Source organism: Oncorhynchus mykiss, chromosome 23, assembly GCF_057628025.1.
Source record: "Oncorhynchus mykiss isolate SJ-2025 chromosome 23, ASM5762802v1, whole genome shotgun sequence".
NCBI classification, from domain to species: Eukaryota; Metazoa; Chordata; class Actinopteri; order Salmoniformes; family Salmonidae; genus Oncorhynchus; species Oncorhynchus mykiss.
The window spans coordinates 11,315,548-11,366,350 of NC_143044.1; the positions used below are offsets into that span (position 1 = coordinate 11,315,548).

The 50,803-nt window shown below is 43.4% G+C and overlaps 5 protein-coding genes across 10 annotated transcripts; 2 read left to right on the forward strand and 3 right to left on the reverse strand.

Moving 5' to 3' along the window:
* Nucleotides 1-795: 795 nt before the first annotated feature.
* LOC110502435 (F-box only protein 28) lies at nt 796-14,964 on the reverse strand. 3 transcript variants are annotated; one of them, XM_036959797.2, is made up of 6 exons: nt 14,598-14,810; nt 13,692-13,738; nt 10,652-10,761; nt 3,995-4,133; nt 3,411-3,606; nt 796-3,242 (listed from the first exon to the last, which is right to left on the reverse strand). In XM_036959797.2, the coding sequence occupies exons 3-6, from the start codon at nt 10,747-10,749 to the stop codon at nt 2,764-2,766; spliced, it is 912 nt and encodes a 303-aa protein (XP_036815692.2). In that variant the 5' UTR covers nt 10,750-10,761; nt 13,692-13,738; nt 14,598-14,810; the 3' UTR covers nt 796-2,763. The 3 variants fall into 3 exon arrangements, with proteins under 3 accessions (XP_036815692.2, XP_090072993.1, XP_021436132.3); XM_090216867.1 differs by having other exon boundaries at nt 13,473-13,738; nt 14,598-14,794; XM_021580457.3 differs by lacking the exon at nt 13,692-13,738 and having other exon boundaries at nt 14,598-14,964.
* Nucleotides 14,965-15,374: 410 nt separating this feature from the next.
* On the reverse strand, nt 15,375-20,763 carry polr1c (RNA polymerase I and III subunit C). The gene is made up of 9 exons (XM_021580460.3): nt 20,416-20,763; nt 20,062-20,133; nt 19,839-19,946; nt 19,600-19,732; nt 19,356-19,475; nt 18,761-18,913; nt 18,277-18,426; nt 18,049-18,165; nt 15,375-15,985 (listed from the first exon to the last, which is right to left on the reverse strand). Exons 1-9 carry the CDS (start codon nt 20,485-20,487, stop codon nt 15,867-15,869), a joined length of 1,044 nt encoding a protein of 347 aa, XP_021436135.1. The 5' UTR covers nt 20,488-20,763; the 3' UTR covers nt 15,375-15,866.
* A 65-nt stretch (nt 20,764-20,828) lies between these two features.
* Nucleotides 20,829-22,384, forward strand: LOC110502437 (dual specificity protein phosphatase 13A). Of its 2 annotated transcripts, XM_090216868.1 has the most exons (4): nt 20,833-21,219; nt 21,431-21,498; nt 21,618-21,645; nt 21,750-22,384. In XM_090216868.1, the coding sequence occupies exons 1-4, from the start codon at nt 20,996-20,998 to the stop codon at nt 21,910-21,912; spliced, it is 483 nt and encodes a 160-aa protein (XP_090072994.1). In that variant the 5' UTR covers nt 20,833-20,995; the 3' UTR covers nt 21,913-22,384. The 2 variants fall into 2 exon arrangements, with proteins under 2 accessions (XP_021436136.3, XP_090072994.1); XM_021580461.3 differs by having other exon boundaries at nt 20,829-21,219; nt 21,431-21,645.
* A 1,217-nt stretch (nt 22,385-23,601) lies between these two features.
* Nucleotides 23,602-26,334, forward strand: LOC149972506 (uncharacterized). Of its 3 annotated transcripts, XR_016490958.1 has the most exons (5): nt 23,602-24,398; nt 24,486-24,662; nt 24,753-24,814; nt 24,897-25,469; nt 25,568-26,334. XR_016490958.1 is itself a non-coding variant. In XM_090216869.1 (4 exons), exons 1-4 carry the CDS (start codon nt 24,335-24,337, stop codon nt 24,993-24,995), a joined length of 402 nt encoding a protein of 133 aa, XP_090072995.1. In that variant the 5' UTR covers nt 23,602-24,334; the 3' UTR covers nt 24,996-26,334. The 3 variants fall into 3 exon arrangements, 1 of the variants encoding a protein (XP_090072995.1); XM_090216869.1 differs by having other exon boundaries at nt 24,897-26,334; XR_016490959.1 differs by lacking the exons at nt 23,602-24,398; nt 24,486-24,662; nt 24,753-24,814 and having other exon boundaries at nt 25,071-25,354; nt 25,434-25,469; nt 25,568-26,124.
* Nucleotides 26,335-33,664: 7,330 nt separating this feature from the next.
* si:dkey-191g9.7 (uncharacterized) lies at nt 33,665-50,540 on the reverse strand. The gene is made up of 3 exons (XM_021580462.3): nt 50,288-50,540; nt 38,488-39,079; nt 33,665-36,575 (listed from the first exon to the last, which is right to left on the reverse strand). The coding sequence occupies exon 3, from the start codon at nt 36,564-36,566 to the stop codon at nt 34,992-34,994; it is 1,575 nt and encodes a 524-aa protein (XP_021436137.3). The 5' UTR covers nt 36,567-36,575; nt 38,488-39,079; nt 50,288-50,540; the 3' UTR covers nt 33,665-34,991.
* Nucleotides 50,541-50,803: the final 263 nt, after the last annotated feature.

Sequence of the window (50,803 nt, forward strand, 5' to 3'; positions counted from 1 at the left end):
ACCAAATATAATTAAGATACCGGTAAGCAAATACCTACAGGGTTGCTAAACCAACACACAGCACCGTTTCTTATCGCAATGTAAATTCCTTCGAATTCTGTAACAGGAACTTGCTCTGGCATGTAAATTAATCTATGTCGCTGTTACACCAGGCTCTATAGTAGTTGCACAGCAGAGTTTAAAATAGCAAAGTGCAGAAGACCATGTCCTCTTGAAACAATCCACTGATCAGCTACAGTAAAAAGTATAAACATTGGCATTCTAATACAAAGTATGTATTATGAAAGCTATTCTGTTAAACAATAAATACATAATCAGCCAAGGCCTTTCAAGTTTTGTGAAATTGTTCCTCAATCATACCCACAGCAGGACAGACATCTCCTTTCATGCAGTCTTTTCTATTGATGAAACTGTTCTGAAGTTCGGATGAGTCACTGTTGGGAAGGAGGGTACAGTAATGACTTGAGTTGCACGTGTTGCAGCGTGCTTGTGTGTGGGGTTCTAACTCATTTACAGAGCATATATGATGCAGGACTACCCAGGTAAGAGTTTAGTACCTGTAGATAATATCTGATCAGATGTGGAATGGAAACAAGCCAGACCAATACATCAAGTAAAAGGCCTGATACTAGATCTCATACTACAGCTACCTTTTATAAAAAGGTTTTGGATAGGAGGAACCATACTGGAGGAATAGGTCACACATGTTCCTCATATGGATCAGGCTTTGTCACGTATCGGCACATTTTACAGTAAAAATAAAAATGTTATGCAAAACTACTCAAACACACACACCAATATGTTATCTTTTAATGCGTCATTTGTACTTGTAACGGTAAAGTGTGCAACCCATACAGTTTGGCCAATTTACACTCTTATACATACATTATAATCCACAATCTACACTTTTAAGTACATGAAGTTTATATTACACTCATTTCTAAACTGAGACGCTGTCTCAAATTAAGCCAATAGATAATTATTTCCTGCCCAGTCCGTTTAGAATACACGCTTGAGTCCACTGTTGTGAACTGCGTTTCCCAGTATGCTACACAGAGATTTCATGCCACAAGTAGTTGAGGTCATTCTTACGTTTCCAGCCGCATTTTGGGCTCAAGCTGAAAAGAGAACTGTGTGCTGAGATCTTGAAATGGGAAAGGTGCTATTGTGCAAGAGTTTATAGCAATCAGGGAGAATCCTAAGACTTAAAAACCTTGTCACTTTTAGTAGAACTCCTTCCACAATGCATCTTCAGTAGGTCTTACATTGGTAGACAGACTACTGTAGTTGTACAACAGTCATTTGGCAAATCTGAATATTTCTTGAACAGATGAACTTCGTGTTACATGGGAACTTTGTGTACAAAGACACCGTAACAATAAGATCAGTAGGTCTAGATGACAACTGACTAAATACACTGGAGTGGAGACATTTTCTAAGTGGCAAATTTACCTTCGACCTCAGAATCACCAGTCTGGTCAATCAATACAGAGGGTCTTTTCTACCTCTTTGATAAAGCTTTGATTAATTTCCCCCAAAGACAGCAGATACTTGACTGCATATAAATCCCATTTTACAGACTAGTATTTGATCAATGACAGGCATTCGCAAAAATTACAGATAACGGGGGAGCAGAAATACTCTAGCCCTGAAGGAAGATTTCATGGTGTCCGAGAACTATTTTCAGAAATGATTGATCTCTGAAAACTATACGTCTAGTGGGATCCTATAGTTGTCCGATGTCAAGACTCCCTTAATTTCCCAGGCACCATGGCTTTAGATGTGCCCTCGGCTACATGATAAATAGCCACACTAGCCTGCCTGTCTTCAACGCAACATGGAGTGCCAGACTGCATCTTCATGTGGAACACAGAAATGCATTTAAAATCAAGTGTGTCATTTCACTAATGCTAGCTGAACAGTGTTCATTACAACAGGAACCCTCAAACTGTCCTTTTCATGAAGATGTGTGATCTCCCAGGACCTGGCTAAAATATGCAAATTTCCATTTTCTTTCAAAATAGAGACTAACTTCCTTTAATTTTACTGCGCCACATTTGGGATATAACCCTCTCGATGCAGGAATCAAATACTTTAAATTTAGCCCGTCTCAGAAAATGAAGAATATTGCTCAAGGATATTTTTCAAGCAATCCCACCTGGCCAACAGAGAACAATACAATAAGAAATGACATTTGCATCAATAAGAACAAAATTGTCTGAGAGGCAGAATTTAAACATCCTTTATCCTGAATGGTCTCGTCTAGCCAATATTTCAAATGCATTTCTAACCAACCAAAGTCAACCTTTTCAGTAGTTAAGCGATACATATTAGAAAGCTCTCATTACTTCTTGCCTCACTGCAAAGACTCTCTCCCAACTAGGAGCCAACAACCTAATGTGGATTGACTTTTGTTGATGGACAAGAAAGAGTGAACACCAAAATTGGTGTTTGACTTTTCAAACTAACCTTAACCTTGTCAACTAGTGTGCAAATTCTTAGTGGCTTTAAGAGTCAGTGGTTAAACTGTGGAGACTACTGGCACTCTTGCCCAAATCAGCATAAACATGTCCATGGTGTAGTTTCTGCAGGAATTTGAAAAGGATATGACAAAGGGATTCAACGCAAGGGAAACAGAGCAACTCCGGTCTCCTTTACCATGACCCCCCCTCTCCTAAAGACATTCCAAACAATGATAATTAAAAGAAATGTCACAGGACATGGTGGGATGTGCAATCAGGCAAAAACAAAAAACATTGTGTCCTATTTCTTGCTGCGCAGGCGTTTGGACTGGCGCGGGAGGTCTGAGCTCTTCCTGGTGCGTTTCAAGGGCGGGCTACCCACCGCACTGGTTGCCGTGGCGACATCAGCAGAAGACGTCGCGGCGACAGCAGAAGAGCCTGTCGTGGAAGAAGCTGCTGTGGTGGTGGTGGCTACGGCCGGCCTGGCACCTCCCCCCACCGCACTGTCCATCAGTTCCCTGAGCTTGTGCTCCAGCTCAGCCAGCCGGGCGTTCTGCTCCCCGATAACCTGAGTCTGCTCCAGCAACTTCTGCTCCTGGTCCTGCAGCTGCTTTTGCTGCTCCAGCTGCTTGACGCGCACCTCCTGATTCTCCCGCCGCAGCACCGTCATGGACGCCCCGTTCACCTTTACCTGCTGCTGCACCTTGGTCATCTCAGAGCGTGACGGCGTGTTCTTGGCCAGCAGGGACATGGTGGTCAGGGAGGTGGAGGGGCCGGCCACTGGGGTAGGCAGAGAGAAAGGGAGGGTGATGATCTTAGGTACACTCTTAAATGGGTAGCGAAGTCGAACAATAAATATCGTCATGTTAAATTGTATTCATATTAAATAACATGGGTGTTTGTTGAATCTTTATTGGCCATAGAAAGGTCAGTGTAGTTGTTCATTACCTGGGGCAGATCCGATGAGGCGCCCTGACAGGTCAGCCCCGGGAAGCCTTTTTTTCAGGATGGGGACGATCTTCTCATCAAAGTACTCCATGGCCATGGAAGAGATGTCCCGTAGCTCTTGCAGCACCTCATGAGCCCGCTGGGGCGCACGTGTAGAGTTCACATAGCGCAGCACACGGTAGATCTCATCAATCACCTCAGGGAAAGACACAGTCACATGCCGGGAACCTTAAGCTTAGAATAAATTGTACGCTTAGGCTTAGAATGTTAAGAATGTGATCCTGGTGTGTGTGTGTGTAATGTTGAGGCCAAGACTATCCAAGTTAATGGAAGTAGCTAGCATGTTTATTCTGGGATGGAACTAGTCTTCCACTTTAAAAAAAAATTATGCTTTGATAATTTAATCAAATAATTTTCCTAAACTATAGTCAATCTAAGAACAGGAGTGCCATCATGTGGCCAAACGGGAGAAGCTCTAAAGTTAGTCGATGTAAAAGAAAACCATAAAACAGAAATTAGCATCTAATGTACAGATGCGACAGGTCGTTAGTGGGTGGTAGGTTAAAGAGGATGAATCTAGGCACCTTGCCAGGGATGAAGCAGCAAAGACTGGAGTCCACATATTTCATGAAGGTCATGTTGAGTAGCGAGAGACGCGTTTCTACAGCAGCCAGGATGTCAGCGTGACGGGCCAGTGAGTGGTTCCTCCGCTCCGACTCCCGCCTGCCACAAGACAAAGTACAAAATATTTTATCCCCAATTTCGTGGTTTCCAATTGGTAGTTAGTCTTGTCTCATCGCTGCAACTCCAGTATGGACTCAGGAAAGGCGAAGGTCGAGAGCCGTGCGTCCTCTGAAACAAACCAATCAAGCAAGGCTGCTTCTGGACACAATGCCCTCTTAACCCGGAAGCCAGCCGCATCAATGAGGAAACACCATACACCTGGCGACCGGGCCAGCGTGCACTGCGACGGCCCAGAGCCTGGATTCGAACCCAGAAGCTCTAGTGGCACGTTAAACCACTGCGCCACTTGGGAGGCCTAAGCGCACCAAATATACACATTGGACAAGATGACAGAACTTTATGATTACAAGTAACATTATCACGATTGAATGCAAACTTGAGGGATCATCAAAAAGTGAAGTTGCTGAATGGTTTGGAATAAAAGTATAGCCATACAAAAAAATAGCCTCGAGGCATGAGGTAATCACTTTTGTAATGCACTGGTGGTGCTGCTGACACTGGGGTGAGTAGGCTATAATTTTAGGCTAATCATTCACAAGTTTATGGTCAAATGATTAATTTTATTTAATGATCCACAATGCATCTTTCTTATTGTAAAAAGGAAAACATGGATCTTCTTTCATGAACGATTCGATCTAGAATAGCAACGCTCCGATACGTTTTAGTTTAAAGTGATTCATTTTGAGTAGGGGAAAGAATTGATATTTTTTTTAAAGTGTCAATAAAGATGACATTTTCCATTTTAAAATTAATATCTGCTGCTGAGGGGGATCTCAGAAGCTGGGCCTTGAGCTGGATCGGTCTGAGGGGACCTTATGCCGATTAGACCTCTGCTAGTGTGCGCCTGTCAATGTTGTGTGTGTGTGTGTGGGCACCTGAGCCATTGGGCAGACTGAGCTCCACCTGACTATCAGATTACGGGTGTGTGAAATTTGATTTGTCACAACTTTCATACTTAAAAAAAAAAAAAAAAAAGTCAGAATCACTCCCATCCATTGATTAACTTAATTTGTTGAGCTAGTACCATGTCAATATTTTTATATTTTGAAAGCATGGCATTTAGCCCATTAGGCAGGATTAGGAGTCCACCTACGGCGGCAGATTAACGAGGGCGACATTGTCAAAGCTTAACTGACCAAGACACACCAACATCAAAACCTCACATAATTATGCAGAAAAACACAAACAAGCTCTTGGCTTGCATTAGCAAATGGCTTGGAGATAATAAGCGATCTCTGCACTTAGGGAAAACTGAAGCAATTATTTTTGGATCCAGACCTAAATTGTGTAGGTCGTCAGAAATCAGAGTGGAGTTAGGGGGTGAGGTGCTGACTACTAAAACCTCTGTTAGCTACTTGGGATGTATCCTAGATGGAAGCTTGGGAGGTGTGAGCATGGCCAATAAGGTGCTAGGGAAGGTTAATGCCAGGACTAAGTTTTTGCCTAAATAGTCCAAGCTGCTTGTTAAGGACTCCATGAAAGTGCTAGCTACTGCCCTCATTTCAATGCCATTTTGACTATGCTAGTACTTCCTGGTTTGGGGGCTTATCTAAACTTATGAAGGGGAAGCTCCAGATAGCCCAGAATAAGCTGATCAGAGTAGTATTGAAGGTGAGTCCACATACTCACATAGGCAGGAGCTGCTTTCAGGAACTAAACTGGCTGCCTGTTGAGGCTAAGGTGTCCCAGATTTGACTAGGTTTGGTTTACAGGAAGATATCTGGGCGCAGGACCATAAATACAAGTGATTACTTTCCTCGTGTTAGGGATGCACATAATCACAGCACCAGATCAGGTGTTGCTGATGTGTGCTTATACAGGTTGAGGAGTAATGCTGGGAAAGGAACTTTCTTGTGTACTGGAGCCTCAGAATGGAATGAGTGGCCTCTGCCCATAAAAACAACGTCCTCTCTGGGCAGCTTAAAAAAATAAGGTAAAAAATATATTCGATGTCTTCTGTGCATATATGAATAACCCCTATGATGTAACTGGAATGATGAGATAGATGTTCTTCTCTGTTTTTGTTTTATTATTTCACTGCCATACTGTGTTCGATCTTGTCTAGCAATTTTGTCTCAAGAGGACCACAATGGAAATAAGTCTTTATTGTGTGTTATCCTCAATGATTTTATTAAATGTGCATGTATGGCCTTTTCAAGGTGTGCGCTTTAAAAAATAAAATAAAAATTGGTCAAATTAATAAAACTAAACCTTAACCAGTGGAATATGGTATTTTAAGGCGAACACTGATGCCGAACCTGTGATAAGCATTTCCCCGCTGTGTAAACACATTGCAAATAGTCTCAGGATAACTCCTGATAAAGTTAAGTAGCTGATATTCAGAGCTTAAATAGGCTAATTGATTAGTCACAGGAATCAGGACTAGTCAAGCCAATGGAAGTGCCTGTTTTACAAACAGTAGGGCTGCCACATGGATGGGCATTTATAAAATTACATTGCAGCAGACACTGTAGGCCACACCCCAGTAAGCATGGACCGATGCCAACATTTTTTGGACGCATTGTTTTTGGTCCTATTGTCTTTTTGTGCAGTTGGGACCAGCGTTAAACCAAATCATAGACATCTGTTTGGTCCAGTCCAGCCTTGATTTGGCCCAAACTTTGATGTCCATGTTAAATGCAGATTTGGTGCGGTCTGATCAGCTTTGAATTGTAGGCACCTTTTTTTTTAAAAATGTTATGTAGTTTTTCTCCATAATATTCCAAACCAGTCACTTTCGAGACTGGGGTAAAATCCAAAGCTGCATTATAGGAAATTGGCCATCCTGACACCCTAGGCAAGGTAAATAAATTGATGCCCTCATATAACACACAAATCTAGAGTAGACCCAGTAATCCAACATTTTGAAAAGTTGTCTAAAATCCCTATTTCACAGATATTGAAGTTATTTTCAACTTTCACTCAGAACCTAAGTCTCTTATAGACGTCTATTTTTGGACCAAATCAAGGCCGGTCCAGTCAAAATCATGGACGTCTGATTGGTTCAGATTTATTCCAGACCAAAAATCTAGACATTGAAATGTGTTATTTTATTAGGATCCCATTAGATGTTGCAAAAGCAGCAGCAGAAGAGTACTTCCTGGTGTCCACAAAACATGACAAAATACAGAGCATTAACAGCTCAGAAGACAGAACATCAAAGTTGGGGACAAATCAAGGCTGGTCCAGAACGGTCCAAAAAGACGTCTGACTGGTTCAAGGACGATCCGGACCAGCCTCTCGAAAGCAAATGGCTTAGACCGTTTGGAATTTTACAGAGATCGAGCTTCTCTCGTGCCGACCAATGAATGTGAAACATTGGCTGTTACCCCAAAAATCTCTGCCTTTATTGCTCCTGTATGAGCAAAAAAAAACACTAAACGCGCACACTACATTCCTTTTCTGCGATTTATTTGATTAATTCTTCTTTGAATCGATCTATTCAGCTCTCCAGATATCAACCAAGTGCTATTCACCATTTCATTTTTAAACCTGCATTCTAGCATATTTCCATCTACATGCTTTTATTTAGGTTTCTATGCAAACTACAATCCCAGTCAAAAGTTGACACCTACTTATTCAAGGGTTTTTCTTTATTTGTACTATTTTCTACATTGTTGAATAGTGAAGACATCAAAACTATGAAATAACATATGGAATCATGTAGTAAACAAGTGTTAAAATATATTTTAGATTCTTCAAAGTAGCCACCCTTTGCACACTCTTGGCATTCTCTCAACCAGCTTCACCTGGGATACTTTTCCAACAGTCTTGAAGGAGTTCCCACATTTGCTGAGCACTTGTTGGCTGCTTTTCCTTTACTCTGCAGTCCAACTCATATCAAACCATCTCAATTGCGTTGAGGTCAGGTGATTGTGGTGGACAGGTCATCTGATGCAGTACTCCATTACTCTCCTTCTTGGTCAAATATCCCTTACAATGACCCAACACACCTCCAGGCTGTGTCATTGTATGTTGAAAAACAAATGATAGTTCCACTAAGAGCAAACATGCGGAAATCATCTGTTCACCAACTGTCTCAAAGACACGGCGGTTGGAACCAAAAATCTCAAATTTGGACCAAATGGACAGATTTCCACTGGCCTAATGTCCATTTCTCGTGTTTCTTGGCCCTTAATGGTGTCCTTTAGTAGGAGTTTTTTGCAGCAATTCGACCATGAAGGTCTGATTCATGCAGTCTCCTTTGAACAGTTGATGTTGAGATGTGTCTTACGTGAACTCTGTGAAGCATTTATTTGTGCTGCAATTTCGGAGGCAGTAAAGCCAAATTAACTTACCCTCTGCAGCAGAAGTAACTCTGGGTCTTCCTTTCCTGTGGCAGTCTTCACGAGCCAGTTTGATCATAGAGCTTGATGGTTTTAGCAACTGCACTTGAAGTAACTTTCAAAGTTCTTGAAATGTTCCGGATTGACTGACCTTCTTGTGTCTTGTTCATGTCTTAAAGTAATGATGGTCTGTCATTTCTCTTCGCTTACTTGAGCTGTTCTTGCCATAATATGGACTTGACATTTTACCAAATAAGGCTATTTTCTGTATACCACCCCTACCTTGTCACAACACAACTGATTGGCTCAAACGCATTGAGGAAAGAAATTCCACAAATTAACTTTTAACAAGGCACACCTGTTAATTGAAATGCATTCCAGGTGACTTCCTCATGAAGCTGGTTGTGAGAATGCCAAGAGTGTGCAAAGCTGTGATCAGGGCAAAAGGTGTCTACTTTGAAAAAACAAATGTAAATATATTTTTATTTGTTTAACACATGATTCCAAGTGTCATTTCATAGTTATTATTATTCTAAAAATGTAGAAAACAGTCAAATTAATGAAAAACCCTCGAATGAGTAGGTGTCCAAACTTCACTGTCACTGTATATGAGTTAATGTTTTTAAGCCTGCAGCTAGTTACTTGAAAATGAGACAAACATGAATTGAATTCACGAAGAGAAAACACAAATGGACATTTAAAATCGCTGGCTCCCGAGTCCGTACGGGAGTTGCAGCGATGAGACAAGACTGTAACTACTACCAATTGGATACCACGAAATTGGGGAGAAAAAGGGTAAAACTTATATATTTATTATTTATTTTTAAACAACTGGCTAGTCTAATATCGGCTAGCTTTTTTTTAAGTAGAAAAATAAGTAACCTCATCAAGACAACTCATATTGCATAGTTCACTCACAGATATCTTATTTCAGTCTGGGGGAGCCAGCTAGCTACATCTGTTCCTCTTCATCAGACAGCAGCTTGCGGTTTCACAAGAGGTTGTGTTTAAATCATAGATAGAAGCAGGCCATTGGCTGCCTTCATTACAACAAGTATGTATGAGAGTTCTGATTGGTTCCAAATTTAGTAGTTTGAGAAAATGTGCAAGAATTGAAGGAGCCAACACATGGTTTTCCCGTCAAATCAAAATCCACTCCTCCCTTGATGGGGATCAAGCAACTTCACGTTTTAAGGCTTCGGTTCACCTTCAGCACATTTGGTCGGGAACAAGTTTTGCTTCTGGTTAGGCTATACTGATGGCTCCCTCTTTAGTAATTTGTGCATTTTTTATTTTAATCTTAAGGATTAACCCCTCCCAATTTTCACCTAAAATGACATACACAAATCTAATTGCCTGTAGCTCAGGCACTGAAGCAAGGATATGTATATTCTTGGTACCATTTGAAAGGAAACAATGAAGTTCATGGAAATGTGGAATGTAGGATAACATAACAATAGATCAGGTAGAAAAATAACACAAAGGGAAAAAAAACATTTTGTATTTTTTTTTTACCATCTTTGAAATACAAGAGATAGGCCATAATGTATTATTATTCCAGCCAAGGTGCAATTTAGATTTTGGCGACTAAATGGCATCAGTGTATGTGCAAAGTTTTAAACTGATCCAATGAACCATTGTATTTCTGTTCAAAATGTATCAAGACTGCCCAAATGTGCCTAATTTGTTTAACAACTTTTCATGTTCAAAATTGTTCACTCAAACAATAGCATGGTATTATTTCATTGTAATAGCTACTGTAAATTGGACAGTGCAGTTAGATTAACAAGAACTTAAGCTTTCTGCCAATATCAGATATGTCTATGCCCTGGGAGATTTCCTTGTTACCTTTAACCTCATGCTAATTACATTAGCCTACGTTAACTCAACCGTCCCGTGGAATAAACACCGATCTCGAAGAAATGTTAAATCATTAGACAAGCTCAGCAACCTACTTAGATGATTTATAAAATATGGTGTTTATATGGAAAAATACACATCTTAAAATGTACACCAATCGATTGGTCGAAAGAACAAGACTGCCCTAGTTCCTACAGAGCTCAAGCACTTCTGACTTAATTTCCTGAATTGCAATAGACCAACTTTTACTCATTGATTTGCTACAGGACATAGGCCAAGCAAAAACATGTATATTCAAATAGCATACACATCAAATACTATAGAACTCCCTCCAGTGGTGTTGAGACTGACCTTGGAAGCTGGGCTTTGACCTGCCTCTGGCACAGGCTGTGGTAACGCTCCACCTTGAGGAAGCCTTGGTTCAACATGCGCTGATTGATCATGTCCATGCGCTTGCATACCTGGGAAAAGAACAGAGTCGGGAAGGTATGGTTGAGTAGCATGTCTTTTACCCTTCCTCCAACCTCCCCATGACCTTGCATGACACATACAGCCTGTGATCCTCAAACTAAAGTGACAGTTTGCACTGCAGGGTGCACCTGTGGGGTGATGGTACGGCCACAGAGTTTCTAAACCCAGAAACAATGTCGCAAGACTTCTGAGAATGCTTGCGAAACAGACCCAGGTGTGAGAAATCTGTCCCTGTTCGAGAGCATCAAAACCGTGATGAATCATGAGTAAATAGTGACTGACTTACAAATGACGAGTCGTTATTTATGATGCAAGGTGACTTGTAGATCAGTCAGCAGTCACCTGCACTGTCAGGTGCAATGTTGAACAAGCCCAATGAGAAGTGAAATTCTTCCCGAGTAGTTCATTCTAAATCTAAAACGTTAACCTAGATTCCAGCCAACGTTATTACTCTAACCTGGTGAAAGTGACATACTGACACGTTAAAAACTGTCGAAAGAGTGCACTGCCTGCACAGGTGCAGTTCGGCGCAAGACGACCGTTAGAAACATGTCATCAGGTCTACACATGAGCCAAACTAGCCAATGTCGCCATGACATCGACTACAATTGTGATCGGGGATTTCTATTTGAGAAGCAGTTTCTTCCCATCATACTGTACTGTCTTCAGTGTACTCATACTAAGAATTAATTCCCCTTGACCACGCCCACAAATTGGGGAAACAAAAAGAGCTAACTTCGTTATGGATTTTTTGTTATACAGAAATAACAAAACATGCCGAAAAGCTGCTGTGTTGTTCAATGTACATGTAACCAGGTCAAAAATGCTGCAATACACCCATGTAGGGAAATCGAGCATGTGAGAAGAGCCATATGGCTTCAGGCTATTCAGCATGGGAGAGTGGGAAATGTGCGGACCCGGTGTCTAAGTAGGCGTAGCCATGCGTGTGGAAATAAATACAAACATCACAGGTAAGACATTTAACTTGTTTAGTATAGTCTGTTTGTAACTCCATGTGTAGCTGAAAAGTCAATTTATTTGTGTTGTTGGTCTTTGCTAGCCCACCTGGTCTCAGACCACACGTAACATAGTAAATTTAAATCCGGGACACTCAAATTAGTTTGTTACATTTGATATGGTTGGAAATATATTAATATACACACACACATCAAATGTAACATTAAACACACACACACACACGACAGGTTACTTAAGGCAAAAAAACAAAAACAAAAAGTAAGGCAGATGGGTGAGCATATAACAAACATCTAGCAACCAAAAGGTTCCATGTTTGAATCTCACCACAGACAACTTTAGCATGTTAACTAAGCCTGTCCCTAACCCAACTAGCGTTAGCCACCACAAATCCCAATTTAACACTGTACGAAATGGATGACTGACATGCATAAATTAATACATAGCATACACTAATTGGAGTGTCCCGTATTTACATTTACTATGTTACGTCTACCCGAGTCCAGTTGGGCTAGCTTAATGTTGAGTAGCTAGCACTCACATGGCTGCTCGCAGTCATGAAAAGGGGCATGAGGGAAGCACTGCAATATGTTTTTTTAAGTAGTGAGAACACATGCAATGTTTTAAAGTACTCTTAAGACATGTACTTTTCTTTAATGTAGTTTTGTAATGACTGAACCAAGCAGACAAGAAAAATTGCATATGAACCTAGGTAACCACAGGTTGTGTTCCCACAGATGTGCGGGGCAGCGACATACCTAAAGGCTAGGAAAACAAGTGTGCTTGCATACTCAAGGAATCAGACATTAACTTTGCCGGTTTTGCCAAGGAGATGTTAGTCGCGCAATTTTACATCTAACAATGATAAAATGTGCATGAAAATTGTGTCATCTTTCATTAAATGAAAGACCATTGAAGAATCCCTACAGTAGACTGAACTTTGGCCTGAAAGTGGAACTGGCAGCTTTTTTAACTTTGCAGATATGAAAGCGATATAAAATTCCCAGTTTATGCTACAAAACCACATTTATAAAACAGGTTCTATTTGACTCAACATTCCAAGACATTCACTAAGGCATTTTTGGTAGAATAATGGGATGCAGTTCAATGCATGATAAATATAATTCCCCCAATTCATTTCTTGGTAGTCCCACAAATATTGCTATTAGGTTGTAAATCACAGCTGGCCTGGTACATTGTTTGCTGCATCCATTCAGGATACACTGTTTCAGTTTCAATGACTCAATATCTCAGACAAAAACAGACAAATGAAACTAAGACTGGGAATGTCACTACAATCAACCTAGCAAGGGCAATGATCACAAGTCAGTCATAACGTGGCTAATAGGCTAGCTACCCATTTATGTAGCAAGCTTAAAACACAGAGGCTAACGTTAGCTAGCTGCTAGGAGGATGTCATTGAGTGACCCCCCCCCCTCCCCTCCCCTCCCCCTCCAAATCTAATTTTCGTTGGCTATACACAGCTAAAGACGCAGGGGTTATTTGGTTTGCAAGCAAGAACTTGAACGACTTATCCAGTTTGCTCTAAAATTGGCAGACAGCCAGAGTGAATTTGCCAACACTAGATGCTTTCATCTGTGTGCCGGAGTGCAGAATAACTGATGAATTTACACAACACCTGCTGAATATGACCGGAGTCAGTAAGCTTCTTGCTCTGGCTAGCATTAGTTGTTGATCTTGTGCATAATTGAGGGAGAATGCATACCTTTTCATGGTTTGAGCAATAGGACTGCAAAGTTACCAAATGTAAGAGAACTCCCATGGTATTGACATCTGCAGAAATCCATTCAGGTGTATTTGTGGCTTTTGGTGAATGCGTTCTATTGACCTAAAGTCGTGCAGTTACAACTGCCTGTAAACACAGTCCAGTTCAAAGTTAATGATAGCAGGCCTGTGGCAATTTCTTGTTTACATAAAGACCTACTGTAGCTCTGATTGGCTATGGTGCACCGGTCTGCGTAGACTCCGGTCCTGGAGGAGACAGATGTTTTTATTTACTGCAGTGTCTATTAAATTTTCCAAACACATGGCCGCTTTCACACGATTACTATAACATTTTCACAAATGCCTTAGTAGACAATTCCCAAACATTCTACAAATTACCATATCTAAGTGAACACCTGTCAGGCAAGTGTCATTACTGGGGGTGTATATGAACAGATTTGAATAAGATTTAATGTTGCTATAATGCTGTCAGTTCCATTTTAACGCCGACTGGCACTCTACAATGGCCAGATCGAAAAGGGCTGCGGTAGAGCTGAAATAGCCTACTACTCCTCCCCAACACACACATCTAGATGTCAATTGGCCTATTGCACCACTGTAAATTAAAGGGAAGTCTTACTGTACTTGGTGGAAAGCAGAAATAAAACCAAACTTCAAATGTTTAGCCAGCCAGTTTAGTGTGGACATTCAGAATTACACTGATGTTTTGCTAAATCTTGACAAACATACTAAGTAACTAGATGACGCATTTACTTAGCTAGAAAAGTAGAGATTTAAACAAACAATATAGCCATTTGTTTGTTTGAAATGGACATGTTTGTCATGAGTTCCAGCCAGGAGAGGGCCCTAGCTGGCTAAAGCAACTGGGAATGAAATTGAAATAAAAGCCGATGCAAATAACCTAAACTAGCTTAGCTAGTTGGCTATATTTCGGTACCCTTGGCTATTATTATTACTAAAAGTGGGAAAGACAGCCACATTTAACATATAAGCAAGCAGTGACTACTACTACTACCTTTCGTTAAATAGCCAACGTTGGCAGGAGCTAGATTAGCCAGACGCTGCATTGGTATTTGCTTAATGGTTTGTTTTTGTTTTCTCTCACCAAGCGTAGCAGGCTGATTTCGTCGTAAGACAGGAAATTGAGAATAGTCTCAATCGCCACAATGGGAAGTCCTAAGAGCGGGTTGTTCTGATGTAGTTGATCCGGTGGTGGTGTAGACAATCTCGGTAACGCCGAGTCGCAATCCAGGGCTCCAAAACCTCCCTCGACTCTTTCTACAACGGCAGCCATCTTCAATTGCTAGATAGGGGAAATGACGTTTCATAGGGAACATTCTCTGAACAACGTTCGAAAAAGTCTCGCAAGACTGTACACAACTATTTCAATTAACTTGAGTAAACAAAGTAGCAAGATTTTGCATGAACCCACTCGTCCCTACAAACAGCTGTGTCCAGCCCTGGGTTATAGTGTCACAATTATGTCAATCTGATTTACACTTTAGTCATCTCATTGGCTACAACTGATATTGTTCAAGAAGCAATCATCAAGCTGCGTTACCCAATCTTTTTTCTGTACAGACATCTGCGCGGTTTGCTGATGTCAACGTTGTGAACAGTGTCCCATTTGGCAGTAGGGTTATACTATGTGAAAGCATAAACTACGGACAACGAGCACAATTGCATTTTATCGATGGCAATTTGAATGCACAAAAATACCGTGGCCCATTTTGTTTAAGGTACCTGTGACCCACAGATGCAGATACCCACAGATGTCAATGTTCCCTTGGGCAAGGCACTTAACCCTAATTGGCCCTGTAATTAATCTAGATAAGAGCATCTGCTAAAATGTAAAGTATGCACAGATGTTGCAACATCAGTATTTAGAGTAATATGCTTTACCTTTATTGTTTCATGAAACAAGTCCATACAGAACACAACACAACTGTGCACCTGGCTGAGAAGAGACAATCCCGCCATTGACAAATTTGTTCTAAATCCGTCTTCATTCAGTAAAGACATCAACCTATTTTTCTTGTATACCCAAAAGGACAGAATTCAGGCAGAATTCTACAAATGGCCTAATGACATGGGTGAGCCATAAGGATTTGCAAGTGACATTAGCATGAATCAGAATACAAAATATATAAGTAGCACAACTATTTGAGGATGACAAAGTCATGCTGGGTACATATTTGAACAAACGAATCCATAGTCTAGTTAATCTAAAATAAAGCATCCTCAGCATTCCCGCATTGTTCTGCTATTCCAACTGCTGTTGTATTCTACTATCCAAAGCATGTTGCACACCGGCTCAACACACGCATATATCCAACCCCCGTAGTGGGTATTTCCATTTGGTCCAACATAGCTCTTATTCCATCTCTGTGGAATCGAGTTCACCGAGGAATCGCTGACACTTGGTCATGAGAACTTTGATGGCCTCTGTGACCAGGACATCAGGTGCCAGGATGCCAGTGGATTCTACAGAAACTGTATGGGAAAGAGGAAAGACAGGATTGATGACAGTATTCATGCACAGAATGCCAAACTATACTAAACTAATAAAGTACTAGAATCACTGAGAATCAATTAGCTTCTACAGTGCAAAACAATATGGGCAGTGTTACCCTCGTATTCATTTAGCAGCAGTGCATCGCCACTGCTAAATTGTTGCCACCACAACAAAATATTGAACAGGAAAAAATATTTAGCTATGCTAATGATCGGTCTTCTGATAGATGGAAAGGCTTTCCCAAAAACCTTGAATTAAATGTTGAATAGGTTACTTTGTAGCTAGTTCTATCTACCTGGCAGAATTATATAATAATTATTTGCAGCAATCCAGTGGGCATTTGTTTTGCAAACTCCATCACGTTCATATGTACCTGAATATGTACCTGAATTAAGGGATAACTGAAGCAAAAGTCAATTTCATACATGTTTCCCAGACCTCAAAAGTGGTCTCCTGGTGTGGTTTTAACATTTTTATGTACAACAAAAATGGGATGTTCGGAAAAAAGGAAAAAAAAGTTTTTAAAAAGGACCGAGTGAAAACCTAAAATAAAAAAGTAACAAAATCGAAAGCCTTAATTCCCCCAACCCCCTTCCCACAACCCTTGCAAAAATATTCCAGTGGAAACACTATGGGCTATGTACTAAACTTAGCAAAAAACGTCCTCTCACGGTCAACTGCGTTTATTTTCAGCAAACCTAACGTGTAAATATTTGTATGAACATAAGAATCAACAACAGACAATCTGACCAAGTTCCACAGACATGTGACTAACAGAAATTGAATAATGTGCCCCCGAACAAAAAGGGGGGGGGGGGGTCAAAATTAACAGTCAGTGTTCTTGCTGTGAGATGTTACCCCACTCTTCCACCAAGGCACCTGCAAGTTCCCAGACATTTCTGGGGGGAATGGCCCTAGCCCTCACCCTCCGATCCAACAGGTCCCAGGCGCGCTCAATGGGATTGAGATCCAGGCTCATTGCTGGCCATGGCAGAACACTGACATTCCTGTCTTGCAGGAAATCACACACAGAACGAGCAGTATGGCTGGTGACATTGTCATGTTGGAGGGTCATGTCAGGATAAGCCTGCAGGAAGGGTACCACATGAAGGAGGAGCATGTCTTCCCTGTAACGCACAGCGTTGAGATTGCCTGCAATGACAAGCCGATGATGCTCTGACACACCGTCCCAGACCATGACAGACACTCCACCTCCAAATCGATCCCGCTCCAGAGTACAGGCCACGGTGTAACGCTCATTCCTTCGATGATAAACGTGAATCCGACCATCACTGCTAGTGAGATAAAACTGCGACTCGTCAGTGAAGAGCACTTTTTACTGGTGATGTCTGGTGAGGACCTGCCTTACAACAGGCCTACAAGCCCTCAGTCCAGCTTTTCTCAGCCTATTGCAGACAGTCTGAGCACTGATGGAGGGATTGTGCTTTCCTGGTGTAACTCAGGCAGTTGTTGCCATCCTGAACCTGTCCCGCTGTTGTTTCATGTGGTCTGCCACTGCGAGGCAGACCACATGTAACAGCCGTCCGTCCTGTATCCCTGTAGCGCTGTCTTAGGCATCTCACAGTACGGACATTGCAATTTATTGCCCTGGCCACATCTGCAGTCCTCATGCCCCCTTGCAGCATGCCTAAGGCACGTTCACGCAGATGAGCAAGGACCCTGGGCATCTTTCTTTTGGTGTTTTTCAGTCAGTAGAAAGGCCTCTTTAGTGTCCTAAGTTTTCATAACTGTGACCTTAATTGCCTACGGTCTCTAAGCTCTTAGTGTCTTAACGACCGTTCCACAGGTGCATGTTCATTAATTGTTTATGGTTCATTGAACAAGCATGTGAAACTGTGTTTAAACCCTTTACAATGAAGATCTGTGAAGTTATTTGGACTTTTACGAATTATCTTTGAAAGAAAAGGTCCTGAAAAAAGGACGTTTGTTTTTATGCTGAGTTTACTAGACATTATGACTGTACATTTCACAAATTCAAGAAACAGAAACATAGTGATGTCTAAATTCCCTGGGTACCTACAGATAAAATGGTCCCGCACTCTTGCAAGTTTCACAGCATTCTTGAGGTCGTCATGTCGGAGAACCTCCCTACTGCAGGTATCTAAGCGGCTGTTCACCACCTTGGCAACAACCTTTCCTGAGACGGAGATGGAGAATTAACTACATGGAACTTAAATAGCTACAGTAAAAGTACAATTTCAGTATGTGCAAAGGACAATGCTTCAAAATGTTATAGCTACTGTTTTACCCCCATGGTTCTCCACTTCAATGACTCCAGGTGAGAAGCAGCGTTTTAGTCGCTCTGCTTTCTCCCCCTCCACTGTTTCCATTAGTGTGATCTCAGGAAGGAGTCTGTAACTGGCTGTAGCCACAGGTGAAAACTTGGCATGGTCTTGACCTGGAAACATAGAGCATAGGATTAAGCCACCAGAACAGCTAAGAAAGATCACTAATTTCAACAGAATATGACGTAGATCTGTAGCGACAGGCAACGGCGTGGCGAGGGTAAATTAACATAAAGTATTTTTATTTGGACGAGTGTTTACCCACCCATTGCTAAAAATGCATTGAAAATACAGGGAGAATTAACTTATTCAGACAAATATCAGCATTTACCCACATTATTTAAATTGTATACTACATCACTGGTTACAGGGCTTGAGAAAGGTTAAACTGTCGTCAGATTGCCATTGTGCAGACATTATAACATTTTGCAGAGAAAGTCCTCTCACCAATGCCTTTCACACAGTGCATGACTATATCCAGCTCCTGTCCAGGCCGGAGCTGCGCCAGAAGGATGTCCCCATGTACTGGACCGATGTTAGCATCTGCAAACACATCAGCTTGGTTCCCAATAGGGGCCCACTTCATGTCCTTAGAGTACACTGAAGAAAAACAGTGTAAAAAATGTAATACAATTCTACTCATTTTACCATGGGACAGAGACATTTTTGCAGTTTTAAAGCATATCTCCTGCAATTCTACACATTTTCCCATGACTTATGCCATGTTAATCATATGAGAGTGACTCAATAGGGCATGTGCCCTGCGTGCCTGGTCGGTATTCAACAATGATTACGACAAGTTTAGATAACTGGCTTGACTAACTTAATCTAAAAATTGTTTGCTGACATGGCTAATTGAGTGAGTCAGTGACTGACATAAAAACTACTGACGCACAACCAAATTTGAAACTTGCACTTTGTGTATTCTACTATTCTAACTCTCAACAGTAAGTTGAGACTCCCACCGACATCCTAATGGGACCCCTGAGCGTCCAGTGACCACTTCTGCTTTCAGCTGGCCCCAGTCCACGGCCTTACCTACCCATGTGATTCAGGTAAAGTTCCCGGGGGTCAGCGGAGTCTTTGGTGGCTCTGGGGTTCCTGGTGCATTTGATCTTCAGTTGAAGTTGAATTGTGTCGATTTCTGTGCCTTCCTCGTCCCCTGGGAAAAGCACAAATGCCTTAAAACTGATGTAGTTGGCAGTGACCCTCTACAAGACAAGTCTTGGAACGTTGTGTTAACATTGTCAGAGGAAGTGGAGACAAGGTATGCAGCATAAATGTACCTGCGCTTCTGTACTCAAACAGTCGTGGGTCAGCCTTGATAGGGATCAAGCCCAGCCTGTGGGCAAGGATCTCATCCTGAATGATAGATGTGTTGTTGTAAATAAGCACCTTCTCGACAGCCATAGTGGGGACCTAGGAGAGGGCGTATTAATACACGTCACGTTGCTATGTACCATATAAAACATAATAAATATATAATTTTTATTGCCAGGGCGCTATTTGAGTAGTTAGTAGCTACCTCTGCAAGCAATATCCTTCGAAAGGCATTGGCGAGAGCAGCATCTATGCCCACCATGTCGAACTCCAGAGAAGTCTCATCCATTTGCACCACGTCGATTCTGAAATTCTGCAATAAATACATAATATTGACGTAAAGGGTATTATTGGCATTCCAATTAACAGACCTGAATGTAAAATTATACCAGTATGATAATAGTTAGCTAACTAGCTAAGTTAGGTACCTTTTGAAATTTCTGCAAGTTCCATGTGTCATCGTAGCCAGGATAATTGCCAGGGTAATCTGTTGTATGAACCTGGAAACATTTGAACAATTTTAAAGTACTTATACGTCGCAGATCAACTCATCTATTGGCGTATTAAACACAGTACATATATTTCATGAGAAATATGCTGTGTGCGAACTGTGTTGTATTTTCTACCGTACTAACGTTAGCTAGCTAACGCGTTTGCTGCACATTATGTTTCGCCAGCAAATGTTGGCTACCCGTTAATTCCAATATCATCTGCACATATATTTCAGACACAAACAGTATCTTAATTTATCAGATTTTATTGTATAATCTTAAATCACTTACATTTTTTATATCAAATTCACCTAATATCACTCTATTCCGAATTTCATCCACGTTGCTCATGGTCGCTGCCATTTTAGCTCGTGTTTTCAATGACGTCACAAGCTTCGCTCTACTTATTGTGGCGCTCTCAAGCGTCAATTAAAATGAAAACTGACAACAAAGACACAAGGGAAAACTAGTTATCAGTATATTTGCTGACAAACCTAAATGCGTTTTAGACTGTCACTCTTCATTCAAGAATCATGCTGTCTGCTGCTGTATGCAGCCAGAGATGTAGTAGGGTTGTAATAGCATTCTTCCTTCCTTCAATCCTGCAGACATTTAAGCCATTGGGCTTCAATGTCCACTAGAGGGGGTATAAAGATGGTGTTATAGATTTAGTCAACACGCTAACTGTTCCGCCTGTTCATGTCAGTCACTTGCTGTCATAACGCAAGCTTGAAAACTCTTCCTACCTGGCACACCAGGCAAGCAAAAACAAGTGTGCCTAGGGAGAGTTTGCAGTACAGAGTCAATGGTCTGTTTATGTTCGAGGCCTGTATGAGCTGAGGACTATCACTGTTTATGTTTAGGCTTTACAATGGCCAGTGAGGGAGTTTCAAGTACAGTGTCCAGCAAAACAGGTGAGCTACTGGGTTGTCTGTCAGGTGTCTCAGGCTCATGTGACACTGGGCAGAGTTGTGAATGTGAGCCAGATGTGTGTGAGCCTCCATCTCTGGAGGAGCTGGAGGAGGTGCTACATTCAGCCCAGAGCTCCTGTAGGCACGGAGACGAGGTGTGGCCCAACCTATACCTGGGGGATATGTGAGTACACCTGTTTTTCCAGTCGTAATTACACAGACACACACATGTGCATGCACACACCTATACTTACACATCACATATATTTGGATATGGTGTGTGTGTCAGCTACATGTCTCTTGATAGGTATGGGCTGAATCAGTATGTTCTGTTGGTGTGTGTGTGCGTGATGGTGTGTGTTATTGTAGTGAAATCTCTACGTTGTTTCTCCTAGGTATATGTCTCATAACAAGTATGAGCTGTGGAAGTTGGGCATCACTCATGTCCTGAATGCAGCCCATGGTAAGATGTGTTGTAAAGGCAGTGATGATTACTACGGTACCACAGTCAGCTATTACGGTGTTCCTGCCAATGACCTACCCACCTTTGACCTCTCACCTTTCTTTCACCCTGCTGCTCAGTTCATCCACCAGGCATTAAAGTCAGGAGGTAAGCCACGACCCATACAGTGAGCTGGTGTGTGTGTGTTGTCTGTGCGTGAGTGTGAGTGACTGATGCATGACTGTATGTATATATGTTACTGTCTTCCCTAGGCAAGGTGTTAGTGCACTGTGCTGTTGGAGTGAGTCGGTCAGCTGCGTTGGTCCTAGCCTTCCTCATGATCCATCATCATCATCCTCTGCTGGCAGCCATCCGGTTGGTGCAGCAAAAACGATGGGTGTTCCCCAACAGAGGCTTCCTAATGCAGCTTATTAACCTGGACTACACTCTTCACAGAGAGAGAAGGGACTGAATACACACACACCAGACCTGGGATAACTATAGTTTTGAATATTATTTGTGGAAAGTAACTATACCTGTGACTATAGATCCCAAAAAAATGACTACTTTTTAAGACTATTTGAATACAGATCTCAGAAAGTAACCACTCTTTAACTAATGGTAGGATTGTATCTGGAACATAAACTATTGGATTAGCTACCTTCAACTAAAGGCATGGCTGTATCAGGAAATGCATGTTGCAGATAGAAATAGAATGAATAGAGCAAACACAATTTCCTACACTATGCAAATCTATCTTGCAGTCGATCATATTTGTTGTACATAATGCATTTATATCTGAACATTCTGTACATTTCCAATCTCCTGAACAGGCCCCAGGTGTAGAAAATCAAGTCAAACCAATGATATTTTGTACAGATAAATATAAATAAGTTGTGATGCTCAACTACATATCCTCTGGCGTGTTGATTTTAATGTGTTGATGTTCTCTTTATCCATAGCCAGAATGATTTTGCAGTGCATGGTGATCAAACAGGTTTCATGTTATATTCAGAGGTGTAGAGAGGGTGAAGTTTATGAATCCCCAAAAATTGTAATTATACAGATATTATACAAAAAATGCACACAACAGTATTCATAACCTCTTCTTTTTTTTTTTTAGAGTGTATGACTCTTTAAAGGTCAAAAGCTGCAATTAATTTTATGATTCCATAAAATAATTCAAAGCCATTTGTAAACATTGCAAACGGGAAGTTGGATGCTCAGAAAAAACAATGTTGAACCTCTTTGTCCATCTGAGAGTTCTTGTTTCAAACACACACTACACAACATATCCCCGAAATATATCATATGTAGTGTGCAACTCTTTTTTATATATTTTTTTATATCAAACACACGCTATCATTACAGGGATAGTTTACTCAGAATACAAATTAACATGATTTTCCAACTACCTTTTCTGTAGTTGATTCAAGAAGGCAGTTTAGGGATATTTAGTTCCCTTAGACAATTAACTGACATATTTTAGCAGTTACTGTTAGTATTCTCAGTAACATTAAATTCTCACACTGGATATTTTCACCAGTCGCCAACTGGTCGATCTTCAAGTCATTATTAGTCGATCTCCAAACGTTTCGTTTTTTATTCGCGGTGCAATTGATTCAGAAGCCCTGCGCACCGGGTAAACAAAGTGTTTCCATTTTGAACCATTTAATTTGTCTGAAAACAAACTCCGCCTTTCCCGGCGGACCGGGAGATCTGTGGATCGTGAGAGTGTGTGAGAGTGCGCTGGCCAATCGGATAGCTCAAATCACCGGCAGCGCTTCCAAGACCCCCGACACAGCAAACATTGATATTAGCCTACGTAAGATTTAATAACTTTTAAAACCATGGCCACAGCGAGACTGTCAAAGAATACACCAAATAGCTGCTGTTTTTACGAATGTGTTCATGATTAACTATTTATTCAGCACTGTCAACACTATTACAAAACATAAAATGTGCTTGAGTGGCCTAGCCAAGTGTATCGATAGCCCTGCGTTTTTATTATTATTAGCAGCTCGTAATGTCTATTTTAATATGAGGAATATTTAACTTTCTCTGGTCATAGGAACAACATGAATTTGTGCATGGCAGATGCGGTGCGACTAGAGTTTCGCCATCGGGGGCCTGTTGCACAAAAGTAGAATTAAGACATCCGGGATAAATGACTCAGCTGAGCTCAATGAAGCCAAAACATGTGCGTCCAGGCTTAATTGGTTGCACAAAGACCAAGCCAGGATGAGCAGACACGGATTTATTAAGCCAGGTGAAACCAATCCTGGATAGGTGCGCGCTCACGGCTCACTCAAATAGACCCCGCCACAGATCACAGATTAACTGATTTACCATGGCAACTAGAGCCGCGTACTTTTCCCCGTCGGAAGCACAAATCCTCATGGAGGCATACGAGGAGGTAAAAGATATAATTAAGAAGAAAGGCAACACCGCCACAGTGATAAAGCAAAGAGAAAAAGCGTGGCAAAGTATTGCAGACCGCCTGAATGCGTAAGTAGTGCACAATTACACACTCACCGCTCCGCTGAAACATCACAATTACAATTCAAATATTTAATTCACATCTCCAAAAATGCAGTTGTACTGTAATTATGAAACGGTTAATTTTTTTTATTGAAATGCACTGCAGATATGAGTGAAATTGTGTAAAGTAACTCCATCACACTGTATAAAGCTATGATAAAATTTTTGATATTTTTACTGAAAACAAGACAAAAATACCAAGTAATTTTTTGCAGTGTGACTCCATTAAGTGTGTGTGTGTGTGTGTGTGTGTGTGTGTGTGTGTGTGTGTGTGTGTGTGTGTGTGTGTGTGTGTGTGTGTGTGTGTAGATTAAACATGAACGGGCCAAAACGGACATGGCAGCAGGTCAAAATCAAATACAAGAACATTCTGCAGAATGGTATGGTCCCTGACTAATATTTAACAAAGCACAAGCATATATTGTACCCAGAAGGTGCCTGCTCACACATTGTCTGTACTGTTTTAGCAGTGAAAAAGAATACCCACAGACAAGGCACGGGTGGTGGGTCACCAAAGGCTGACCTTACCCCAGCAGAGGACATGGCCTTGGAGCTAAATAAAGGCAGGCCCGTCTTAGAGGGGATCCCTGGGGGGAAAGAGACGAGCATAGGTTCCTCCCAAGATGCCACCCGCTTCATTCAAGGTATGTCCTTCCATCTCTACATGGGATACAACCACATTCATATTGAATCAATTTGGACTGTCTGACTTTGGTTTACCTATTGCCTTGCAGTGTCTGGCAGCACTGTGTTCCTGTTAGAGCCACCAGCACAAGCACCAGACGATGCTGATCCAGTGAGTACTCCATCAAAGGCATACTGTAGGCCTGGCATGTCTTGTCTACTAGCTTCAATATGAATCCGATTAAATGTGATAGGGTGAAGGCCCCAGTGCAGCAGCAACAGCACATGATGGAGACGATGATGAGGAGGAGACCATCTCTCTGGATTCCAGAAGGCATGAGGTATCATGTTAAGACTGTGAAAGTACTATTTACTCTACAATGGTGAGGAGTCCTCATCAAAATCAAAAAATCTAATTTATTTTACAGGACCCAGATGCTATACAGTGGGAAAACCAGCCTGGCAACATAGTGCGTATTAATAAAAGGACACCACATCCTGCCAAATTCCAGCTGCGCTAATTGTATTGTGTTCACAGAGCTCACAAGCTATCAGAAAGTTGTATGGCAACCACCTCCGGTGCCAAATAGAACTGGCAGACATAGACATTCAGTACAAGAAGAAAAAGATGGAAAATCTTGCACTGGAGTTCGAAATAAAAAAGAGGACAATTAGGAAACTGGACCTTGAAATAAAAAAACTTGAGAGGGAGGTGAGATATGCCTTCAATGTACACTGTATGCTAACTGTAACACAAATGTATTAATCATTATTTTTCTTTCCTCCCCCAGCTCCAAGAAGATGACACAGCTCAAAATAAAAATTAGGTATATTCTCGTAAAGTCAAGTGAGCCATGACATATGAGCTCTTATTGTGAGCACACAGGACGGTGGCATCTTTCTAAGGTTTTTTTTATTTTCCCAGCAATCAGTACAACCAAGTCATCGTTATAAGGCATCGCCCTCTTTTGCCCACCCCCCCCCAGCACCAGGTGTGGCCACTAGCCTATATGAAGGCCCAAAATTGTGTGTTCCTTTCTGCTCTGACAATGGCATGCCCATTCGTGCGAGATGTGGTGGATGAAGAAGCACTTGTGCTGAGGAGAGCCTTCAGGTGAGAAAGGGTCTTCAGGGACCGGTTGGACCCACTGGCCTTCCCTGATGACCATCTATATGAAAGATACAGGTTTTCTGCAGATGGCATCAGGTATCTATGCAGACTACTGGGTCCCAGGATTAAGCACCGCACTGCACGGAGCCATGCACTGAGTGTGGAGCAAATGGTTTGTGTGGCCTTGCGCTTTTTTGCTAGTGGAGCCTTCCTGTACTCAGTGGGGGATGCAGAACAGCTGAACAAGGCCACAATTTGCCGCACAATAAGGAGTGTGTGTCTGGCTATCAAAGCATTAGCAGATGTCTTCATCTCCTTCCCTGGCCACAGAAGACTCTGTGACATCAAAGAGGAGTTCTATAGGATTGCAGGTAAGAGGATCTACAAATTACAGGACAACTGTTAACACATAGTAGGATACTCATTACTTTGTGTGACAGGTTTCCCCAATGTCATTGGTGCAGTGGACTGCACACACATAAGGATAAAAGCCCCCTCAGGTGCCCATGAGGCCGATTTTGTGAATAGGAAATCCTTTCACAGCATTAATGTTCAGGTGAACATAACTTTTTGATATTGTCCATTGACGAACACTCTGCATTGCCAGTGATGTGCATTGATTGGTGTAATATTCCTCATCTTATGATTTCAGATGGTCTGCAATGCTGACTGTGTGATCAGCAATGTTGTGGCAAAATGGCCTGGCTCAGTCCATGACTCCAGAATCTTTCGGGCCTCTGAAATCTATCAGTGCCTATCACAAGGTAAGCCACACAACCCCTATTTATAACCATCATGGCTGTGTCAAGAATATCACTGTGTTTATGAGGTAGTAATGATGAGATTTTGTGTTGACAGGTGAATTCTCTGGTGTGTTGCTGGGAGACAGGGGGTATGGCTGCCAGCCTTTTCTCCTGACACCTTTCACAGACCCCCAGGAAGCACAGCAGGCCTACAACCATGCCCATGCCAGGACCAGGGCCAGAGTTGAAATGACCTTTGGCCTCCTGAAGGCACGCTTTCACTGCCTTCACAAATTAAGGGTCAGCCCTGTTAGGGCATGTGATATTACTGTGGCTTGTGCTGTCCTCCACAATGTGGCCTGCCTGAGGAAGGAGAGGGCCCCCAGAGTGCCACCAGCCATGGACTGGGACAATCCGGCAATCTTCCCTGATGACGACAGTGGTCGGCTGCTGAGGGACCAATATGTGTTGAATTATTTTAGTTAGTATGTGTGCTTTCAATTTTGGTTAAATATGTCCTGCGGTGGCAGAGGAATTTGGGTTTTTTTGGGTTCGTTTTTTGACGAATTTGGCCTCTTATGATGTTTGTGCGGTATACTGTGTGTAATACAAGGCTGCAGGGAGGCTACTGCATCCCTTCATTTGTCTGTTCAGTTGATGTGTATGGATTTGTCCTGCATTTATTTTAGTGTGCAGACATGCAGGGTGTGTTATACACATTCAAAGGTCTGTATATGTATCATTTTGTATAATATGCTTAGATTCTGTGCTTTCCATCTTGTAGAGTCACTGTGACTTCAGTTTTGAAAGGAGCTGATGGTTTACCTGCTTTGTTTTGTCCTTATTCAATAAAGGAACATAATGTTACACATTGTGTTTTTATATTCATATGGAATGTGTATTTGTTTATATGACAGAGTACTAGGGCCACACTGAAGAAAAAGGATAAAGTCATAAATTTATGAGGCTGGTTCTTTCTGCAGAAAAGCTACATATTGTTTTTACAGTTTTGATACTTATGACAATGTGATACTTAATATTCTGGCACATCAGCATGTCTTTGTTTATGAAACCATACTGAAGTACAATTTCACGAAATGCCCCACATCTGTCATTTTAACAACTGTCCTCCTTTAAAACAACTGGTTACAATATTATGACTTGTGTTTTTTTCCCCTCTGTGGCCCTAATATTCTAGCATTTTATATATAGCCTTATAGTCTATGGGAAACTGTAAATTATCTAATGATAGCAACATCATCTAAAAATCATTTTTTATCCAAAATCATTGAAATTAATGATCACAAACGTTTAAATAACAGTGGGTCTAGTTATATGTGATAACAATGTATAGTGAGCAGTGAAATAACTATTGGTTTCCATTTGTGGTGACTGCTGACTGACATTAGGGATGAGATTAAATAGATCCTGGAATTTAGCCTGGTCTGGAGCAGGCTAGCTCCACAGAATAAATCTCCATGGTAATTTATACCATAACATATCCTCCTGCCCCCTATCCATCTTTAGTGCAACCGGATTACGGATCAATTGAGCCAGGATCACCAAGATATCCTGGCTTAATCCCTTATCCTAGTTTTGTGCAACAGGCCCCAGGTGGGAAACAGATGCAACATTCAAAACAACTCGGAACTGGGAACTCGGAAATCTCTGACTTCCGAATTCAGTGTATTCAAGACAACTGGGAACTTGAAAAAAACGAGCTCCGTCTGGGATTTTTTTTGAACGATCATCCAACTCGGAATTCCAAATCGGGAATCTTTCTAGATCTTCAACTCTCCGGCCTGAAGATCTATGACGTTATGATTTGACATCGTTTTTTTCTTCTTCAGAGTTCCCAGTTGTCCCAGCACCATTACCACAAGATGCTTGTACCATCAGTCCAGTAAAATAAAAAAAGCGAATTATTTAAATTAATGCTCAGCAGTAACTCTCAAGTGCTACACCCACCGATCTATTTTGTTACCAAAAGTTGAGTTTTGAAATAGCCTGTAATATGGTATGAGAATAACAATATTGTCAGGCTAGGCATATAGCCAATATGCTGTGATAATGTATCAGGCCTACTGCCCAGCCTCTTCCCGACAGAACAGTTTTTATTAGGTTAATGTTTTAAAAATGTAAGTCATGTTTTTTAAAAAAGTGGTAGATCTCGGCTTGATTTTTTTACTGAGGAAGTGATCGTGACTCAGAAAAGGTTGGTGATTTAGATGAATTAAACTAACTGTTGTAGTTTATGTTTCTTCATCAAATATTTGGCAGCCATCAAATATATATTTTTTTGTTTTCAAATAACTTGCAAATGTTGAAATACCTTCAAATATGATTTGTTTTTCTGAAACCTGTATTTGAATGCCAAAGGAAATAATTACTTTTCGTGTATTTAACTAATAATTGCCTATATTCAACTGCCTTGAGTATTTTTAAAGTTGGTATTTTCAAATAAACTACGAATAAAACAATTTTCTTCCCAGGTCTGACACACACACACACACACACATACAGTATGTGTGTTATATTGCTCATTCTGATATGTCTTAATTTCTTTTCTTTTTTTGGGGTGGGGGGGGGGGGGGGGGGGGGTTATGTGTGCTAGAAACATAAGCATTTCGCTGCACCTGCAATAACATCTGCAAAACTGTGTACGCAACCAATACATTTTGACACCCACACATGATAAACACGCATACACAGTACACATGCACACCCCTCCATTCCTCCCTCCTGTCATCTGGTGACCTCAGCTGTGACATAATGCCTGTTACATGACTCTCTTTCTTTCTCTGCTCTTTCTTTCTCTCTCTCTTTCCCCTTCTCTCTCCATTTCCATCTCTCATTAATCAACCCTGTATTGTAACCCTCTCTCTGATGGATACAGTGCCTTCGGAAAGTATTCAGACCCCTTGACTTTTTCCACATTTTGTTACGTTACAGCCTTATTCTAAAATATATTACATTTAAAAAAATCTATCTACACACAATACCCCATAATGACAAATCGAAAACAGGCTTTTAATGGATTTTAGCAAATGTATACATAAAAAAAAAAACTTATTTACATAAGTATTCAGACCCTTTGGTATGAGACTCGAAATTGAGCTCAGGTGCATCCTGTTTCCATTGATCATCCTTGAGATCTGTCTACAACTTGATTGGAGTCTCCTTTGGTAAATTTAATTGATTGGACATGATTTGGAAAGGCACACACCTGTCTATATAAGGTCACACAGTTGACAGTGCATTTCAGAGCAAAAACCAAGCCATGAGATCAAAGGAATTGTCCGTAGAACTCTGAGACAGGATTGTGTTGAGGCACAGATCTGGGGAAGGGTACCAAAACATTTCTGCAGCATTGAAGGTCCCCTAGAACACAATTGCCTCCATTATTCTTAAATGAAAGATGTTTGGAACCACAAAGACTCTTCCTAGAGATGGCCGCCCAGCCAAACTGAGCAATCGGGGGAGAAGGGCCTTGGTTAGGGAGGTGACGAAGAACCCGATGGTCACTCTGACAGAGTTCCTCTGCGGAGATGGGAGAACCTTCCAGAAAGACAACCATCTCTGCAGTACTCCACCAATCAGGCCTTTATGGTAGAGTGGCCAGACAGAAGCCACTCCTCAGTAAAAGAAAGGCACATGACAATCAATGCTCACTGTCATGTTGAGCCCGCTGTGAGTTGTGCAGTTGAGCATTGTCTCCTGGGAATATATCAGTTGAAACATTAATAATGAGATTACACAATTTAAAAGGTACTTTTTTTCTCTCAGATTGGTGTCTATTATATTACCTTCAGGCGTGTACTACTAATATATTAAGAACTATGAAACCTTTACATAATGAATAGTGTCATCTGTCCAGTAAATTCTGGAGGATGCTTTCGTCACTGGTGAGGAGGTATAGAATTACAGAATGCTAAAAATGGAAGCTAACTGCAGGGGTGTGTGTGTGTGTATGCGTGCATGTGCGTGTGTGTGTATGAAGAGGAGCAGATGCGGTAAGAGGAGGGGCTGTGCTGCCTGTTAAAGGTAAGTTGACTTGGATCAGATGGGAAAGAGGTTTTGTTTGATTGTTGTTGACCAGACTGTTTTCTGCTCCGCTTAGGTTTTTCTGTCTCTGTAACTAACACACACCTCCTCTCCAGACGGTGGCAGCATGTCTCTAAAGAAGCAGTGCTATGAATCTCCATCTGTCTCTGAGCTGCTGGAGTTACTGTTAGCCCACTGACGGACCACCAGCCATCCCTCTCTCCTCTCATCCCTCGCTTGTCTCAGCTCATCTTTCTCTATCTGAGCAGATCCATCGGACCAAACTCTGGCTTCCTGGAGCAACTCATACAGCTGGAACTCCTCGGGCAGCAGAGGACACAGACAGAAACATGAATGAGAAGACACGTACACACACACACACCATTCTGTATACGTCTGGCCCTTCTTTAAACACTGTGTTAACAAACCTCCAAACGAGCGTCAATGCCATACAACACTCCTTCCGTGGCCTCCAACTGCTCTTAAACGCTAGTAAAACTAAATGCATGCTTTTCAACTGATCGCTGCCCGCACCTGCCCGCCCGACTAGCATCACTACTCTGTTGACGGTTCTGACTTAGAATATGTGGACAACTACAAATACCTAGGTGTGCTAGACTGTAAACTCTCCTTGCAGACTCATATTAAACATCTCTAATCCAAAATTAAATCTAGAATCGGCTTCCTATTTCACAACAAAGCCTCCTTCACTCACATCGTCAAACATACCCTCGTAAAACTGACTATCCTACCGATCCTCGACTTCGGCGATGTCATTTACAAAATAGCCTCCAACACTCTACTCAGCAAACTGTATGCAGACTATAACAGTGCCATCCTTTTTGTCACCAAAGCCCCATAAACCACCCACCACTGCGACCTGTATCCTCTCGTCGGCTGGCCCTCGCTACATATTCGTCGCCAGGCCCACTGGCTCCAGGTCATCTATGTCTTTGCAAGATAAAGCTCCACCTTATCTCAGCTCACTGGTCACGATAACAACACCCACCCGTAGCACGCGGTCCAGCAGGTATATCTCGCTGGTCATCCCCAAAGCCAACACCTCCTTTGGGTGCCTTTCCTTCCAGTTCTCTGCTGCCAATGACTGGGACGAATTGCAAAAATCGCTGAAGTTGGAGACATATCTCCCTCACTAACTTTAAACATCAGCTATCTGAGCAGCTAACCGATCGCTGCACCTGTACAGCCATCTGTAAATAGCCCATCCAATCTACCTACCGCATCCCAATATTTTTTTTATTTACTTTTTGCTCCTTTGCACACCAGTATTTCTTACTTGCACATCATCATCTGCACATCTATCACTCCAGTGTTAATTTGCTAAATTGTCATTACTTCGCTACTACGGCCTATTCATTGCCTTGCCTTCTCACGCCATTTGCACACACTGTACATTGACTTTTTTCTATTGTGTTATTGACTGTACGTTTGTTTATTCCATGTGTAACTCTGTGTTGTTGTTTGTGTCGCACTGCTTTGCTTTATCTTGGCCAGGTCGCAGTTGTAAATGAGAACTTGTTCTCAACTGGCCTACCTGGTTGAATAAAAGTGAAATAAAACATTTCATTAAACACACCTTGCAGTTTCATTTAAAGGGGCAATCTCCATTAGTACATCCATTTTTTTAAAACTTTTAAATTAATTAGATACATTCCAAAAGATACAGTAAGCTTGTTTTACTCTCTTGATTATAAACAAAAACTCGCCTCAGAACATGGTTACATTTCTCAAGCTCTCAACTGCAGGTTGAACCTTTCGTAGGGGAAAAATATTTATCATTTTGTGAATTATCCGCTCCAGTGATGTTGTTTTTGAGCTTTACCGCAAGGTAGACAATGAGACAAAACATATTTGAATTCTTTGTAGTGACTGAATTACAGTGTGGCATTCTAAATACCTGACATTAGTGTCACCAGAGGTTCGTTTAACCTCAGTAATAAAAAGGAGTGAAACAGTTTCCTAGATGCTTCAATTCAGACTTCATCTAAGAGATATTATCTGGGACATACACTTTATTAGGTAACACCACCCCGTTCACGAAAATGGATCACTTCTTCAGGCAGTGAGTCACGTGGCCGTGGCTTGTTGTATAAATCTGGCAGACAGGTATCGAGGCATTCAGTTACTGTTCAATTTAATGTTAGAATGGGCAAAACCAGTGCCCTAAGCGACTTTGAGCGTGGTATTTTACACACGACAGTGTCTAGGGTTTACCGAGAATGGTACGACGAACAAAGAACATCCAGTCAGCGGCAGACCTGTGGTCGAAAACAGCTCATTGATGAGAGAGGTCGAAGGAGAATGGCAAGAATGGTGCAGGCTAACAGGCGTGCCACAAACGGCGCAGTGCAACAGTGTTGTGCAGAACCGCATCTCGGGAACGCACAAGTCATCAAGAAGCTCCAGTGGGCACGCGATCACCAACACTGGACATTTGAAGAGTTGAAAAACATTGCCTGGAACATGACAGTGAGTTCAGTTAACTTGAGGGGCCTGCACAGTTCCCAGACAGCAACCCTATAGAGCATCTTTGGGATGAGATGGAGCGGGCTGTTCGCAGCATGAGTGTACCGTCGTCCAATCTGCAGCAACTGCATGATGCCATCACATCAGCATGGACCAACAGCCCTGTGGAAAGTTTACAACACCTTGTATATTGCCCCGAAGAATTCAGGCTGCTCTGGAGGCAAAGGGGGAGGACGTCAACCTGGTACTAGATAGGTGTACCTAATAAACTGGTTATGTCCTAATATACATCAGTGGAGGCTGCTGTTGGGAGGACGGCTCATAATAATGGCTGGAATGGAGTGAATGGAATGGTAGCAAACACGTTTGATACCATTCCATTAACTCCATTCCAGACAATATTTTGAGCCGTCCTCCCAACAGCAGCCTCCACTGATATACATACATAACCAGTAATAAAGGTTTCTAAAGACCTGATAACAGCAGCCATATTCTACTGATAAAGACTGCTATTAACGTATCATCACGCCCTCCACTACAAACCCAACACTGATGAACAGCCTGTGCTATGACCTGAAACGGCAATATATGATAAAGGAATTGTATTCAAATTATACTATAAAGAACAAAAGAGCCCTTTAATGCCAAGCTTGGTAATTATTTAATACACAAGAATAACTTTCTTAAACATTATATTACTGATTTAATGATAAAACAGTTATTCCTGCATTGTAGCAACAGTAAAAGCTACTTTAAATCTGGTTATAATTGATTGAGCAAAATCTCTTTCAAACGCAATATGGAAGTGACATACTTGAAAGGTTTATGAAACTGACCGGCTAGTTGTAACTCATCCATTTTACAAAAGGCCTACCAATGCAGCACATTTTTATGGCACAGTAAATTGATAAGATTCTGTTACAGTAGTGATAGTTAACCTTTAACCCTCTGGTTAGATACAGTACATGACTAAAACATTGGCTGTGGTTTTGAGACAATCATCATGCAGAACATGTAACACATTATACCCGTTACCCATAATGTTTTTGAGACATATTAAAGTACTGGGTCAAATGCAATAAATGTTCATATGACAATGTTGAAAAATTGAAAGAAAGTATTATTCACAAATAGGCTATTTGGCCTTTTGTTATGTGCATTAATATATTGAATGATATCTGATGAGATTTTTCAGCTTTCTTGATCAACGCTTTCCAGTCTGTTAACCCTTTCTCTATGTCACGGTATTCTCCGCTGCATCACAGTGTTGGATGAATCATCTGAGATCACAGAATTTGAGGTTAGTTAAAGACTTATTTTATATGCCAGTAGAATGAAGTACTGCTAAATCAGGTGTGCGATAACTTCTCTATATTTTCAATGTGAATATGGGGCAGTAGAAATAATGTGAAAAGAAATGCAAAAAAACGAAAACTATTGCATGCTTCAAACATTCACACAGAATTTGATTAAATCCTAGCATTAGAAATGAGAAAGATAGACATATATTTCCAGCCATAGTGATTAGAAGTCTAGGGTGTATTGATGCTTTCTTTTCCCACTCTGTGTTGTTAATAACTTTTAGCTTGTCTGTTTACAGAAACCCCTAGTTATTCCCCCCTAGTAAATAAATCAACTCTAAATGATAAAGAAATAATTGTATCCCTTTGTTTGACTGTTGTGGCAGCACTCCGTTCTATCACTGGGCATCTATGCTGATGATGAAGGTACAATTACGAATGAATTCCATCCAAATACAACCTTTCACTCTCTGTCCATTCACCTCTTTTATCAATATGATGGTAGGTTCTTGTACACATGCCAATATTCTGACTGACACACAGATGATCTTATTCACTATGTGAGGCTGGTCACACTGTCTCTGGTGTTTTGGGGTCACATTTGATGCATAATAAAGCTGCTGCCAACTTGACCACTAAGCACAGTGTTCAGGTCTCCCCCCGTCAGTCCACAGCCGTGCTGGAGCTTGCGCAGCAGGCTGGGGTCCTGATTGAGCCCATCACCCTGCCCCTCTTCTTCCTGTCGCCAGAGCCAATACTGCTCTTCCTGGACGTGGCCGTATCCTGGCAGGACAGGTTAGCAGCGCGGCCAGCCGTCTCCTTGATCTGCAGCTCCAGGTGCTTTTGGATGGCCAGACCAAGCTCCTCAGGGTCCACAGACGCCCCGTACACCTCCCACGTCATCCCTTCCGCGTCCCACTTCACCTCCTTCACTGGGGACTTCTGGGATGTATCCGTCTCATTCCCGCTCTCGTTCTCATTCTCGTTCCTGTTCTTCTCCACCAGGCAGACCTGGGGGAACACATGGGCCAGGCATGCCTCGTGGATCTTCCCAGTCTGCACCCCCACGTCCCTGAGCTCCCTGTGGGATGTCATAGTCCCTGTGTCCCTGGTGGCTCTATTGTTGCTGCTAGGACAACTATTCTCCTGCTGCTGCAGGGCTCCACTAGGAGGCAGAGTGTTGGCCCAGGAGCAGTTGAGGTTGCAATTGAGGTTGCAGCATTGCAGCAGGCGCTTGGCATCCAGTCCTGTCTCACTGCCAGAGGACATGAGACAAGGGAGGGAGATGAGGGTAGGCGCCAGGTGAGGTGGCAGCACCCTCTGGTCCCTGAACTTAGCTTCGGTGCCTTGAAAGCGTGGCATCAACTGGGCAGTGGCGAGGATGGGCTGGGGGTGGCAGTACGCCGCAAACGTGTCCTCCAACGCCCCGTGGTGATGGACAAAAGTGCAGTAGCAGATGGTCTCCTCACATGAATGTTGTTGTTGGGTCTCATCGCCGACCTCAGCGGCTGTGTTAGAGGGGCCAGGGGCACCGACCCTGACACTCCCGGCCTGAGGCTGCTGTGTGGGGATGCCTCCACTACCATTTCCCCCTCTGCCGGTGGTGTTGACAGTGTTGCAGTTCTGGACCTGCATGGGCTGCTTGCAGGCAAACCTGGAGAAGGCCTGAGGAGAGGCATCCTGGAAAAGGTAGTCTCTCCCTGGATACAAGGGGCAGCTGGTCTCACTGCGGGGTGGGGGGACAGAGACCTCCCTGAGCATGTGGAGGGTATGTGAGTGACTCCTCTGGACAGGCAACCTGGACAGATCCAGTCCTCTCAGGTCTTTCTGGGATGATGACGAGGGGTAAGGCTCCTGGCTCTCTCCGAAGGCTGATAACATGTCCCCGCTGGCTTGGTGACCATGGCTGGTGATGCCCTCTTCATGGTGATGGGCTGTGTATGATGACTCAGCCATACTGTGAGGGCGAACAGTAGTCCTGGGGTCCACATGTTGTTGGATGGTGTGCTGGACAGCCTGAGTAGGCCCCTGGCTGTCATTCTTTCTGTCTCTGTTAGAGCATGGAGCTGTATGCTCACTGGAGCTCCTCCTGAGTTCCTCCTGCCTCAGGGGACCTGTCAGCCCATCTGTGGAGCTCTGGGAGAGGGGTAAAAAGGGGTCGGTAAAGAGGGCAGAGTCAAGGGAAACACTGCCCTCTGGTGGGTATAACTCAGACACAGGATGCCCACTCTCTGCCATGGGAAAGCCCTGGAACACAATGGAAATTAACAGAGCATCAACAATATGGCTCAGGGATATAAGCTCTTATTGTATGATAAGGAAAGCTAACACAGTTTATGCATGAGGACGCCCTGATGAAACAGTCATCTGGTACCATGCTAATTGCTTCATTATGAGATGAGTCATCATCCTGCTGGGAGTAGTCTAGTGTAATGCCAGACTTGACAGCTAGAATTTCACAGTGTTTTTTTTTCTTCATTTTTATAATTGAAGTTGAGTCTAGTCCCAAGTGTTTTCACAGTGTTAGTGTAGTTGTTTTGTTGATTTACAAGAGAGACACAGACACGACCATTTGGTCTCTGCAGCTTAAACGTTAAGGCCTTGATTATCTCTTGTACACAGATTGTGGTGCCAGCCTAAACCAGAGGGTCATTGGTTTTGTCCACTACAGAAGGGGGCATGCCATGAGCAAACTGGTCAGGTATCTCTCACTCACAGTGGCAGAGATTAGGCCGTTCAGATTAGGTCTGGATCAGCCCCTCACTGATCCATAAGATTACAAGAGAAATACAGGATTGTCTATGTCTTCTTTGAGAGCATTAGGGGGTGTCTTCAATGTAGGCTCTCTAAAGCTTTGGTAGTGGGATGTGTTAACTTGTGACATGGCGTGATGATACGATGTCGGCTAGAGTGCTGAACCTCAATCACAAAACCTTTAACTTTTAAGTCAAATACCCTGAAATGATATACACACAATACAGAAATGATCATGTACCTTCTATGGGCTTTAGAAATATATGCATTTAATTGTCCATTGATGTCTTGTTATTCTACTTTACATATGAGGCCTCTAAGGGCAGTTTAAAAAGCATCACCAATGAGTCTGCTCTACCCTTGGAGCCAAATGGCTCTCCATCCCACCCCAGTCCCATGGTACACCTCCTCGTTATTTACATGTAGGGTCTCTGTTAGGGGCTCTACAGGCTGAATATGAATATTATAATGAATATCTGTTACAGTCTTTTTGGGGATAACATGCATGATAGTGTTAGTCTCATGTTAGTCTCTGTGCATTATTCAGTGTATTTATTGAAGGAATCTGTGTTGACAGCTCACAAGCTGAATGTCTTCGCAGTGAATTACAACATATGTAAATCGTATTGTCTACAGACAAGACAAACCCATTCAATTCAATGTTTACAATGTTGACAGGCAACAGCAAACGCTCAAGTCATTTAATGTTGTGCAATGAAATCACTGTATGGCCTGGTGTCAGTGGGCAAAGTGTTAGCATGCCTTTCTTTAATATTGTCTGACTAGCCACATGTTCCTCACAGCTAACAAGCTGCTGCTGATCCGAAGCACGGAGTTGTCTCTCTCCTATAAATTGGCTACATCTAAGCTGGTTTGAACCAAAGGTCACTTCTGACAATAGACAGATCAGGCAGATGATATGCCATAAAGTGTAGGAACATGCGACCAGTCAGTGAAAAATAATGGCGTGCTAACACTTTGCCCGCTGACACTAGAACAAAACACCTGATCTGTGGTAGTCTGAAAATAGAGATGTGAGAAGTCAATTTAATGAATTAGTGGCCTTTTTTATTTTTACAGTAATGCTTCTCTTTACAATAACATTTCAGAATATACCTCCTCACACAACGCAACAAATTGATATTCCTTCTGCTATGCTATACAAACATCTAAATAATAACAATGCCTCAACTATCTGAACTTTGTATGAGACTAGGGACAGCTTGTGACTGACTGCATGTATTGACTCACTCAGGGGCCTACATCAATCCACCCCCCCACCCTACACACACATGCATGCAGTACATAAACACGCGCACACATGCAAGCCACGCATGCACACACACCCACACACAGAGATTTAACCATTTCATCCTGAAAAGTCTCTGTTGTAACCCCTGCTTACCTTTCAGGAAGAATATGAGATCCGTGCCTTATGTTCCTTTTCTCTCCTCCTCCTCTCCCTCTCTTTCTCAATCACTCAGTGTCAGAGTCCAGTTATCCCCCAGGATCCCCGGAGAACCCCTGTTAGTCCAGGATGTTGGAAAGGAAAAGGAAAGCGCTTCTCCTTCCCTCACATCCACAGGTGACTCCCCCCCCCCCCCCCCCTCTCGCCACGCACCATCCACAGCGCCCTCCCTTCGACTAGTCTCCTCCTCTTCCTTCTCCCTCCCTCTATCCTGGCTGTGAACAAGATGGAGGAAACCTTGAGATAATCCTCTCTTTCATCTGATTACAAATGAGAGACTGCGAATCTTTAAATCCCTTTCCAGGAGACAGGGGTAGTGTGTGTGCGAATGTGTGTGTGTCTATATGTGTGTGTGTGTGTGTGTGTGAGACGTTGTTAGAGATGGGTGGTGGTGGTTGTTTGGCTTTGTGTGTGGTGTACAGGGGGATGGTAGATAGGACTAGGGGATTGGATGGAGAGGGGGAGGGAGAATGATAATGAGGAGATGCACAGATAGTCAGGCAGACAGCGTCATTGTCACTCCGTCCACCTGGGAGAAAAAAATGAGACAGAAAAATGCATGAATGGATGTTATCGAATAGAAGGTTTCACAGCGAAAAAACAGCCACCCCTCACACAGACAGTCAGCCTCTGTCTCTCTCGCATCCTCTTCTCTCTCTCTCTCTCTCTCTCTCTCTGTCTCTCTCCCTCCCACTCATCCTCCTCTCTCTGTCTCTCTCTCACACACACACACACGTGCACACCCACGCACACACACATTGTTTTGACTCCTACCTCACCTACTCCTTTACACACTCCCCATCAATCTCGCCCACTCTCCATCACTCTGTCCCTGTTGCTATGGAAACTGCAATACTCAATGGGACTCTGATGAATGTTCATTTTCTATGTTGCTGTGAGGCGACAGACAGCAAAACATGGCAGGCGGGAAACGACAGTGCTCATGGTTGTCAAGTAACAAGAGAACAATGTGATTTTATGTCAATTTTTTGTGCATGGATGTCACTTGCCATGGTATGTCCGTGTTTTGCATGACAATTAATTAAAAAGCAGGAATGTAATTTGCTTGAAAAGTCACATTAAAATGGAAAGTAATGGGAGTATAAAACAGTATTTATTGTAGTTCATAAGGCTATGTCACGACTTCCGCCGAAGTTGGCTCCCCTGCCTGTTCGGGTGGTGCTCGGCGGTCGTCGTCACCCTCCTACTAGCCGCTACCGATCCCTTTTTCGTTTGTCTGTTGGTTTTGTCTTATTAGTTTCATGTTGGCGTGACCGTTTTTTGCCGGAGAATAAATTACGATTTACCAACCCTGCACCACTCCTAGTAGGCTGTGACAGAATCCCGCACCGGAACATGGAATCAGCAGGAGAAGCCGCATCTCCTCTCCCATCATGGAGGAATGGGAGCGTTCTCCATAGGATTGGTTCAGCCATGGACCAAATGATGGAGAGGATGGATCGATGGGAGAGGAGTGGCCTTCCCACCTCATCTTCAGCATGCCCTCCTCCAGCACCTCCTGTTCCTGCTACCGCATCTGGCTCCGGGGCTCTTTGGCTGACGCTCCCACAGGAGTATGATGGAACGGCGGCTGGTGCCAGGGTTTCCTTCTACAACTGGAACTGTACCTGGCTACCGTGCGTCCTGTTCCCTCTGGAGAGGAGAGCGTGAGCGCCCTCGTCTCCTGTTTGACTGGGTGAGCTCTCGAGTGGGCCAACGCAGTGTGGAATGGTCCGGACTCGGCGAGGGATCATTACCCCGAGTTCACCTGCCGATTCCGAGCTGTGTTTGACCACCCACCAGAGGGTCGTGCGGCGGGTGAACGGCTGTTCCACCTGCGTCAGGAGACGAGGAGCGTGCAGGCCTTTGCCCTGGAGTTCAGGACCTTGGCCGTAGGAGCAGGGTGGAACGACAGGGCCATGATAGATCATTTCCGATGCAGTCTCAGGGAGGACGTCCGCAGGGAGCTAGTACACCACCCTCACACTGGATGAACTCATTGACATGGCTATCCGTCTCGACAACCTGCTGGCTGCCCGCGGGCGTTCGGATGAGGTCCTGTCGTTTCCACTTCCCAGCCCTCCTGCCCCTATCCCTATGGAGTTAGGAGGGGCGGCTTCGAGGGGGACCGGAGGAGGAGTGTCCTCCTTCACCAGTTGTGGTCGGCGAGGGCACACGGCCGACTGGTGCTGGAGAAACTCGTCTGGGAGTCGGGAGGGCAGGCGGAGCACTACTCGATCACCCCAGGTGAGTAAGCACCAGACTCACCCAGAGCTTCCTGTCGGTCATATATATGTGTTAACTTCTTTCCCTGGGTTTCTTCCCTCTCTACAGCATAAGGCGCTAGTCGATTCAGGCGCAGCAGGGAATTTCATGGATAGTGGGCTTGCGTTAAGGCTAGGGATTCCCCTGGTGTCGTTAGACCTACCTTTCCCCGTGCACTCCTTAGATAGCCGACCATTAGGGTCAGGAGTAGTTAGGGAGGCTACGGTGCCGCTGGACATGGTAATGCAGGGGGGTCATAAGGAGCAGATTAGTCTGTTCCTTATAGATTCACCTGCGTTTCCAGTGGTGTTGGGAATTCCGTGGCTAGCTCAACACAACCCGGTGATTTCCTGGCGACAGGGGGCTCTTAAGGGGTGGTCAGAGGAGTGTTCAGGCAGGTGTATAGGAGTTGCCGTTGGTGCGACTACGGTGGAGAGTCCAGACCAGGTTTCCACCGTGCGCATTCCCTCTGAATATGCCGATTTGGCTATCACCTTCAGTAAAAAGAGGGCGACCCAATTACCACCCCATTGTTGAGAGGACTGTGCAATAAACCTTCTGGAGAACGCTGCACTTCCTAGGAGTCACGTGTATCCATTGTCCCAGGAGGAGACAGTAGTGATGGAAACATATGTTGCTGAATCGCTGGGACAGGGGATGGAGGTCTGCATCCGTGCATTGATTATAGAGGCCTAAATTCCATCACAGTGGGGTTTAGTTACCCACTACCTCTCATCGCTACGGCGGTGGAATCATTTCACGGGGCGCGCTTCTTCACAAAACTGGACCTGAGGAGTGTGTATAATCTGGTACGTATCCGGGGAGGAGATGAGTGGAAAACCGCATTTAGTACTACATCTGGTCATTATGAGTACCGTGTCATGCCATATGGATTGAAGAATGCTCCAGCCGTCTTCCAATCCTTCGTAGATGAGATTCTCCGAGACCTGCTCGGGCAGGGAGTGGTAGTGTACATCGATGACATCTTGATCTGTTCTGCCACACGCTCGGCACATGTGTCTCTGGTGCGTAAGGTACTTGGGCGACTGCTGGAGCATGACCTGTATTGCAAGGCGGAGAAATGTGAGTTTTTCAAACAGGCCGTTTCCTTCCTGGGTTATCATATTTCCACCTCCGGTTTGGTGATGGAGGATGACCGCGTTACAGTCGTGCGTAATTGGCCGACTCCGACTATGGTGAAAGAAGTGCAGCGGTTTTTAGGGTTTGCCAATTACTACCGGAGGTTTATCCAGGGTTTTGGTCAGGTGGCTGCTCCCATCACCTCACTGCTGAACGGAGGACCGGTGCGCTTGCGTTGGTCAGCAGAGGCGGACAGAGCTTTCAGTCGTTTGAAGGAGCTGTTCACCAATGCGCCCGTGTTGGCGCATCCGGACCCCTCTTTAGCGTTCATAGTGTAGGTGGATGCGTCCGAGGCGGGGGTCGGGGCCGTGCTGTCCCAGCGCTTGGCGTGCCACCCAAGCTCCGCCCTTGTGCCTTCTTTTCGAGAAAGCTCAGTCCAGCGGAGCGAAACTATGGCGTGGGGGACCGGGAGTTGTTAGCTGTAGTCAAGGCTCTGAAGGTGTGGAGACATTGGCTTGAGGGGGCGAGACACCCTTTTCTCATCTGGACTGACCATCGTAATCTCGAGTATATCCGGGCAGCGAGGAGACTAAATCCACGTCAAGCTAGATGGGCCATGTTTTTCACCAGGTTTCGGTCCTTTGACCCAACTCCCTTCCTTCCACCTTCATGTCTCGTGGCACCGGTAGTATGGGAGGTGGACGTGGAGATAGAGAGGGCCTCACGGTTAGAGCCGGCCCCCCCTAACTGTCCAACTCAGTACGTGCCAAGGGGGGTCCGGGATAAGCTGATCCTTTGGGCTCATACTCTCCCCTCCTCGGGTCATCCTGGCATCGAGAGGACAGTGCGGAGTCTTAGAGGGAGATACTGGTGGCCCACGCTGGCTAAGGACGTGAGATTTGATGTCTCCTCCTGCTCAGTGTGCGCTCAGAGCAAGGCTCCTCGGCACTTGCCTAGAGGGAAGTTACAACCCCTCCCCGTTCCACAACGGCCGTGGACACACTTATCGGTGGACTTTCTTACCGACCTTCCCCCGTCCCAGGGAAGTACTACAATCCTGGTCGTTGTGGATCGGTTTTCTAAGTCCTGTCGTCTCATCCCGTTGCCCGGTCTCCCTATGGCCCTACAGACTGCGGAGGCCTTGTTTACCCATGTCTTCCGGCACTATGGGGTGCCTGAGGACATTGTATCTGATCGGGGTCCCCAATTCACGTCCAGAGTGTGGAGGGTGTTTATGGAGAGACTGGGGGTGTCGGTCAGCTTAACCTCAGGTTTTCACCCCGAGAGTAATGAGCAGGTGGAGTGCGTAAACCAGGATGTGGGCAGGTTTCTGCGGTCCTATTGCCGGGACCGGCCTGGTGAGTGGGCAAGGTATGTTCCTTGGGCTGAGCTCGCTCAGAACTCCCTACGCCACTCCTCAACTAACTTGTCCCCTTTTGAGTGTGTGTTAGGTTACCAGCCGGTCCTGGCCCCATGGCATCAGAGCCAGACCGAGGCTCCTGCGGTTGAGGAATGGGTACAGCGCTCCAAGGACACCTGGAAAGCCGTCCAGGACTCGCTAAGGTTAGCGGGAGAACGGCAGAAGAGGAGCGTTGACCAGCACTGCAGTGAGGCCCCCGTGTTTGCACCGAGGGACAGGGTCTGGCTCTCGACCCGAAACCTGCCCCTCCGCCTGCCCTGTCGGAAGCTGGGGCCGCAGTGTGTGGGGCCGTTCAAAGTCCTGAGGAGAATAAACGAGGTGTGTTACAGGTTACAACTTCCTAGGTATTACCGTATTAACCCCTCGTTTCATGTGTCTCTCCTCAGGCCGGTGGTGGCTGGTCCCCTGCAAGAAGGTGAGGTGCCTGAGGTCCCTCCGCCCCCTCTGGACATCGAGGGGTCCCCGGCGTACACGGTTCGTGGCATTCTGGATTCGAGACGCCGGGTGGGGGGCTTACAGTACCTCGTGGACTGGGAGGGGTACGGTCCGGAGGAGAGATGCTGGGTTCCGGTGGGGGACATTTTGGACCCTTCCTTTTTGGACATTTTGGACCCTTCCTGCTCGGCGGTCGTCGTCACCGTCCTACTAGCCGCTACCGATCCCTTTTCGTTTGTCTGTTGGTTTTGTCTTATTAGTTTCACCTGTGTGTATTTTGGTTTAATTAGCTTCCCTATATGTAGTAGTTTGACCCGCCCTTGTTTTGTGCGGGATTGTTTTTTTTAACTCTGTTGGTTGTGGTTTCATGTTTGTATTCTCCGGACTGTTTGGTCCTGTGTTTGGGCTGGTCTGTTTTATGCGCCCTGTATGTTGGCGTGACCGTTTTCTGCCGATAATAAATTAAGATTTACTGAACCCTGCTCTCTGCGCCTGATTCCAACCCACCACACCTAGTAGGCTGTGACAGGCTATGGGTAGAAGTTGCCCTTAAGCACAGATCTAGGATCAGCTTACCCTTCCCAAATCAAACCTTAACCATTAGGGGGAACAATGAACAATGAATGAGGCCTACAGTAAAGGACCACTCCTCACCGCAGTAACAGGTGGAAAATAAAAACAGACAGGGGTTTGAGTGTAAGACAGAAAATGTCTGATCAAACAAAAGGCAGTCATAACAAAGCCTGTCAGACATATCACATTTCTTGTTTGGGTTATTGTAATTGTACATCTGTAGAAGCTCAAATGGAAGAATGATATGTATCTGGCAGAAGGAACACAAGTAACCTTTGATCTGGGTAATTAGCGGTTCTTAGTGCATACTGCTATGATGAAAATCTTTTTTTTGCATTGTTAACCGAGGTGAGGGGAGGGGTTGTGTGTGATTGGATGGGCTACACTTGTGCGTCGGTATTTCAAGTACAGGGGTTGGGATTGTTGTAGTAGAAGTTCTGGGAGGAGGGGAGGGAGGTTGAGTTAGTATTAGGAGCAAAAGTCTCATTACGGCAGACTGAACATCTGGAGAAGGGCAGTACCAGGGATAGACGTGTGGGGATTAAAGGTTAGATTTCAAAGAGAGAGTCAGCGAGGGATGGAGGTTTGTGGAAGATCCTACTGGCCAACAGCCTTCACAGCTAAGAACAATGTCAGGGAGGGCTCCTGTACCAATTACAGTAACAGTTTTAGGACCTAAATAGTATCAGGCATAAGGAAGGGTAAGGAGACAGATTGAGACACATTTCATTCATCAGTGAGTTTCTCCAGCTGGCAAACCATATTGTTGCAGACTGAAATTAAATGAGATCCTCTATCATACAACCCTGATAGTATCTCAGCAACAGCAATGCCCCAGCATGGCCGTGATATCTTTCCCGGCATTGTCAGAGACAGGAAAGCCTTAGCTGCATGCATTCAGATATAATTCAGATATAACATGGCTGATACACCCGGCTCACTGAATAGATCCCCTACTACTCCCAGCACACACAAACAACTCTCCAATTCTTTGTCCAAGCTATCCATGATCATTTGAATAAGCATTACAAAAACACCTTTAATCAGCAGTTACAGCTAGAACATAACATTCTCAGAACCATGTGTTATTTTGCATACAACCTTCCCACAACTTTCTAGGAATGGTGAAGGATAGTTGCTTGGCTTTGATACAGTCTCAGCACATTTAAGGAACTTGACAACAAAAACATTATTTTCTTGGTATTACAAAAAGACACATTGGTTTCCTTACCCTGTAAGTAGTCTATGGACAAGGTATGACAGCAATCCATGCTTTGGTTTAGTTTCCCTGGCACTGTTTCCACATGTTCATGTTTTAACATTTTGTGGCATAAATCCATTTCAAGTCATGGGACCGATATAAGCATTTTTCGTGCTTAATGTCCAAATCATCCAAAAGTATCAAAAATTGATTGTGAAGCTCAACAAAGTCACTTATAGATGTTTTGAGAATTGCGTGAAAAATGCTAATATCGGTTCCATTACTTGAATGGGATTTGTCCACAAATGCTAAAACATTAGCATGTGGAAACAGTGCCATGGGAACTAAACCAAAGCATTGATTGCTGTCATACCTTGTCCATAGACTTGTCCATAGACTTACAGGGTAAGGAAACCAATATGTCATTTTGTAATTTGGGTGAACTATCCCGTTAAGAAAACATTCCATAAAAAAACAGAAGAAATGTTTGTAAACATTCAGAGAAAGTTCTATGAATGTTATTTAAAAACATACATTCCTTTCTCAGAACGTTAAGAAAACGTTCCATAAAAACCACAAGAAAACTGAAGTAATGTTCAGAGTACATTCACAGAATGTTATTTAAAAACATTAATTCCATTCTCAGCATCAGCAAAACTCTCTTGTTAAGTGTGTTGAAGTGTTTTCGCCGTGCCCATTAATTGGTCACAATTGATCTTATTAATGAGTGCATTTTCCCTTTGAAATGGGGTCTGTTTGAATAGATTAAAATTAACTGCTTTATATGTGTAAAAATATATATTGCATGCTAGCTCCATTCTGGTGGCGCAGTGGACTAATTCCATGGATGGAGAATAGATCATTATAGGTTTGAATTTCACTGATGCCATCTCACAATAAAAAATACATGTTTTCATGATTCATGCCTATGGAAATTCATTTCCAAGTGTCCTATCTGTGCTTGGAGTTCAAAAAAGTTCATCCAAAATAAGCTAGCAGCGTTATTAAAAGTCTTATTTTAACATTCAGTGAAATGTTTAAAGAAATTATACAAAAACCTCAAAATAACATATAATTTACATTCTCAGAGCATTAATAAAACATACCAGGAACATTTTAAAGGAACCAGAATAAAACATTCTCAGAACCTCTGCAACCTAAAAATAAATGTTCCCAGAACAAGCAAAATGTTCATTTCTGTTCTGAGAATGTTTTAAAAAATTTCAGTTTTACCGGTCAGGAAACGTATGGCTTCATTCCAACAACCAATGTGAAACCAAAAACAAACGTTCCCTCAACGTCCAAGGAACCAAATGTGCTAGCTGGGATGGCAATGTATAAATTAACTTTGGAGCAGGCATTGATATCCTGTCAATGCTGTATTTGAGTATGCCCCAACAAAGACCGTCATAGATAAAGATACACCATCTCCTCAGAGTTCCATTGGGCTGAAGCAAACACATAGGAGGTGCAGTAGCAGTAAAACATCTATGGTTTGAGAAACTACCAGACAGTTAACATAGTAAGACTAGAAACTTCATAGCACAATTTAAGCGTCAACTATAGGCTAAACCATTTCTCTTGAAAAGAGAAAACTACTAGTGTGATACTAGCACCATCATATATCTGTGCCTTGAATCTCTGACATTATCCATCACAATAAGTAATTCTCCTGGGTCAAGTTTCATGTTACATTTTGTATATTCAGTCAAACTGTTTTCCCCTTGGGGGACAGATTCATCTGCAGGCCTGACCTGTACTCTTCATCTGCAGGCCTGACCCAGCAGTTGTCACCTAAGGGCTCACAGTCACCTTCTCAGGACACTGACTCAGCCGCACCCACACAAGTATATGATGAGACTGTGACATAGGCTACTCACATGCCTACACCAGAGTCAACGCTACAGTCTAGAGACATTGTTGCAGGTTGACCGCCGTTACCCTATGAGAGATAGGCGGGCACCAAGACGCTTGGACTTGTAAGGTTGTATATAATTGTTGTTCATAATGTGGACAATTTGAGTAGGTGGGGAGGAGATGTGGTGTATTGGGGTTGTCCCATCAGAGCATCATGGGAGTTGGATGTTGGTAGATGATCACATTCTAGATAAATGGTTGAACTAATTCCTGTCTCATCATTTAATCATTATAAAGACGTGGTTATGAAACCCACAAGACATAACAAAAGATTGGCGATGAGTAAGTCTGAACCTACAGGAACTATTTTGTCTGGAAGAAGTCGGTTTTTACAAGTTTAAAAATGTTATATCCCGTGGTACAGTCTAAGTTAATGTTAGCACAGCGTATTACTAGCAGAGGCAAATGCAGAGTCTAGCTAGCTAAGAGAGCGTGTTAGCATCGTCAGGAATGGAAGAAAAGGATTCGAGATGGATGAAATGCAGGAAAACAACGTGATTAAAAAGGGAGGAATATACCCAGCTAGTAATGAGGAGTCGGCCCAGAAGCGGCCCTCTTTCGAGGGGCCTGAACTGATTGAATCGGACCAGAATTGGTGTCGGACTCGGTACACCTGGTGACCATGTCAGCGGGCATGCGCCTGGCCCGCCACAGGGGTCGCTACAGCGCGATGGAACAAGGACATCCCGGCCGGCCAAACCCATGCGTCGCCTCACGGGTCTCCCGGTTTCGGCTGGCACGGGTATCAAACCAACATCCGTAGCAACGCAGTTTGCACTGCCTTAGACCGCTGCGCCACTCGAGATGTCCCATATTGTCATTGTCTTTACCAGAGATAAATAACAAAGAAGTGTAATGCTGAATTATTTTGGGGGGGTGGTTTGTCATTGGGGTTTTGCCTGCCATTTCCGTTCTGTTATATTCACAGACATTATTTTAGAGTGTTTTCTATCCAAATCTACCAATTATGTGCATATCCTAGCTTCTGGGCCTGAGTAGCAGGCAGTTTACTTTGGGTACGCTTTTCACCCGGACGTCAAAATACCACCCCCTAGCACAAAGAGGTTTAACAAGATAGAGGATAGAGAGAGTTTTGTTGATGCTGAGAACTGAATGTTCTCTGAACATTACTAAAGTTTTCACGTGTTTTTTCTGGAAAGTTTTCTTAACATTCTCAGAACAATTTGAGAACATGACTTGAAATAGAACCATGAGGACACCTGTAGGAAACGTTATGCTGAAGTACTTAAATTCCCACAGAAGAGCATTGTTTCATAACGTTCTCTGAAACAGTCTGAGAATGTTCCTAGTACACTACCAAAATTGAAATGAAATGCAACCATGTTTTAGGAAACGTTCTGTTAAAGTAATGAAATACTAAGAAAATAATGTTTTTTTTTGTCAAGTTCCTCAAATGTGCTGAGAATGTTCCAAAGCCAAACAATTAACCTGCACCGTTCCCAAAAAGTTGTGGGAAGGGTGTAAGCAGAAGAACCATAGGAAAACCATGCTTTCACCAAACTGTGGACCTGATGAGTTGTACGCCATTCACCTGTAGGAACTTAGCCATTTCTTGAAACACTAGCTGTGGTCCGTTGTCGACAATGAGTTGGAGTGGCCATCTGAACCGATCTGAACCGGCTGATAGCAATTGGCCAGAAGTTGTCATCATGAGGTCTACTACTGCAGAGAAGTCCATTGAGAATATTGGAGAAGTGTTTAGTCGGTTCAGATTTCCACTCCAACTCATTGGTGACAACGGACCACAGCAAGTGTTTCAAGAAATGGCTAAGTTCCTTCAGGTGAATGGCGTACAACTCATCAGGTCCACACCCTATCATCCATCAACCAACTGGCTGGCGGAGAGGTTTGTACAGACCATGAAACATCTCAGGGTCAAGGGACACTGCACCAACGCTAGAACAGTTTCCTGCTATCCTACAGAAACATGCCTCATGCAACCACAAGGGCTTTGCCTGCATCGCTACTCATGAAGAGAGAGCTGCGCACAAGTTCGACCTATTCAAACATCCGAACTCAAAGGAGACAGTCCTACGTCAACAGGAGAGTCAAGTCAAACGTTGTGAACTGAGAGCAAAGGACAGAGCTTTCAAACCTGGAGAAACTGTCTTAGCTAGGAACTACCTCAACAGACCAAAGTGGGTTCCTGCTACAGTCATTGTGCAGACTGGTCCTGTGTCCTACACTGTCCAGACTGCAGAGGATGTAATCTGGAAAAGCCACACAGATCAGTTACTGTTGAGAAAAGCAACACCGACAGAACCACAAGTCGTGAGTGGTCCAGAACTGTTACTAGGTGACACCTTGACCCAGCAGTCGTCACCTAGGTGTTTAAAGTCACCTTCTCAGGACTGTTATTCATAGTGGGGACAATTAAAGTAGGTGGGGAGGAGATGTGGTGTATTGGGGTTGTGCCACAGAGCATCATGGGAGTTGGATGTTGTCATATTGTAGATAAATGGTTGATCTAATTCCTGTCTCCCGGGAAACCCACAAGACAAAACACTAATGTCCATGTTTATGTCCACGACAGCAAACACAATGAAAGTGCCACATACGCTGCATTTGAGCCCCTGTGCTGTGTACATATAGGACATTCGTACGTGTGCATAAAGGAACAGGACCATATGGTACAACACAGCAAAACATTTGACCTATTGGACACTCTTTGAAACTCTTATCCGCATACAAACCCGTAACAATCTTATATAACCACCTGTCACCGACTGAATGAAGTTATAATACAAAGCCATGCATGTATGTGGTAATTGGAAGGATTGGAAGGCATTATAACTTGTCCTGTCCAATTTAATGTCTCGTATTACCTTCATAAAGGGTCAGGTCTGTGTTGTTCCAGTGCTCCTCTCTAGTTTCTTTGTTCTGTTGCTTTAGCTACCTCAGCGTTAGCCACAACACACCTCTATGGCTGTGGAGCTCACACCTGTTCCTGTGAAAACTGTGGATTCGGGGTAACGCGTATCGGCAGTTCCAAAGTGCACTATTGTTCATTCGCAGGTGCTTTTTAGAGCTCAGTTCCTTTTTTTCTGGCCCTGCAAACACGCCTACTCACGCAAATCTGAGACACACCTACTCTACATCTGCATATTCAGTTTCACACTCAGGCTCACACCTTGACCTAGAATGCATCCCAAGCCAATTTGTTTCTCCTATTCTGGCTTCACAGTTCTCAGTCCCTGATAGAAGAATCTGCCTAGTATGCATAATTATCATCTGATGGCTTTCTATGATTTATGCAAAGCACTGTTTCATTTTGAAACCCAGGAGAACATTATGAGCTGAAATAAAGGAACTCATATCAAAACTGGAACAAAATATTATAA

Coding starts and splice junctions, on each gene's coding strand:
- LOC110502435 (XM_021580457.3), bottom strand. CDS start 14,786: ATGGCTGCCGTTGTAGAAAGAGTCGAGGGAGGTTTTGGAGCCCTGGAT. Junction 10,762..14,597: donor AAATCAGCCTGCTACGCTTG/GTGAGAGAAAAC, acceptor TTCTTTTCCCAG/GTATGCAAGCGCATGGACAT. Junction 3,607..3,994: donor GCTGCTTCATCCCTGGCAAG/GTGCCTAGATTC, acceptor TCTTTCCCTGAG/GTGATTGATGAGATCTACCG.
- LOC149972506 (XM_090216869.1), top strand. CDS start 24,335: ATGAACGGGCCAAAACGGACATGGCAGCAGGTCAAAATCAAATACAAG. Junction 24,399..24,485: donor CAAGAACATTCTGCAGAATG/GTATGGTCCCTG, acceptor GTACTGTTTTAG/CAGTGAAAAAGAATACCCAC. Junction 24,663..24,752: donor TGCCACCCGCTTCATTCAAG/GTATGTCCTTCC, acceptor ATTGCCTTGCAG/TGTCTGGCAGCACTGTGTTC.
- si:dkey-191g9.7 (XM_021580462.3), bottom strand. CDS start 36,566: ATGGCAGAGAGTGGGCATCCTGTGTCTGAGTTATACCCACCAGAGGGC.
- LOC110502437 (XM_021580461.3), top strand. CDS start 20,996: ATGGCCAGTGAGGGAGTTTCAAGTACAGTGTCCAGCAAAACAGGTGAG. Junction 21,220..21,430: donor AACCTATACCTGGGGGATAT/GTGAGTACACCT, acceptor TGTTTCTCCTAG/GTATATGTCTCATAACAAGT. Junction 21,646..21,749: donor CCAGGCATTAAAGTCAGGAG/GTAAGCCACGAC, acceptor TGTCTTCCCTAG/GCAAGGTGTTAGTGCACTGT.
- polr1c (XM_021580460.3), bottom strand. CDS start 20,487: ATGGCAGCGACCATGAGCAACGTGGATGAAATTCGGAATAGAGTGATA. Junction 19,947..20,061: donor ACTTGCAGAAATTTCAAAAG/GTACCTAACTTA, acceptor TATTTATTGCAG/AATTTCAGAATCGACGTGGT. Junction 18,166..18,276: donor TGAAGTGGAGAACCATGGGG/GTAAAACAGTAG, acceptor TCTCCGTCTCAG/GAAAGGTTGTTGCCAAGGTG.